The sequence below is a fragment of the Gorilla gorilla genome, chromosome 4, assembly GCF_029281585.2.
Source record: "Gorilla gorilla gorilla isolate KB3781 chromosome 4, NHGRI_mGorGor1-v2.1_pri, whole genome shotgun sequence".
In the NCBI taxonomy this organism is placed as follows: Eukaryota; Metazoa; Chordata; class Mammalia; order Primates; family Hominidae; genus Gorilla; species Gorilla gorilla.
The window spans coordinates 191,524,573-191,596,661 of NC_073228.2; positions in this window are offsets into that span (position 1 = coordinate 191,524,573).

Here is a 72,089-nt window from a genome sequence, read left to right on the forward strand (position 1 = left end):
AGTGTAGATATTTCCATTTTCATGCAGATAGCGGTGTAGATATTTCCATGTTCATCCAGATGGCTGTGTAGATATATCCATGTTCATACAGATAGCGGTGTAGGTATTTCCATGTTCATACAGATAGAGCGGCTGATATTTCCATGTTCATACAGATAGCGGTGCTGATATTTCCAAGTTTATACAGGATGCGGTGTAGATATTTCCATGTTTATACAGATAGCGGTGTAGATATTTCCATGTTTATACTGATAGCGGTGTAGATATTTCCATTTTTATACAGATATCGATGTAGATATCTCCATCTTAATACAGATGGCCGTGTAGATATGTATATGTTCATACAGATGCCGGTGCAGCTATTTCCATGTTCATACAGATGGCGGTGTAGATATTTCCATGTTCATACAGATAGCCTTGTAGACATTTCCATGTTTATACAGATAGCGGTGAAGATGTATGCATGTTTACACAGATAGCGGTGTAGATATTTCCATGTTCATACAGATAGCGGTGTAGATATTTCAATGTTCATACAGATAGCGGTTTAGATATTTCCTTCTTAATACAGATGGCAGTGTAGATATTTATATGTTCATACAGATGGCGGTGCAGATATTTCCATGTTCATACAGATGGCGGTGTAGATATTTCCATATATATAGAGATAGCGGTGTAGTTATTCCCTTGTGTTAAGAGATAGCTGTGTAGATATTTCCATGTATATGCAGATAGCTGTGTAGATATTTCCATTTTCATGCAGACAGCGGTGTAGATATTTCCATGTTCAAACAGATAGCGGTGTATATATTTCCATGTTCATACAGATAGCGGTGTAGATATTTCCATGTTTATACAGATTGCGGTGAAGATGTATGCATATTTACACAGATAGCCGTGTAGATATTTCCATGTTCATACAGATAGCGGTGTAGATATTTCTGTGTTCATCCAGATGGCTGGTTAGATATATCCATGTTCATACAGATAGCGGTGTAGATATTTCCATGTTCATACAGGTAGCGGTGTAGATATTTCCATGTTCATCCAGATGGCTGTGTAGATATATCCATGTTCATACAGATAGCGGTGTAGTTATTTCCATGTTCATACAGATAGTGGTGTAGATATTTCCATGTTCGTACAGATAGCGGTGTAGATATTTCCATGTTCCTACAGATAGCTGTGCTGATATTTCCATGTTTATACAGGTAGCGTTGTAGAAATTTCCATGTTTATCCAGATAGCGGTGTAGGTATTTCCATGTTTATACAGATAGCGGTGTAGATATTTCCAGGTTTATACAGATAGCGGTGTAGATATCTCCATCTTAATACAGATGGCGGTGTAGATATTTATATGTTCATACAGATGGCGGTGTAGATATTTCCATGTTCATCCAGATGGCTCTGTAGATATATCCATGTTCGTACAGATGGCGGTGAAGATATTTCCTTGTTCATACAGATAGCGGTGTAGATATTTCCATGTTCATACAGATAGCGGTGAAGATATTTCCATGTTCATACAGATAGCGGTGTAGCTATTTCCATGTTCATACAGATAGCGGTGTAGATATTTCCATGTTCCTCCAGATGGCTGTGTAGATATATCCATGTTCATACAGATGGCGGTGTAGGTATCTCCATGTTCATACAGATAGAGGGACTGATATTTCCATGTTCATACAGATAGCGGTGCTGATATTCCCATGTTTATACAGATAGCGGTGTAGATATTTCCATGTTTATTCAGATAGCGGTGTAGATATCTCCATCTTAATACAGATGGCGGTGTAGATATTTCTATGTTCATACAGATGGCGGTGCAGATATTTCCATGTTCATACAGATGGCGGTGTAGATATTTCCATGTTTATAGAGATAGCGGTGTAGTTATTTCCATGTGTTAAGAGATAGCTGTGTAGATATTTCCATGTGTATGCAGATAGGTGTGTAGATATTTCCATTTTCATGCAGACAGCGGTGTAGATATTTCCATGTTCAAACAGATAGCGGTGTAGATATTTCAATGTTCATACAGATAGCGGTGTAGATATTTCCATGTTTATACAGATTGCGGTGAAGATGTATGCATATTTACACAGATAGCCGTGTAGATATTTCCATGTTCATACAGATAGCGGAGTAGATATTTCCGTGTTCATCCAGATGGCTGTGTATATATATCCATGTTAATACAGATTGCGGTGTAGATATTTCCATGTTCATACAGGTAGCGGTGTAGATATTTCCATGTTCATACAGATAGCGTTGTAGCTATTTCCATGTTCATACAGATAGCTGTGTATATATCTCCATCTTAATACAGATGGCGGTGTACATATTTATATGTTCATACAGATGGCGGTGCAGATATTTCCATGTTCATACAGATGGCGGTGTAGATATTTTCATGTTCATACAGATAGCGGTGTAGTTATTTTCATGTGTAAAGATATAGCTGTGTAGATATTTCCATGTATATGCAGATAGCTGTGTAGATATTTCCATTTTCATGCAGATAGCGGTGTATATATTTCCATCTTCAAACAGATAGCGGTGTAGATATTTCCATGTTCATACAGGTAGCGGTGTAGATATTTCCATGTTCATACAGATAGCGGTGTAGACATTTCCATGTTTATACAGATAGCGGTGAAGATCTATGCATGTTTACACAGATAGCGGTGTAGATATTTCCATGTTCATCCAGATGGCTGTGTAGATATGTCCATGTTCACACAGATAGCGGTGTAGCTATTTCCATGTTCATAAAGATAGAGGTGTAGATATTTCCATGTTCCTACAGATAGCGGTGTAGATATTTCCATGTTCATACAGATAGCGGTGCTGATATTTCCATGTTTATACAGGCAGCGGTGTAGATATTTCCATGTTTATACAGATAGCGGTTTAGATATTTCCTTCTCAATACAGATGGCGGTGTAGATATTTATATGTTCATACAGATGGCGGTGAAGATATTTCCATTTTCATACAGATTGCGGTGTAGATATTTCCATGTTCATACAGATAGCGGTGTAGTTATTTCCATGTGTAAGGAGATAGCTGTGTAGATATTTAAATGTATATGCAGATAGCAGTGTAGATGTTTCCATTTTCATGCAGATAGCGGTGTAGATATTTCCATGTTCAAACAGATAGCGGTGTAGATATTTCCATGTTCATACAGATAGCAATGTAGATATTTCCATGTTCATACAGATAGCGGTGCTGATATTTCCATGTTTATACAGGCAGCGGTGTAGATATTTCCATGTTTATACAGATAGCGGTTTAGATATTTCCTTCTTAATACAGATGGCGGTGTAGATATTTATATGTTCATACAAATGGTGGTGTAGATATTTCCATGTTTATACAGATAGCAGTGTAGATATCTCCATCTTAATACAGATGGCGGTGTAGATATTCATGTGTTCATACAGATGGCGGTGCAGATATTTCCATGTTCATACAGATGGCGGTGTAGATATTTCCATGTACATACAGATAGCGGTGTAGTTATTTCCATGTGTAAAGAGATAGCTGTGTAGATATTTAAATGTATATGCAGATAGCAGTGTAGATATTTCCATTTTCATGCAGATAGCGGTGTAGATATTTCCATGTTCATCCAGATGGCTGTGTAGATATATCCATGTTCATACAGATAGCGGTGTAGGTATTTCCATGTTCATAAAGATAGAGCGGCTGATATTTCCATGTTAAGACAGATAGCGGTGCTGATATTTCCAAGTTTATACAGGATGCGGTGTAGATATTTCCATGTTTATACAGATAGCGGTGTAGATATTTCCATGTTTATACTGATAGCGGTGTAGATATTTCCATTTTTATACAGATATCGATGTAGATATCTCCATCTTAATACAGATGGCCGTGTAGATATGTGTATGTTCATACAGATGGCGGTGCAGCTATTTCCATGTTCATACAGATGGCGGTGTAGATATTTCCATGTTCATACAGATAGCCTTGTAGACATTTCCATGTTTATACAGATAGCGGTGAAGAAGTATGCATGTTTACACAGATAGCGGTGTAGATATTTCCATGTTCATACAGATAGCGGTGTAGATATTTCAATGTTCATACAGATAGCGGTTTAGATATTTCCTTCTTAATACAGATGGCAGTGTAGATATTTTTATGTTCATACAGATGGCGGTGCAGATATTTCCATGTTCATACAGATGGCGGTGTAGATATTTCCATGTTCATACAGATAGCGGTTAAGATATTTCCATGTTCATACAGATAGCGGTGTAGCTATTTCCATGTTCATACAGATAGCGGTGTACATATTTCCATGTTCCTCCAGATGGCTGTGTAGATATATCCATGTTCATACAGATGGCGGTGTAGATATCTCCATGTTCATACAGATAGAGGGACTGATATTTCCATGTTCATACAGATAGCGGTGCTGATATTCCCATGTTTATACAGATAGCGGTGTAGATATTTCCATGTTTATTCAGATAGCGGTGTAGATATCTCCATCTTAATACAGATGGCGGTGTATATATTTATATGTTCATACAGATGGCGGTGCAGATATTTCCATGTTCATACAGATGGCGGTGTTGATATTTCCATGTTTATAGAGATAGCGGTGTAGTTATTTCCATGTGTTAAGTGATAGCTGTGTAGATATTTCCATGTATATGCAGATAGGTGTGTAGATACTTCCATTTTCATGCAGACAGCGGTGTAGATATTTCCATGTTCAAACAGATAGCGGTGTAGATATTTCAATGTTCATACAGATAGCGGTGTAGATATTTCCATGTTTATACAGATTGCGGTGAAGATGTATGCATATTTACACAGATAGCCGTGTAGATATTTCCATGTTCATACAGATGGCGGTGTTGATATTTCCATGTTTATAGAGATAGCGGTGTAGTTATTTCCATGTGTTAAGAGATAGCTGTGTAGATATTTCCATGTATATGCAGATAGGTGTGTAGATACTTCCATTTTCATGCAGACAGCGGTGTAGATATTTCCATGTTCAAACAGATAGCGGTGTAGATATTTCAATGTTCATACAGATAGCGGTGTAGATACTTCCATGTTCACACAGATAGCGGTGTAGCTATTTCCATGTTCATAAAGATAGAGGTGTAGATATTTCCATGTTCATACAGATAGCGGTGTAGATATTTCCATGTTCACACAGATAGCGGTGCTGATATTTCCATGTTTATACAGGCAGCGGTGTAGATATTTCCATGTTTATACAGATAGCGGTTTAGATATTTCCTTCTCAATACAGATGGCGGTGTAGATATTTATATGTTCATACAGATGGCGGTGAAGATATTTCCATTTTCATACAGATTGCGGTGTAGATATTTCCATGTTCATACAGATAGCGGTGTAGTTATTTCCATCTGTAAGGAGATAGCTGTGTAGATATTTAAATGTATATGCAGATAGCAGTGTAGATGTTTCCATTTTCATGCAGATAGCGGTGTAGATATTTCCATGTTCAAACAGATAGCGGTGTAGATATTTCCATGTTCATACAGATAGCAATGTAGATATTTCCATGTTCATACAGATAGCGGTGCTGATATTTCCATGTTTATACAGGCAGCGGTGTAGATATTTCCATGTTTATACAGATAGCGGTTTAGATATTTCCTTCTTAATACAGATGGCGGTGTAGATATTTATATGTTCATACAAATGGTGGTGTAGATATTTCCATGTTTATACAGATAGCAGTGTAGATATCTCCATCTTAATACAGATGGCGGTGTAGATATTCATGTGTTCATACAGATGGCGGTGCAGATATTTCCATGTTCATACAGATGGCGGTGTAGATATTTCCATGTACATACAGATAGCGGTGTAGTTATTTCCATGTGTAAAGAGATAGCTGTGTAGATATTTAAATGTATATGCAGATAGCAGTGTAGATATTTCCATTTTCATGCAGATAGCGGTGTAGATATTTCCATGTTCATCCAGATGGCTGTGTAGATATATCCATGTTCATACAGATAGCGGTGTAGGTATTTCCATGTTCATAAAGATAGAGCGGCTGATATTTCCATGTTAAGACAGATAGCGGTGCTGATATTTCCAAGTTTATACAGGATGCGGTGTAGATATTTCCATGTTTATACAGATAGCGGTGTAGATATTTCCATGTTTATACTGATAGCGGTGTAGATATTTCCATTTTTATACAGATATCGATGTAGATATCTCCATCTTAATACAGATGGCCGTGTAGATATGTGTATGTTCATACAGATGGCGGTGCAGCTATTTCCATGTTCATACAGATGGCGGTGTAGATATTTCCATGTTCATACAGATAGCCTTGTAGACATTTCCATGTTTATACAGATAGCGGTGAAGAAGTATGCATGTTTACTCAGATAGCGGTGTAGATATTTCCATGTTCATACAGATAGCGGTGTAGATATTTCCATGTTCATACAGATAGCGGTGCTGATATTTCCATGTTTATACAGGTAGCGGTGTAGATATTTCCATGTTTATACAGATAGCGGTGTAGATATTTCCATGTTTATACAAATAGCGGTGTAGATATTTCCATGTTTATTCAGATAGCGGTGTAGATATCTCCATCTTAATTCAGATGGCGGTGAAGATATTTATATGTTAATACAGATGGCGGTGCAGATATTTCCATGTTCAGATAGCGGTGTAGATATTTCCATGTTTATACAGATAGCGTTGAAGATGTATGCATGTTTACACAGATAGCGGTGTGAATATTTCCATGTTCATGCAGAGGGCTGTGTAGATATATCCATGTTCATACAGATAGCGGTGTAGATATTTCCATGTTCATACAGATAGCGGTGTAGCTATTTCCATGTTCATACAGATAACGGTGTAGCTATTTCTATCTTCATACAGAAAGCGGTGTAGATATTTCCGTGTTGATACAGATAGCGGTGTAGATATTTCCATGTTCATACAGATAGCGGTGCTGATATTTCCATGTTTATACAGGCAGCGGTGTAGATATTTCCATATTTATACAGATGGCGGTTTAGATATTTCCTTCTTAATACAGATGGCGGTGTAGATATTTATATGTTCATACAGATGGCGGTGCTGATATTTCCATGTTCATACACATGGCGGTGTAGATATTTCCCTGTTTATAGATATAGCGGTGTAGTTATTTCCATGTGTAAAGAGATAGCTGTGTAGATATTTCCATGTATATGCAGATAGCTTTGTAGATATTTCCATTTTCATGCAGATAGTGGTATAGATATTTACATGTTCAAACAGATAGCAGTGTAGATATTTCCATGTTCATTCAGATAGCTTTGTAGATATTTCCATGTTCATACAGATAGCGGTGTAGATATTTCCATGTTCATACAGATAGCGGTGCTGATATTTCCATGTTTATACAGGTAGCGGTGTAGATATTTCCATGTTTATACAGATAGCGGTGTAGATATTTCCATGTTTATACAAATAGCGGTGTAGATATTTCCATGTTTATTCAGATAGCGGTGTAGATATCTCCATCTTAATTCAGATGGCGGTGAAGATATTTATATGTTAATACAGATGGCGGTGCAGATATTTCCATGTTCATACAGATAGCGGTGTAGATATTTCCATGTTTATACAGATAGCGTTTAAGATGTATGCATGTTTTCACAGATAGCGGTGTGAATATTTCCATGTTCATGCAGAGGGCTGTTTAGATATATTCATGTTCATACAGATAGCGGTGTAGATATTTCCATCTTTATACAGATTGCGGTGAACATGTATGAATGTTCACACAGATAGCGGTGTAGGTATTTCCATGTTCATGCAGATAGCGGTGTAGATATTTCCATGTTCATCCAGATGGCTCTGTAGATATATCCATGTTCATACAGATAGCGGTGTAGATATTTCCATGTTCATACAGATAGCGGTGTAGCTATTTCCATGTTCATACAGATAGTGGTGTAGATATTTCCATGTTCATAGAGATAGCGGAGTAGATATTTCCATGTTCAAACAGATAGCGGTGCTGATATTTCCATGTTTATACAGGTAGCGGTGTAGATATTTCCATGTTTATACAGAGAGTGGTGTTGGTATTTCCATGTTTATACAGATAGCGGTGTCGATATTTCCAAGTTTGTACAGATAGCGATGTAGATATCTCCATCTTAATAAGATGGCGGTGTAGATATTTATATGTTCATACAGATGGCTGTGCAGATATTTCCATGTTCAAACAATTGGCGGTGTAGATATTTCCGTGTTTATAGAGATAGCGGTGTAGTTATTTCCATGTGTAAAGAGATAGCTTTGTAGATATTTCCATGTATATGCAGATAGCTGTGTAGATATTTCTATTTTCATGCAGATAGCGGTGTAGATATTTCCATGTTCAAACAGATAGCCGTGTAGATATTTCCATGTTTATACTGATAGTGGTGAAGATGTATGCATGTTTACACAGATAGCGGTGTAGATATTTCCATGTTCATACAGATAGCGGTGTAGATATTTCCATGTTCATCCAGATGGCTGTGTAGATATATCCATGTTCATACAGATTGCGGTGTAGATATTTCCATGTTCATACAGATAGTGGTGCTGATATTTCCATGTTTATACAGGCAGCGGTGTAGATATTTCCATGTTTATACAGATAGCGGTTTAGATATTTCCTTCTTAATACAGATGGCGGTGTAGATATTTATATGTTCATACAGATGGAGATGAAGATATTTCCATGTTCATACAGATGGCGGTGTAGATATTTCCATTTTCATACAGATAGCGGTGTAGTTATTTCCATGTGTAAAGAGATAGCTGTGTAGATATTGCCATCTATATGCAGATAGCTGTGAAGATATTTCCATTTTCATGCAGATAGCGGTGAATATATTTCCATCTTCAAACAGATAGCGGTGTAGATATTTCCATGTTCATACAGATAGCGATGTACATATTTCCATGTTTATACAGATAGCGGTGAAGATGTATGCATTTTTACACAGATAGCGGTGTGGATATTTCCATGTTCATCCAGAGGGCTGTGTAGATATATCCATGTTCATACAGATAGCGGTGTAGATATTTCCATGTTCATACAGATAGCGGTGTAGCTATTTCCATGTTCATACAGATAACGGTGTAGCTATTTCCATCTTCATACAGATAGCGGTGTAGATATTTCCGTGTTGATACAGATAGCGGTGTAGATATTTCCATGTTCATACAGATAGCGGTGCTGATATTTCCATGTTTATACAGGCAGCGGTGTAGATATTTCCATGTTTATACAGATAGCGGTTTAGATATTTCCTTCTTAATACAGATGGCGGTGTAGATATTTATATGTTCATACAGATGGCGGTGCTGATATTTCCATGTTCATACACATGGCGGTGTAGATATTTCCCTGTTTATAGATATAGCGGTGTAGTTATTTCCATGTGTAAAGAGATAGTTGTGTAGATATTTCCATGTATATGCAGATAGCTTTGTAGATATTTCCATTTTCATACAGATAGTGGTGTAGATATTTACATGTTCAAACAGATAGCGGTATAGATATTTCCATGTTCATTCAGATAGCTTTGTAGATATTTCCATGTTCATACAGATAGCGGTGTAGATATTTCCATGTTCATACAGATAGCGGTGTAGATATTTCCATGTTCATACAGATAGCGGTGCTGATATTTCCATGTTTATACAGGTAGCGGTGTAGATATTTCCATGTTTATACAGATAGCGGTGTAGATATTTCCATGTTTATACAAATAGCGGTGTAGATATTTCCATGTTTATTCAGATAGCGGTGTAGATATCTCCATCTTAATTCAGATGGCGGTGAAGATATTTATATGTTAATACAGATGGCGGTGCAGATATTTCCATGTTCAGATAGCGGTGTAGATATTTCCATGTTTATACAGATAGCGTTGAAGATGTATGCATGTTTACACAGATAGCGGTGTGAATATTTCCATGTTCATGCAGAGGGCTGTGTATATATATCCATGTTCATACAGATAGCGGTGTAGATATTTCCATCTTTATACAGATTGCGGTGAACATGTATGAATGTTCACACAGATAGCGGTGTAGGTATTTCCATGTTCATGCAGATAGCGGTGTAGATATTTACATGTTCATCCAGATGGGTGTGTAGATATATCCATGTTCATACAGATAGTGGTGTAGATATTTCCATGTTCATACAGATAGCGGTGTAGCTATTTCCATGTTCATACAGATAGTGGTGTAGATATTTCCATGTTCATAGAGATAGCGGAGTAGATATTTCCATGTTCATACAGATATCAGTGCTGATATTTCCATGTTTATACAGGTAGCGGTGTAGATATTTCCATGTTTATACAGAGAGTGGTGTTGGTATTTCCATGTTTATACAGATAGCGGTGTCGATATTTCCAAGTTAGTACAGATAGCGATGTAGATATCTCCATCTTAATAAGATGGCGGTGTAGATATTTATATGTTCATACAGATGGCTGTGCAGATATTTCCATGTTCAAACAGATGGCGGTGTAGATATTTCCGTGTTTATAGAGATAGCGGTGTAGTTATTTCCATGTGTAAAGAGATAGCTTTGTAGATATTTTCATGTATATGCAGATAGCTGTGTAGATATTTCTATTTTCATGCAGATAGCGGAGTACATATTTCCATGTTCATACAGATAGCCTTGTAGATATTTCCATGTTTATACAGATAGCGGTGAAGATGTATGCATGTTTACACAGATAGCGGTGTAGATATTTCCATGTTCATACAGATAGCGGTGTAGATATTTCAATGTTCATACAGATAGCGGTTTAGATATTTCCTTCTTAATACAGATGGCGGTGTAGATACTTATATGTCCATACAGATGGTGGTGCAGATATTTCCATGTTCATACAGATGGCGGTGTAGACATTTCCATGTTTATAGATATAGCGGTGTACTTACTTCCATGTGTTAAGAGATATCTGTGTAGATATTTCCATGTATATGCAGATAGCTGTGTAGATATTTCCATTTTCATGCAGACAGCGGTGTAGATATTTCCATGTTGAAACAGATAGCGGTGTAGATATTTCCATGTTCATACAGATAGCGGTGCAGATATTTCCATGTTCATACAGATAGCGGTGTAGATATTTCCATGTTCATACAGATAGCGGTGTAGATATTTCCATGATCATACAGATAGCGGTGCTGATATTTCCATGTTTATACAGGTAGTGTTGTAGATATTTCCATGTTCATACAGATAGCGGTGTAGATATTTCCATGTTTATACAGATAGCGGTGTAGATATTTCCATGTTTATACAGATAGCGGTGTAGATATTTCCATGTTTATACAGATAGCAGTGTAGAAATCTCCATCTTAATACAGATGGCGGTGTAGATATTTATATGTTCATACAGATGGCGGTGCAGATATTTCCATGTTCATACAGATAGCGGTGTAGTTATTTCCATGTGTAAACAGACAGCTGTGTAGATATTTCCATGAATATGCAGATAGCTTTGTAGATATTTCCATTTTCAAGCAGATAGCGGTGTAGATATTTACATGTTCAAACAGATTGCGGTGTAGAAATTTCCATGTTCATTCAGATAGCTTTGTAGATATTTCCATGTTCATACAGATTGTGGTGTATATATTTCCTTGTTCATACAGATAGCGGTGTAGATATTTCCATGTTCATACAGATAGCGGTGCAGATATTTCCATGATTATACAGGTAGCGGTGTAGATATTTCCATGTTTATACAGATAGCGGTGAAGATATTTCCATGTTTATACAGGTAGCGGTGTAGATATTTCCATGTTTATACAGATAGCGGTGAAGATATTTCCATGTTTATACAGATAGCGGTGTAGATATTTCCATTTTTATTCAGATAGCGGTGTAGATATCTCCATCTTAATACAGATGGCTGTGTAGATATTTATATGTTCATACAAATGGCGGTGCAGATATTTCTATGTTCATGCAGATGGCAGTGTAGATATTTCCATTTTCATACAGATAGCGGTGTAGTTATTTCCATGTGTAAAGAGATAGCTGTGTAGATATTTCCATCTATATGCAGATAGCTGTGTAGATATTTCCATTTTCATGCAGATAGCGGTGTATATATTTCCATCTTCAAACAGATAGCGGTGTTGATATTTCCATGTTCATACAGATAGCGATGTAGATATTTCCATGTTTATACAGATAGCGGTGAAGCTGTATGCATTTTTACACAGATAGCGGTGTGGACATTTCCATGTTCATCCAGAGGGCTGTGCAGATATATCAATGTTCATACAGATAGCGGTGTAGATATTTCCATGTTTATACAGATAGCGGTGTAGATATCTCCATCTTAATACAGATGGCGGTGTAGATATTTATATGTTCATACAGATGTCGGTGCAGTTATTTCCATGTTCATACAGATGGCGGTGTAGATATTTCCATGTTCATACAGAAAGCGGTGTAGTTATTTCCATGTTTAAAGAGATAGCTGTGTAGATATTTCCATGTATATGCAGATAGCAGTGCAGATATTTCCATTTTCATGCAGATAGCGGTGTAGATATTTCCATGTTCTATACAGATAGCGGTGTAGATATTTACATTTTTCATACAGATAGCGGTGTAGATATTTCCTTGTTTATACAGATAGCGGTGAAGATCTATGCATGTTTGCACAGATAGCGGTGTAGATATTTCCATGTTCATCCAGATGGCTGTGTAGATATATCCATGTTCACACAGATAGCGGTGTAGATATTTCCATGTTCATACAGATAGCGGTGTAGATATTTCCATGTTCATCCAGATGGCTGTGTAGATATATCCATGTTCATACAGATAGCGGTGTAGATACTTCCATGTTCATACATATAGCGGTGTAGCTATTTCCATGTTGATACAGATAACGGTGTAGCTATTTCCATGTTCATACAGATAGCGGTGTAGATATATCTATGTTCATACAGATAGCGGTGTAGCTATTTCCATGTTCATACAGATAACGGTGTAGCTATTTCCATGTTCATACAGATAGCAGAGTAGATATTTCCATGTTCATACAGATAGCGGTGGAGATATTTCCATTTTCATACAGAGAGCGGTGCTGATATTTCCATGTTTATACAGGCAACGGTGTAGATATTTCCATGTTTATACAGATAGCGGTTTACATATTTCCTTCTTAATACAGATGGCGGTGTAGATATTTATATGTTCATACAGATGGCGGTGCAGATATTTCCATGTTCATACAGATGGCGGTGTAGATATTTCCATGTTTATAGATATAGCGGTGTAGTTATTTCCATGTGTAAAGAGATAGCTGTGTAGATATTTCCATGAATATGCAGATAGCTTTGTAGATATTTCCATTTTCATGCAGATTGCGGTGTAGATATTTACATGTTCAAACAGATAGCGGTGTAGAAATTTCCATGTTCATTCAGATAGCTTTGTAGATATTTCCATGTTCATACAGATTGTGGTGTATATATTTCCTTGCTTATACAGATAGCGGTGTAGATATTTCCATGTTCATACAGATAGCGGTGCAGATATTTCCATGTTTATACAGGTAGCGGTGTAGATATTTCCATGTTTATACAGATAGCGGTGAAGATATTTCCATGTTTATACAGGAAGCGGTGTAGATATTTCCATGTTTATACAGATAGCGGTTTAGATATTTCCTTCTTAATACAGATGGCGGTGTAGATATTTATATGTTCATACAGATGGCGGTGTAGATATTTCCATGTTTATAGAAATAGCGGTGTAGATATTTCCATGTGTAAAGAGATAGCTGTGTAGATATTTCCATGAATATGCAGATAGCATTGTAGATATTTCCATTTTCATGCAGATAGCGGTGTAGATATTTACATGTTCAAACAGATAGCGGTGTAGAAATTTCCATGTTCATTCAGATAGCTTTGTAGATATTTCCATGTTCATACAGATTGTGGTGTATATATTTCCTTGTTCATACAGATAGCGGTGTAGATATTTCCATGTTCATACAGATAGCGGTGCAGATATTTCCATGTTTATACAGGTAGCGGTGTAGATATTTCCATGTTTATACAGATAGCGAGGAAGATATTTCCATGTTTATACAGGTTGCGGTGTAGATATTTCCATGTTTATACAAATAGCGGTGAACATATTTCCATGTTTATACAGATAGCGGTGTAGATATTTCCATGTTTATTCAGATAGCGGTGTAGATATCTCCATCTTAATACAGATGGCGGTGTAGATATTTATATGTTCATACAGATGGCGGTGCAGATATTTCTATGTTCATACAGATGGCGGTGTAGATATTTCCATTTTCATACAGATAGCGGTGTAGTTATTTCCATGTGTAAAGAGATAGCTGTGTAGATATTTCCATCTATATGCAGATAGCTGTGTAGATATTTCCATTTTCATGCAGATAGCGGTGTAGATATTTCCATGTTCAAACAGATAGCGGTGTAGATATTTCTATGTTCATTCAGATAGCGGTGCAGATATTTAAATGTTCATACAGATAGCGGTGTAGCTATTTCCATGTTCATACCGATAGCGGTGTAGATATTTCCATGTTTATACAGATAGCGGTGCAGATGTATGCATGTTTACACAGATAGCGGTGTACATATTTCCATGTTCATACAGATATCGGTGTAGATATTTCCATGTTAATCCAGATGGCTGTGTAGATATATCCATGTTCATACAGATAGCGGTGTAGATATTTCCAAGTTCATACAGATAGTGGTGTAGATATTTCCATGTTCATACAGATAGCGGTGTAGATATTTCCATGTTCATACAGATAGCGGTGTAGATATTTCCATGTTTATACAGATAGTGGTGAAGATCTATGCATGTTTACACAGATAGCGGTGTAGATATTTTCATGTTCATCCAGATGGCTGTGTAGATATATCCATGTTCACACAGATAGCGGTGTAGTTATTTCCATGTTCATCCAGATGGCTGTGTAGCTATATCCATGTTCATACAGATAGCGGTGTAGATACTTCCATGTTCATACAGATAGCGGTGTAGCTATTTCCATGTTGATACAGATAACGGTGTAGCTATTTCCATGTTCATACAGATAGCGGTGTAGATATTTCCATGTTCATACAGATAGCGGTGTAGCTATTTCCATGTTCATACAGATAACGGTGTAGCTATTTCCATGTTCATACAGATTGCAGAGTAGATATTTCTATGTTCATACAGATAGCGGTGTAGATATTTCCATTTTCATACAGAGAGCGGTGCTGATATTTCCATGTTTATACAGGCAGCGGTTTAGATATTTCCATGTTTATACAGATAGCGGTTTAGATATTTCCTTCTTAATACAGATGGCGGTGTAGATATTTATATGTCATACAGATGGCGGTGCAGATATTTCCATGTTCATACAGATGGCGGTGTAGATATTTCCATCTTTATAGATATAGCGGTGTAGTTATTTCCATGTGTAAAGAGATAGCTGTGTAGATATTTCCATGAATATGCAGATAGCTTTGTAGATATTTCCATTTTCATGCAGATAGCGGTGTAGATATTTCCATGTTCAAACAGATAGCGGTGTAGAAATTTCCATGTTCATTCAGATAGTTTTGTAGATATTTCCATGTTCATACAGATTGTGGTGTATATATTTCCTTGTTCATACAGATAGCGGTGTAGATATTTCCATGTTCATACAGATAGCGGTGCAGATATTTCCATGTTTATACAGGTAGCGGTGTAGATATTTCCATGTTTATACAGATAGCGGTGAAGATATTTCCATATTTATACAGGTAGCGGTGTAGATATTTCCATGTTTATACAGATAGCGGTGAAGATATTTCCATGTTTATACAGATAGCAGTGTAGATATTTCCATCTTTATTCAGATAGCGGTGTAGATATCTCCATCTTAATACAGATGGCGGTGTAGATATTTATATGTTCATTCAGATGGCGGTGCATATATTTCTATGTTAATACAGATGGCAGTGTAGATATTTCCATTTTCATACAGATAGCGGTGTAGTTATTTCCATGTGTAAAGAGATAGCTGTGTAGATATTTCCATCTATATGCAGAGAGCTGTGTAGTTATTTCCATTTTCATGCAGATAGCGGTGTATATATTTCCATCTTCAAACAGATAGTGGTGTAGATATTTCCATGTTCATACAGATAGCGGTGTAGATATTTCCATGTTTATACAGATAGCGGTGAAGATGTATGCATGTTTACACAGATAGCGGTGTGGATATTTCCATGTTCTTCCAGAGGGCTGTGTAGATATATCCATGTTCATACAGATAGCGGTGTAGATATTTCCATGTTTATACAGATAGCGGTGTAGATATCTCCATCTTAATACAGATGGCGGTGTAGATATTTATATGTTCATACAGATGGCGGTGCAGATATTTCCATGTTCATACAGATGGCGGTGTAGATATTTCCATGTTCATACAGATAGCGGTGTAGTTATTTCCATGTGTAAAGAGATAGCTGTGTAGATATTTCCATGTATATGCAGATAGCAGTGCAGATATTTCCATTTTCATTCAGATAGCGGTGTAGATATTTCCATCTTCAAACAGATAGCGGAGTAGATATTTCCATGTTCATACAGATAGTGGTGTAGATATTTCCATGTTCATACATATAGCGGTGTAGATATTTCCATGTTTATACAGATAGCGGTGAAGATCTATGCATGTTTACACAGATAGCGGTGTAGATATTTCCATGTTCATCCAGATGGCTGTGTAGATATATCCATGTTCATACTGATAGAGGTGTAGATTCTTCCATGTTCATACAGATAGCGGTGTAGCTATTTCCATGTTGATACAGATAACGGTGTAGCTATTTCCATGTTCATACAGATAGCGGTGTAGGTATTTCCATGTTCATACAGATAGCGGTGTAGCTATTTCCGTGTTCATACAGATAACGGTGTAGCTATTAACATGTTCATACAGATAGCAGAGTAGATATTTCCAAGTTCATACAGATAGCGGTGTAGATATTTCCATTTTCATACAGAGAGCGGTGCTGATATTTCCATGTTTATACAGGCAGCGGTGTAGGTATTTCCATGTTTATACAGATAGCGGTTTAGATATTTCCTTCTTAATACAGATGGCGGTGTAGATATTTATATGTTCATACAGATGGCGGTGCAGATATTTCCATGTTCATACAGATGGCGGTGTAGATATTTCCATGTTTATAAAAATAGCGGTGTAGATATTTCCATGTGTAAAGAGATAGCTGTGTAGATATTTAAATGTATATGCACATAGCAGTGTAGATGTTTCCATTTTCATGCAGATAGCTGTGTAGATATTTCCATGTTCAAACAGATAGCCGTGTAGATATTTCCATGTTCATACAGATAGCAGTGTAGATATTTCCATGTTCATACAGATAGCGGTGCTGATATTTCCATGTTAATACAGGCAGCGGTGTAGATATTTCCATGTTTATACAGATAGCGGTTTAGATATTTCCTTCTTAATACAGATGGCGGTGTAGATATTTATATGTTCATACAAATGGCGGTGTAGATATTTCCATGTTTATACAGATAGCAGTGTAGATATCTCCATCTTAATACAGATGGCGGTGTAGATATTCATGTGTTCATACAGATGGCGGTGCAGATATTTCCATGTTCATACAGATGGCGGTGTAGATATTTCCATGTTCATACAGATAGCGGTGTAGGTATTTCCATGTGTAAAGAGATAGCTGTGTAGATATTTAAATGTATATGCAGATAGCAGTGTAGATATTTCCATTTTCATGCAGATTGCGGTGTAGATATTTCCATGTTCATCCAGATGGCTGTGTAGATATATCCATGTTCATACAGATAGCGGTGTAGGTATTTCCATGTTCATACAGATAGAGCGGCTGATATTTCCATGTTCATACAGATAGCGGTGCTGATATTTCCAAGTTTATACAGGATGCGGTGTAGATATTTCCATGTTTATACAGATAGCGGTGTAGATATTTCCATGTTTATACTGATAGCGGTGTAGATATTTCCATTTTTATACAGATATCGATGTAGATATCTCCATCTTAATACAGATGGCCGTGTAGATATGTATATGTTCATACAGATGTCGGTGCAGCTATTTCCATGTTCATACAGATGGCGGTGTAGATATTTCCATGTTCATACAGATAGCCTTGTAGACATTTCCATGTTTATACAGATAGCGGTGAAGATGTATGCATGTTTACACAGATAGCGGTGTAGATATTTCCATGTTCATACAGATAGCGGTGTAGATATTTCAATGTTCATACAGATAGCGGTTTAGATATTTCCTTCTTAATACAGATGGCAGTGTAGATATTTATATGTTCATACAGATGGCGGTGCAGATATTTCCATGTTCATACAGATGGCGGTGTAGATATTTCCATAGATATAGAGATAGCGGTGTAGTTATTCCCTTGTGTTAAGAGATAGCTGTGTAGATATTTCCATGTATATGCAGATAGCTGTGTAGATATTTCCATTTTCATGCAGACAGCGGTGTAGATATTTCCATGTTCAAACAGATAGCGGTGTATATATTTCCATGTTCATACAGATAGCGGTGTAGATATTTCCATGTTTATACAGATTGCGGTGAAGATGTATGCATATTTACACAGATAGCCGTGTAGATATTTCCATGTTCATACAGATAGCGGTGTAGATATTTCTGTGTTCATCCAGATGGCTGGTTAGATATATCCATGTTCATACAGATAGCGGTGTAGATATTTCCATGTTCATACAGGTAGCGGTGTAGATATTTCCATGTTCATCCAGATGGCTGTGTAGATATATCCATGTTCATACAGATAGCGGTGTAGTTATTTCCATGTTCATACAGTTAGTGGTGTAGATATTTCCATGTTCGTACAGATAGCGGTGTAGATATTTCCATGTTCCTACAGATAGCTGTGCTGATATTTCCATGTTTATACAGGTAGCGTTGTAGAAATTTCCATGTTTATCCAGATAGCGGTGTAGGTATTTCCATGTTTATACAGATAGCGGTGTAGATACTTCCAGGTTTATACAGATAGCGGTGTAGATATCTCCATCTTAATACAGATGGCGGTGTAGATATTTATATGTTCATACAGATGGCGGTGTAGATATTTCCATGTTCATCCAGATGGCTCTGTAGATATATCCATGTTCGTACAGATGGCGGTGAAGACATTTCCTTGTTCATACAGATAGCGGTGTAGATATTTCCATGTTCATACAGATAGCGGTGAAGATATTTCCATGTTCATACAGATAGCGGTGTAGCTATTTCCATGTTCATACAGATAGCGGTGTAGATATTTCCATGTTCCTCCAGATGGCTGTGTAGATATATCCATGTTCATACAGATGGCGGTGTAGGTATCTCCATGTTCATACAGATAGAGGGACTGATATTTCCATGTTCATACAGATAGCGGTGCTGATATTCCCATGTTTATACAGATAGCGGTGTAGATATTTCCATGTTTATTCAGATAGCGGTGTAGATATCTCCATCTTAATACAGATGGCGGTGTAGATATTTCTATGTTCATACAGATGGCGGTGCAGATATTTCCATGTTCATACAGATGGCGGTGTAGATATTTCCATGTTTATAGAGATAGCGGTGTAGTTATTTCCATGTGTTAAGAGATAGCTGTGTAGATATTTCCATGTGTATGCAGATAGGTGTGTAGATATTTCCATTTTCATGCAGACAGCGGTGTAGATATTTCCATGTTCAAACAGATAGCGGTGTAGATATTTCAATGTTCATACAGATAGCGGTGTAGATATTTCCATGTTTATACAGATTGCGGTGAAGATGTATGCATATTTACACAGATAGCCGTGTAGATATTTCCATGTTCATACAGATAGCGGAGTAGATATTTCCGTGTTCATCCAGATGGCTGTGTATATATATCCATGTTAATACAGATTGCGGTGTAGATATTTCCATGTTCATACAGGTAGCGGTGTAGATATTTCCATGTTCATACAGATAGCGTTGTAGCTATTTCCATGTTCATACAGATAGCTGTGTATATATCTCCATCTTAATACAGATGGCGGTGTACATATTTATATGTTCATACAGATGGCGGTGCAGATATTTCCATGTTCATACAGATGGCGGTGTAGATATTTTCATGTTCATACAGATAGCGGTGTAGTTACTTTCATGTGTAAAGATATAGCTGTGTAGATATTTCCATGTATATGCAGATAGCTGTGTAGATATTTCCATTTTCATGCAGATAGCGGTGTATATATTTCCATCTTCAAACAGATAGCGGTGTAGATATTTCCATGTTCATACAGGTAGCGGTGTAGATATTTCCATGTTCATACAGATAGCGGTGTAGACATTTCCATGTTTATACAGATAGCGGTGAAGATCTATGCATGTTTACACAGATAGCGTTGTAGATATTTCCATGTGCATCCAGATGGCTGTGTAGATATGTCCATGTTCACACAGATAGCGGTGTAGCTATTTCCATGTTCATAAAGATAGAGGTGTAGATATTTCCATGTTCATACAGATAGCGGTGTAGATATTTCCATGTTCATACAGATAGCGGTGCTGATATTTCCATGTTTATACAGGCAGCGGTGTAGATATTTCCATGTTTATACAGATAGCGGTTTAGATATTTCCTTCTCAATACAGATGGCGGTGTAGATATTTATATGTTCATACAGGTGGCGGTGAAGATATTTCCATTTTCATACAGATTGCGGTGTAGATATTTCCATGTTCATACAGATAGCGGTGTAGTTATTTCCATGTGTAAGGAGATAGCTGTGTAGATATTTAAATGTATATGCAGATAGCAGTGTAGATGTTTCCATTTTCATGCAGATAGCGGTGTAGATATTTCCATGTTCAAACAGATAGCGGTGTAGATATTTCCATGTTCATACAGATAGCAATGTAGATATTTCCATGTTCATACAGATAGCGGTGCTGATATTTCCATGTTTATACAGGCAGCGGTGTAGATATTTCCATGTTTATACAGATAGCGGTTTAGATATTTCCTTCTTAATACAGATGGCGGTGTAGATATTTATATGTTCATACAAATGGTGGTGTAGATATTTCCATGTTTATACAGATAGCAGTGTAGATATCTCCATCTTAATACAGATGGCGGTGTAGATATTCATGTGTTCATATAGATGGCGGTGCAGATATTTCCATGTTCATACAGATGGCGGTGTAGATATTTCCTTGTACATACAGATAGCGGTGTAGTTATTTCCATGTGTAAAGAGATAGCTGTGTAGATATTTAAATGTATATGCAGATAGCAGTGTAGATATTTCCATTTTCATGCAGATAGCGGTGTAGATATTTCCATGTTCATCCAGATGGCTGTGTAGATATATCCATGTTCATACAGATAGCGGTGTAGGTATTTCCATGTTCATAAAGATAGAGCGGCTGATATTTCCATGTTAAGACAGATAGCGGTGCTGATATTTCCAAGTTTATACAGGATGCGGTGTAGATATTTCCATGTTTATACAGATAGCGGTGTAGATATTTCCATGTTTATACTGATAGCGGTGTAGATATTTCCATTTTTATACAGATATCGATGTAGATATCTCCATCTTAATACTGATGGCCGTGTAGATATGTGTATGTTCATACAGATGGCGGTGCAGCTATTTCCATGTTCATACAGATGGCGGTGTAGATATTTCCATGTTCATACAGATAGCCTTGTAGACATTTCCATGTTTATACAGATAGCGGTGAAGAAGTATGCATGTTTACACAGATAGCGGTGTAGATATTTCCATGTTCATACAGATAGCGGTGTAGATATTTCAATGTTCATACAGATAGCGGTTTAGATATTTCCTTCTTAATACAGATGGCAGTGTAGATATTTATATGTTCATACAGATGGCGGTGCAGATATTTCCATGTTCATACAGATGGCGGTGTAGATATTTCCATGTTCATACAGATAGCGGTTAAGATATTTCCATGTTCATACAGATAGCGGTGTAGCTATTTCCATGTTCATACAGATAGCGGTGTAGATATTTCCATGTTCCTCCAGATGGCTGTGTAGATATATCCATGTTCATACAGATGGCGGTGTAGATATCTCCATGTTCATACAGATAGAGGGACTGATATTTCCATGTTCATACAGATAGCGGTGCTGATGTTCCCATGTTTGTACAGATAGCGGTGTAGATATTTCCATGTTTATTCAGATAGCGGTGTAGATATCTCCATCTTAATACAGATGGCGGTGTATATATTTATATGTTCATACAGATGGCGGTGCAGATATTTCCATGTTCATACAGATGGCGGTGTTGATATTTCCATGATTATAGAGATAGCGGTGTAGTTATTTCCATGTGTTAAGAGATAGCTGTGTAGATATTTCCATGTATATGCAGATAGGTGTGTAGATACTTCCATTTTCATGCAGACAGCGGTGTAGATATTTCCATGTTCAAACAGATAGCGGTGTAGATATTTCAATGTTCATACAGATAGCGGTGTAGATATTTCCATGTTTATACAGATTGCGGTGAAGATGTATGCATATTTACACAGATAGCCGTGTAGATATTTCCATGTTCATACAGATAGCGGTGTAGATATTTCCGTGTTCATCCAGATGGCTGTGTATATATATCCATGTTCATACAGATTGTGGTGTAGATAATTCCATGTTCATACAGGTAGCGGTGTATATATTTCCATGTTCATACAGATAGCGTTGTAGCTATTTCCATGTTCATACAGATAGCGGTGTAGAAATTTCCATGTTCATAGAAATAGCAGTGTAGATATTTCCAAATTTATACAGATAGCGGTGTAGTTATCTCCATCTTAATATAGATGGCGGTGTAGATATTTATATGTTCATACAGATGGCGGTGCAGATATTTCCATGTTCATACAGATGGCGGTGTAGCTATTTCCATGTTTATAGAGATAGTGCTGTACTTATTTCCTCGTGTAAAGAGATAGCTTTGTAGATATTTCCATGTATATGCAGATCGCTGTGTAGATATTTCCATTTTCTTGCAGATAGCTCTGTAGATATTTCCATGTTCAAACAGATAGCCGTGTAGATATTTCCATGTTCATGCAGATAGCAGTGTAGATATTTCCATGTTTATACAGACAGCGGAGAAGATGTATGCATGTTTTAACAGATAGCGGTGTAGATATTTCCATGTTCATACAGATAGCGGTGTAGATATTTCCATGTTCATCCAGATGGCTGTGTAGATATATCCATGTTCCTACAGATGGCGGTGAAGATATTTCCATGTTCATACAGATAGCGGTGCAGTTATTTCCATGTGTAAAGAGATAGCTGTGTAGATATTTCCATGTATATGCAGATAGCTGTGTATATATTCCCATTTTCATGCAGATAGCGGTTTAGATATTTCCATGTTCAAACAGATAGCCGTGTAGATATTTCCATGTTCATAGAGATAGCGGTGTAGATACTTCCATGTTCATACAGATAGAGGGGCTGATATTTCCATGTTCATACAGATAGCAGTGCTGATATTTCCATGTTTATTCAGAGAGCTGTGTAGATATTTCCATGTTTATACAGATAGCGGTTTAGATGTTTCCATGTTTATACAGATAGCAGTGTAGATATCTCCATCTTAATACAGATGGCGGTGTAGATATTTATATGTTCATACAGATGGCGGTGCAGACATTTCCATGTTCATACAGATAGTGGTGTAGTTATTTCCATGTGTAAAGAGATAGATGTGTAGATATTTCCATGTATATGCAGATATCTGTGTAGATATTTCCATTTTCATGCTGATAGCGGTTTAGATATTTCCATGTTCAAACAGATAGCGGTGTAGATATTTCCAAGTTCATACAGATAGCGGTGTTGATATTTCCATTCTTATACAGATTGCGGTGAAGATGTATGCATGTTTACACTGATAGCGGTGTAGATATTTCCATGTTCATGCAGATAGCGGTGTAGATATTTCCAAGTTCATCCAGATGGCAGTGTAGATATATCCATGTTCATACAGATAGCGGTGTAGATATTTCCATGTTCCTACAGATAGTGGTGTAGATATTTCCATGTTCATACAGATAGCAGTGTAGCTATTTCCATGTTCATACAGATAGCGGTGTAGATATTTCCATGTTGATAGAGATAGCGGTGTAGATATTTCCATGTTCATCCAGATGGCTGTGTAGATATATGCATGTTCACACAGATAGCGGTGTAGCTATTTCCATGTTCATACAGATAGCGGTGTAGATATTTCCATGTTCATACAGATAGCGGTGTAGATATTTCCATTTCATCCAGATAGCGGTGTAGTTATTTCCATGTTTATACAGGCAGCGGTGTAGATATTTCCATGTTCATACAGATGGCGGTGTAGATATTTCCATGTTGATACAGATAGCGGTGTAGATATTTCCATGTTCAAACAGATAGCGGTGCTGATATTTCCATGTTTATACAGGCAGCGGTGTAGATATTTCCATGTTTATTCAGATAGCCGTTTAGATATTTCCTTCTTAATACAGATGGCCGTGTAGATATTTATATGTTCATACAGATGGCGGTGCAGATATTTCCTTGTTTATACAGATGGCGGTGTAGATATTTCCATGTTTATAGATATAGCGGTGTAGTTATTTCCATGTGTAAAGAGATAGCTGTGTAGGTATTTCCATGTATATGCAGATAGCTTTGTAGATATTTCCATTTTCATGCTGATAGCGGTGTAGATATTTACATGTTCAAACAGATAGCGGTGTAGATATTTCCATGTTCATTCAGATAGCTTTGTAGATATTTCCATGTTCATACAGATAGCGGTGTAGATATTTCCATGTTTATACAGATAGCGGTGAAGATCTATGCATGTTTACACAGATAGCGGTGTAGATATTTCCATGTTCATCCAGATGGCTGTTTAGATATATCCATGTTCATACAGATAGCGGTGTAGATATTTCCATGTTCATACTCATAGCGGTGTAGATATTTCCATGTTCATCCAGATGGCTGTGTAGATGTTTCCATGTTCATACAGATAGCGGAGTACTTATTTCCACGTGTTAAGAGATAGCTGTGTTGATATTTCCATGTGTATGCAGACAGCTGTGTAGATATTTCCATATTCATGCAGACAGCGGTGTAGATATTTCCATGTTCAAGCAGATAGCGGTGTAGATATTTCCATGTCCATACAGATAGCGGTGTAGATATTTCCATGTTCATTCAGATAGCTTTGTAGATATTTCCATGTTCATACAGATAGCGGTGTAGATATTTCCATGTTCATACAGATAGCGGTGTAGATATTTCCATGTTCATACAGATTGCGGTGCTGATATTTCCATGTTTATTCAGGTAGCAGTGTAGATATTTCCATGTTTATAAAGATAGTGGTGTAGATATTTCCATGTTTATACAGATAGCGGTGTAGATATTTCCATGTTTATTCAGATAGCGGTGTAGATATCTCCATCTTAATACAGATGGCGGTTTAGATATTTATAAGTTCATACAGATGGCGTTGCAGATATTTCCATGTTCATACAGATGGCGGTGTAGATATTTCCATGTTCATACAGATAGCGGTGTAGTTATTTCCATGTGTAAAGAGATAGCTGTGTAGATATTTCCATCTATATGCAGATAGCACTGTAGATATTTCCATTTTCATGCAGATAGCGGTGTAGATATTTCCATGTTCAAACAGATAGCGGTGTAGATATATCCATGTTCATACAGATAGCGGTGTAGATATTTCCATGTTCATTCAGATAGTGGTGTAGATATTTCCATCTTCATAGAGATAGCGGTGTAGATATTTCCATGTTCATACAGATAGCGGTGCTGATATTTCCATGTTTATACAGGTAGCGGTGTAGATATTTCCATGTTTATATAGATAGCGGTGAAGATGTATGGAAGTTTACACAGATAGCGGAGTAGATATCTCCATGTTCATACAGATGGCGGTGAAGATATTTCCATGTTCATACAGATGTTCGTGCAGATATTTCCATGTTTATACAGGTAACGGTGTAGATATTTCCATGTTTATACAGATAGCGGTGTAGATATTTCAATGTTTATACATATAGCGGTGTAGATATTTCCAAGTTTATGCAGATAGCTGTGTAGATATCTCCATCTTAATATAGATGGGGGTGTAGATATTTATATCTTCATACAGATGGCGGTGCAGATATTTCCATGTTCATACAGATGGCGGTGTAGATATTTGCATGTTTATTGAGATAGCGCTGTAGTTATTTCCATGTGTAAAGAGATAGCTTTGTAGATATTTCCATGTATATGCAGATCGCTGTGTAGATATTTCCATTTTCATGCAGATAGCGGTGTAGATATTTCCATGTTCAGATAGCGGTGTAGATATTTCCATGTTCATGCAGATAGCAGTGTAGGTATTTCCATGTTTATACAGATAGCTGTGAAGATGTATGCATGTTTACACAGATAGCGGTGTAGATATTTCCATGTTCATACAGAAAGCGGTGTAGATATTTCCATGCTCATCTAGATGGCTTTGCAGATATTTCCATGTTCATACAGATGGCGGTGAAGGTATTTCCACGTTCATAGAGATTGCGGTGTAGTTATTTCCATGTGTAAAGAGATAGCTGTGTAGATATTTCCATGTATATGCGGATAGCTGTGTAGATATTTCCATTTTCATGCTGATAGCGGTTGAGATATTTCCATGTTCAAGGAGATAGCGGTGTAGATATTTCCATGTTCATAGAGATAGCGGTGTAGATATTTCCATGTTCATACAGATGGCTGTGTAGATATATACATGTTCATACTGAAGGCTGTGAAGATATTTCCATGTTCATACAGATAGCGGAGTAGATATTTCCATGTTCATACAGATAGCGGTGCAGATATTTCCATGTTCATACTGATAGTGGTGCTATTTCCATGTTTATACAGATAGCGGTGTAGATATTTCCATGTTTATACAGATAGCGGGGTAGATATTTCCATGTTTATACATATAGCGGTGTAGATATCTACTTCTTAATACAGATGGCGGAGTAGATATTTATATGTACATACAGATGGCGGTGCAGATATTTCCATGTTCATACAGATAGCGGTGTAGCTATTTCCATGTTCATACCGATAGCGGCGTAGATATTTCCATGTTCATCCAGATGGCTGTGTAGACATATCCATGTTCATACAGATGGCGGTGAAGATAATTCCATGTTCATACACATAGCGGTGTAGATATTTCCTTGTTCAAACAGAGTGTGGTGTAGATATTTCCATATTCATATAGATAGAGGGGCTGATATTTCCATGTTTATACAGATAGCGGTGCTGATATTTCCATGTTTTTACAGGTAGCGGAGTAGATATTTCCATGTTTATACAGATAGCGGTGTAGATATTTCCATGTTTATACAGATTGCGGTGAAGATGTAAGCATATTTACACAGATAGCGGTGTAGATATTTCCATGTTCATACAGATAGCGGTGTAGATATTTCCATGTTCATCCTGATGGCTGTGTAGATATATCCATGTTCATACAGATAGCTGTGTAGATATTTCCATGTTCATACAGGTAGTGGTGTAGATATTTCCATGTTCATACAGATAGCGGTGTAGCTATTTCCATGTTCATACAGATAGCGGTGTAGATATTTCCATCTTCATAGAGATAGCGGTGTAGGTACTTCCATGTTCATACAGATAACGGTGCTAATATTTCCATGTTTATACAGATAGCAGTGTAGATATTTCCATGTTTATACATATAGCAGTGTAGATATTTCCAAGTTTATGCAGATAGCGGTGTAGTTATCTCCATCTTAATATAGATGGGGGTGTAGATATTTATATCTTCATACAGATGGCGGTGCAGATATTTCCATGTTCATACAGATGGCGGTGTAGATATTTGCATGTTTATAGAGATAGCGCTGTAGTTATTTCCATGTGTAAAGAGATAGCTTTGTAGATATTTCCATGTATATGCAGATCGCTGGGTAGATATTTAAATTTTCATGCAGATAGCGGTGTAGATATATCCATGTTCAAACAGATAGCGGTGTAGATATTTCCATGTTCATGCAGATAGCAGTGTAGATATTTCCATGTTTATACAGATAGCGGTGAAGATGTATGCATGTTTACACAGATAGCGGTGTAGATATTTCCATGTTCATACAGATAGCGGTGTAGATATTTCCATGCTCATCCAGATGTCTGTGTAGATGTATCCATGTTCACACAGATGGCGGTGAAGATATTTGCATGTTTATAGAGATAGCGCTGTAGTTATTTCCATGTGTAAAGAGACAGCTTTGTAGATATTTCCATGTATATGCAGATCGCTGTGTAGATATTTAAATTTTCATGCAGATAGCGGTGTAGATATTTCCATGTTCAAACAGATAGCGGTGTAGATATTTCCATGTTCATGCAGATAGCAGTGTAGATATTTCCATGTTTATACAGATAGCGGTGAAGATGTATGCATGTTTACACAGATAGCGGTGTAGATATTTCCATGTTCATACAGATAGCGGTGTAGATATTTCCTTGTTTATACAGATGGCGGTGAATATGTATGCATGTTTACACAGATAGTGGTGTAGATATTTCCATGCTCATACAGATAGCGGTGTAGATATTTCCATGTTCATACAGATAGCGGTGTAGATATTTCCTTGTTTATACAGATAGCGGTGAAGATGTATGCATGTTTACACAGATAGAGGTGTAGATATTTCCATGTTCATACAGATAGCGGTGTAGATATTTCCATGTTCATACAGATAGCGGTGTAGATATTTCCATGTTTATACAGATAGCGGTGAAGATGTATGCATGTTCATACAGATAGCGGTGTAGATATTTCCATGTTCATACAGATAGCGGTGTAGATATTTCCATGTTCTTACAGATAGCGGTGTAGGTATTTCCATGTTCATACAGATAGCGGTGTAGATATTTCCATGTTCATACAGATAGCGGTGTAGATACTACCATGTTCATACAGATAGCGGTGAAGATATTTCCATGTTCATACTGATAGCGGTGCTGATATTTCCATGTTTATACAGATAGCGGTGTAGATATTTCCATGTTTAAACAGATAGCGGTGTAGATATTTCCATGTTTATACAGATAGCGGTGTAGCTATTTCCTGTTCATCCAGATAGCGGTGTATGTATTTCCATGTCCATACAGATAGCGGTGTAGATATTTCCATGTTCATACAGATAGCGGTGTAGATATTTCCTTGTTTATACAGATGGCGGTGAATATGTATGCATGTTTACACAGATAGTGGTGTAGATATTTCCATGTTCATACAGATAGTGGTGTAGATATTTCCATGTTCATACAGATAGCGGTGTAGATATTTCCTTGTTTATACAGATAGCGGTGAAGATGTATGCATGTTTACACAGATAGAGGTGTAGATATTTCCATGTTCATACAGATAGCGGTGTAGGTATTTCCATGTTCATACAGATAGCGGTGTAGATATTTCCATGTTCATACAGATGGCGGTGTAGATATTTCCATGTTTTTACAGATAGCAGTGTAGATATTTCCATCTTTATACACATAACGGTGTAGATATTTCCATGTTTATACAGATGGCGGTGTAGATATTTCCATGTTCATACAGATAGCGGTGTAGACATTTCCATGTTTATAGATATAGCGGTGTAGGTATTTCCATGTTTATAGAGATATCAGTGTAGATATTTCCAGGTTTATACAGAGAGTAGTGTAGATATTTCCATGTTTATATAGATGGCTGTGTGGATATTTCCATGTTTATAGAGATAGCGGTGTAGATATCTCCATGTTTACACAAATAGCGGTGTAGATATTTCCATGTTTACACAGATAGCGGTGTAGACATTTCCATGTTCATACAGATAGCGGTGTAGATAATTCCATGTGTATACAGATAACGGTGTAGATATTTACATATTCCTACAGATGGCTGTGTAGATATTTCCATGTTTGTACAGATAGCGGTGTAGATATTTCCATGTTTACACAGATAGTGGTTTAGATATTTCCATGTTTACACAGATAGCGGTGTAGATATTTCCATGTTCATACAGATAACGGTGCTGATATTTCCATGTTTATACAGGTAGCGGTGTAGATATTTCCATGTTTATACAGATAACAGTGTAGATATTTCCATGTTTATACATATAGCGGTGTAGATATTTCCCAGTTTATACAGATAGCGGTGTAGATATCTCCATCTTAATATAGATGGGGGTGTAGATATTTATATGTTCATACAGATGGCGGTGCAGATATTTCCATATTCATACAGATGGCGGTGTAGATATTTGCATGTTTATAGAGATAGCGCTGTAGTTATTTCCATGTGTAAAGAGATAGCTTTGTAGATATTTCCATGTATATGCAGATCGCTGTGTAGATATTTCCATTTTCATGCAGATAGCGGTGTAGATATTTCCATGTTCAAACAGATAGCGGTGTAGATATTTCCATGTTCATGCAGATAGCAGTGTAGATATTTCCATGTTTATACAGATAGCGGTGAAGATGTATGCATGTTTACACAGATAGCGGTGTATATATTTCCATGTTCATACAGATAGCGGTGTAGATATTTCCATGCTCATCCAGATGGCTGTGTAGATATATCCATGTTCATACAGATGGCGGTGAAGATATTTCCATGTTCATACAGATAGCGGTGTAGTTATTTCCATGTGTAAAGAGATAGCTGTGTAGATATTTCCATGTATATGCAGATAGCTGTGTAGATATTTCCATTTTCATGCAGATAGCGGTTTAGATATTTCCATGTTCAAACAGATAGCGGTGTAGATATTTCCATGTTCATAGAGATAGCGGTGTATATATTTCCATGTTCATATGGATAGCGGTGTAGATATTTCCATGTGCATTCAGATGGCTGTGTAGATATATCCATGTTCATACTGATGGCGGTGAAGATATTTCCATGTTCATACAGATAGCGGTGTAGATATTTCCATGTTCATACAGATAGCGGTGGAGATATTTCCATGTTCATACTGATAGCGGTGCTGATATTTCCATGTTTATACAGATAACGGTGTAGATATTTCCATGTTTAAACAGATAGCGGTGTAGATATTTCCATGTTTATACAGATAGCGGTGTAGCTATTTCCATGTTCATAGAGATAGCGGTGTATGTATTTCCATGTTCATTCAGATAGCGGTGTAGATATTTCCATGTTCATACAGATAGCGGTGTATTTATTTCCATGTTGATACAGATAGCGGTGTAGATATTTCCATGTTCATACAGATAGCGGTGTAGATATTTCCATGTTCATAGATATAGCGGTGTAGATATTTCCATGTTCATACAGATAGCGGTGCTGATATTTCCCTGTTTATACAGATAGCGGTGAAGATAACTCCATCTTAATACAGATGGCGGTGAAGATATTTATATGTTCATACAGATGGCGGTGCAGTTATTTCCATGTTCATACAGATGGCGGTGTAGATATTTCCATGTTCATACAGATAGCGGTGTAGTTATTTCCATGTTTATACAGATAGCGGTGAAGATGTGTGCATGTTTACACAGATAGCGGTGTAGATATTTCCGTGTTCATACAGATAGCGGTGTAGATATTTCCATGTTCACACAGATAGCGGTGTAGATATTTCCATGTTTTTACAGATAGCGGTGAAGATGTATTCATGTTTACACACATAGTGGTGTAGATATTTCCGTGTTCATACAGATAGCGGTGTAGATATTTCCCTGTTTTACAGGTAGCGGTTTAGATATTTCCATGTTTATGCAGATAGCAGTGTAGATATTTCCATGTTTATAGAGATAGAGGTGTAGTTATTTCCATGTTTATATAGATAACTGTGTAGATATTTCCATGTTTATAGAGATAGCGGTGTATATATTTCCATGTATATACAGATAGCGGTGTAGTTATTTCCATGTTTATACAGACGGCCCTGTAGGTATATCCATGTTTATAGAGATGGCGGTGTAGTTATTTCCTTGTTTATACAGATAGCGGTGTAGATATTTCCATGTTCATACGGATAGCGCTGTAGATATTTCCATGTTTAGAGATAGCTGTGTAGATATTTCCACTTTTATGCAGATAGCAGTGTAGATATTTCGATGTTTATAAAGGTAGCGGTTTAGATATTTCCATGTTTTAAGAGATAGCGGTGTAGATATTTCCATGTTTACACAGATAGCGTTGTAGATATTTCCATGTTTATTCAGATATCGGTGTAGATATTTCCATGTTCATACTGATGGCGGTGTAGATATTTCCATGTTTATAGAGATAGCGGTGTAGTTATTTCCATGTGTAAAGAGATAGCTTTGTAGATATTTCCATGTATATGCAGATAGCTGTGTAGATATTTCTATTTTCATGCAGATAGCTGTTTATATATTTCCATGTTCGTACAGATAGCGGTGCAGATATTTCCATGTTCATACAGATAGCGGTGTAGATATTTCCATGTTTATACAGATAGCGGTGAAGATTTCTGCATGTTTACACAGATAGCGGAGTAGATATTTCCATGTTCATCCAGATGGCTGTGTAGATATTTCCATGTTCTTACAGATAGCGGTGTAGCTATTTCCATGTTCATACAGATAGCGGTGTAGATATTTCCATGTTTATACAGGTAGCGGTGTAGATATTTCAATGTTCATACAGATAGCGGTGTAGATATTTCAATGTTCATACCGATAGCGGTTTAGATATTTCCTTCTTAATACAGATGGCGGTGTAGATATTTATATGTTCATACAGATGGCGGTGCAGATATTTCCATGTTCCTACAGATGTTGCTGTAGATATTTCCATGTTTATAGAGATAGCGGAGTACTTATTTCCATGTGTTAAGAGATAGCTGTGTAGATATTTCCATGTGTATGCAGATAGCTGTGTAGATATTTCCATATTCATGCAGACAGCGGTGTAGATATTTCCATGTTCAGATAGCGGTGTAGATATTTCCATGTTCATACAGATAGCGGTGTAGATATTTCCATGTTCATTCAGATAGCTTTGTAGATATTTCCATGTTCATACAGATAGCGGTGCAGATATTTCCATGTTCATACAGATAGCGGTGTAGATATTTCCATGTTCATAAAGATAGCGGTGCTGATATTTCCATGTTTATACAGGTAGCAGTGTAGATATTTCCATGTTTATACAGATAGCGGTGTAGATATTTCCATGTTTATTCAGATAGCGGTGTATATATTTCCATGTTTATACAGATAGCAGTGTAGAAATCTCCATCTTAATACAGAAGGCGGTATAGATATTTATATGTTCATACAGATGGCGGTGCAGATATTTCCATGTTCATACAGATGGCGGTGTAGATATTTCCATGTTCATACAGATAGCGGTGTAGTTATTTCCATGTGTAAAGAGATAGCTGTGTAGATATTTCCATGTATATGCAGATAGTAGTGTAGATATTTCCATTTTCATGCAGATAGCGGTGTAGATATTTCCATGTTCAAACAGATAGCGGTTTAGATATTTCCATGTTCATACAGATAGCGATGTAGATATTTCCACGTTCATACAGATAGCGGTGTAGATATTTCCATGTTTATACAGATAGCGGTGAAGATCTATGCATGTTTACACAGATAGCGGAGTAGATATTTCCATGTTCATCCAGATGGCTGTGTAGATATTTCCATGTTCATACAGATAGCGGTGTAGCTATTTCCATGTTCATACAGATAGCGGTGTAGATATTTCCATGTTCATACAGATAGCGGTGTAGATATTTCCATGTTCATACAGATAGCGGTGCTGATATTTCCATGCTTATACAGGCAGCGGTGTAGCTATTTCAATGTTCATACAGATAGCGGTGTAGATATTTCAATGTTAATACAGAAAACGGTTTAGATATTTCCTTCTTAATACAGATGGTGGTGTAGATATTTATATGTTCATACAGATGGTGGTGCAGATATTTCCATGTTCATACAGATGGCGGTGTAGATATTTCCATGTTTATAGAGATAGCGGAGTACTTATTTCCATTTGTTAACAGATAGCTGTGTAGATATTTCCATGTGTATGCAGATAGCTGTGTAGATATTTCCATTTTCATGCAGACAGCCGTGTAGATATTTCCATGTACAAACAGATAGCGGTGTAGATATTTCCATGTTCATACAGATAGCGGTGTAGATATTTCCATGTTCATACAGATAGCGGTGTAGATATTTCCATGTTCATACAGATAGCGGTGTAGATAATTCCATGTTCATACAGATAGCGGTGCTGATATTTCCATGTTTATACAGTTAGTGGTGTAGATATTTCCATGTTTATACAGATAGCTGTGTAGATATTTAAATGTTTATACAGATAGCGGTGTAGATATTTCCATGTTTATGCAGATAGCAGTGTAGATATCTCCATCTTAATACAGATGGCGGTGTAGATATTTATATGTTCATAATGATGGCGGTGCACATATTTCCATGTTCATACAGGTGGCGGTGTAGATATTTCCATGTTCATAAAGATAGCGGTGTAGTTATTTCCATGAGTAAAGAGATAGCTGTGTAGATATTTAAATGTATATGCAGACAGCAGTGTAGATATTTCCATTTTCATGCAGATAGCGGTGTAGATATTTCCATGTTCAAACAGATACTGGTGTAGATATTTCCATCTTCATACAGATAGCAGTGTAGATATTTCCATGTTCATACAGGTAGCGGTGTAGATATTTCCGTCTTTCTACAGATAGCGGTGAAGTTGTATGCATGTTTACACAGATAGCGGTGTAGATATTTCCATGTTAATCCAGATGGCTGTGTAGATATATCCATGTTCACACAGATAGCGGTGTAGCTATTTCCATATTCATACAGATAGCGGTGTAGATATTTACATGTTCATACAGATAGCGGTGTAGATATTTCCATGTTCATACAGATAGCGGTGCTGATATTTCCATGTTTATACAGGCAGCGGTGTAGATATTTCCATGTTTATACAGATAGCGGTTTAGATATTTCCTTCTTAATACAGATGGCGGTGTAGATATTTATATGTTCATACAGATGGCGGTGTAGATATTTCCATGTTGATACAGATAGCGGTGTAGATATTTCCATGTTTATACAGATAGCGGTGTAGATATTTCCATGTTTATTCAGATAGCGGTGTAGATATCTCCACCTTAATACAGATGGCGGTGTAGATATTTATATGTTCATACAGATGGCGGTGCTGATATTTCCATGTTCATACAGATGGCGGTGTAGATATTTCCATGTTCATACAGATAGCGGTGTAGTTATTTCCATGTGTAAAGAGATAGCTGTGTAGATATTTCCATGTATATGCAGATAGCAGTGTAGATATTTCCATTTTCATAAAGATAGCGGTGTAGATATTTCCATGTTCATACAGATAGTGGTGTAGATATTTCCATGTTTATACAGATAGCGGTGAAGATCTATGCATGTTTACACAGATAGCGGAGTAGATATTTCCATGTTCATCCAGATGGCTGTGTAGATATTTCCATGTTCATACAGATAGCGGTGTAGCTATTTCCATGTTCATACAGATAGCGGTGTAGATATTTCCATGTTTATACAGGCAGCGGTGTAGATATTTCAATGTTCATACAGATAGCGGTGTAGATGTTTCAATGTTCATACCGATAGCGGTTTAGATATTTCCTTCTTAATACAGATGGCGGTGTAGATATTTATATGTTCATACAGATGGCGGTGCAGATATTTCCATGTTCCTACAGATGTTGCTGTAGATATTTCCATGTTTATAGAGATAACGGAGTACTTATTTCCATGTGTTAAGAGATAGCTGTGTAGATATTTCCATGTGTATGCAGATAGCTTTTTAGATATTTCCATTTTCATGCAGATAGCGGTGTAGATATTTACATGTTCAAACAGATAGCGGTGCAGATATTTCCATGTTCATACAGATAGCGGTGTAGATATTTCCATGTTCATACAGATAGCGGTGCTGATATTTCCATGTTTATACAGGTAGCAGTGTACATATTTCCATGTTTATACACATAGCGGTGTAGATATTTCCATGTTTATACAGATAGCGGTGTAGATATTTCCATGTTTATTCAGATACCGGTGTAGATATTTCCATGTTTATACAGATAGCAGTGTAGAAATCTCCATCTTAATACAGAAGGCGGTGTAGATATTTATATGTTCATACAGATGGCGGTGCAGATATTTCCTTGTTTATACAGATGGCGGTGTAGATATTTCCATGTTTATAGATATAGCGGTGTAGTTATTTCCATGTGTAAAGAGATAGCTGTGTAGGTATTTCCATGTATATGCAGATAGCTTTGTAGATATTTCCATTTTCATGCAGATAGCGGTGTAGATATTTACATGTTCAAACAGATAGCGGTGTAGATATTTCCATGTTCATTCAGATAGCTTTGTAGATATTTCCATGTTCATACAGATAGCGGTGTAGATATCTCCATGTTCATACAGATAGCGGTGTAGATATTTCCATGTTCATACAGATAGCGGTGCTGATATTTCCATGTTTATACACGTAGCAGTGTTGATATTTCCATGTTTATACAGATAGCGGTGTAGATATTTCCATGTTTATACAGATATCGGTGTAGATATTTCCATGTTTATTCAGATAGCGGTGTAGATATCTCCATCTTAATACAGATGTCGGTGTAGATATTTATATGTTCATACAGATGGCGGTGCAGATATTTCCATGTTCATACAGATAGCGGTGTAGTTATTTCCATGTGTAAAGAGATAGCTGTGTAGATATTTCCATGTATATGCAGATAGCAGTGTAGATATTTCCATTTTCATGCAGATAGCGGTGTAGATATTTCCATGTTCAAACAGATAGCGGTTTAGATATTTCCATGTTCATACAGATAGCGGTGTAGATATTTCCATGTTCATTCAGATAGCTTTGTAGATATTTCCATGTTCATACAGATAGCGGTGTAGATATTTCCATGTTCATACAGATAGCGGTGTAGATATTTCCATGTTCATACAGATTGCGGTGCTGATATTTCCATGTTTATACAGGTAGCAGTGTAGATATTTCCATGTTTATACAGATAGTGGTGTAGATATTTCCATGTTTATACAGATAGCGGTGTAGATATTTCCATGTTTATTCAGATAGCGGTGTAGATATCTCCATCTTAATACAGATGGCGGTTTAGATATTTATAAGTTCATACAGATGGCGTTGCAGATATTTCCATGTTCATACAGATGGCGGTGTAGATATTTCCATGTTCATACAGATAGCGGTGTAGTTATTTCCATGTGTAAAGAGATAGCTGTGTAGATATTTCCATGTATATGCAGATAGCACTGTAGATATTTCCATTTTCATGCAGATAGCGGTGTAGATATTTCCATGTTCAAACAGATAGCGGTTTATATATTTCCATGTTCATACACATAGCGGTGTAGATATTTCCATGTTCATACAGATAGCGGTGTAGATATTTCCATGTTTATACAGATAGCGGTGAAGATCTATGCATGTTTACACAGATAGCGGAGTAGATATTTCCATGTTCATCCAGATGGCTGTGTAGATATTTCCATGTTCATACAGATAGCGGTGTAGCTATTTCCATGTTCATACAGATAGTGGTGTAGATATTTCCATGTTTATACAGGCAGCGGTGTATATATTTCAATGTTCATACAGATAGCGGTGTAGTTATTTCAATGTTCATACAGATAGCGGTGTAGATATTTCAATGTTCATACCGATAGCGGTTTAGATATTTCCTTCTTAATACAGATGGCGGTGTAGATATTTATATGTTCATACAGATGGCGGTGTAGATATTTCCATGTTTATAGAGATAGCGGACTACTTATTTCCATGTGTTAAGAGATAGCTGTGTAGATATTTCCATGTGTATGCAGATAACTGTGTAGATATTTCCATTTTCATGCAGACAGCGGTGTAGATATTTCCATGTTCAAACAGATAGCGGTGTAGATATTTCCATGTTCATACAGATAGCGGTGTAGATATTTCCGTGTTCATACAGATAGCGGTGTAGATATTTCCATGTTCATACAGATAGCGGTGTAGATAATTCCATGTTCATACAGATAGTGGTGCTGATATTTCCATGTTTATACAGGTTGTGGTGTAGATATTTCCATGTTTATACAGATAGCGGTGTAGATATTTCCATGTTTATACAGATTGCGGTGTAGACATTTCCATGTTTATTCAGGTAGCGGTGTAGATATCTCCATCTTAATACAGATGGCGGTGTAGATATTTATATGTTCATACATATGGCGGTGCAGATATTTCCATGTTCATACAGATGGCGGTGTAGATATTTCCATGTTCATACAGATAGCGGTGTAGTTATTTCCATGTGTAAAGAGATAGCTGTGTAAATATTTCCATGTATATGCAGATAGCTGTGTAGATATTTCCATTTTCATGCAGATAGCGGTGTAGATATTTCCATCTTCAAACAGATAGCGGTGTAGATATTTCCATGTTCATACAGATAGCGGTGTAGATATTTCCATGTTTATACAGATAGCGGTGAAGATCTATGCATGTTTACACAGATAGCGGTGTAGATATTTCCATGTTCATCCAGATGGCTGTTTAGATATATCCATGTTCATACAGATAGCGGTGTAGATATTTCCATGTTCATACTCATAGCGGTGTAGATATTTCCATGTTCATCCAGATGGCTGTGTAGATATATCCATGTTCATACAGATAGCGGTGTAGATATTTCCATGTTCATACAGATAGTGGTGTAGCTATTTCCATGTTCATACAGATAACGGTGTAGCTATTTCCATGTTCATACAGATCGCGTTGTAGATATTTCCATGTTACTCCAGATGGCTGTGTAGACATATCCATGTTCATACAGATGGCGGTGAAGATATTTCCATGTTCATACAGATATCGGTGTAGATATTTCCATGTTTATACAGATAGCAGTGTAGTTATTTCCATGTGTATAGAGATAGCTTTGTAGATATTTCCATGTCTATGCAGATAGCTGTGTAGATATTTCTATTTTCATGCAGATAGCGGTTTAGATATTTCCATGATCAAACAGATAGCGGTGTAGATATTTCCATGTTCATACAGATAGAGGTGTAGATATTTCCATGTTTATACAGATAGCGGTGAAGATGTATGCATGTTTACACAGATAGCGGTGTAGATATTTCCGTGTTCATACAGATAGCGGTGTAGATATTTCCATGTTCATACAGATAGCGGTGTAGATATTTCCATGTTTATACAGGTAGCGGTGAAGATGTATGCATGTTTACACAGATAGCGGTGTAGATATTTCCATGTTCATACAGATAGCGGTGTAGATATTTCCATGTTCATACAGATAGTGGAGTAGATATTTCCATGTTCATACAGATAGCGGTGTAGATATTTCCATGTTCATACAGATAGTGGTGTAGATATTTCCATGTTCATACAGATAGTGGTGTAGATATTTCCATGTTCGTACAGATAGCGGTGTAGATATTTCCATCTTCATAGAGATAGCGGTGTAGATTTTTCCTTGTTCATACAGATAACGGTGCTGATATTTCCATGTTTCTACAGGTAGCGGTGTAGATATTTCCATGTTTATACAGATAGCAGTGTACATATTTCCATGTTTATACATATAGCAGTGTAGATATTTCCAAGTTTATACAGATAGCGGTGTAGATATCTCCATCTTAATATAGATGGGGGTGTAGATATTTCTATCTTCATACAGATGGCGGTGCAGATATTTCCATGTTCATACAGATGGCGGTGTAGATATTTGCATGTTTATAGAGATAGCGCTGTAGTTATTTCCATGTGTAAAGAGATAGCTTTGTAGATATTTCCATGTATATGCAGATCGCCGTGTAGATATTTCCATTTTCATGCAGATAGCGGTGTAGATATTTCCATGTTCAAACAGATAGCGGTGTAGATACTTCCATGTTCATGCAGATAGCAGTGTAGATATTTCCATGTTTATATAGATAGCGGTGAAGATGTATGCATGTTTACACAGATAGCGGTGTATATATTTCCACGTTCATACAGATAGCGGTGTAGATATTTCCATGCTCTTCCAGATGGCTGTGTAGATATATCCATGTTCATACAGATGGCGGTGAAGATATTTCCATGTTCATACAGATAGCGGTGTAGTTATTTCCATGTGTAAAGAGATAGCTGTGTAGATATTTCCATGTATATGCAGATAGCTGTGTAGATATTTCCATTTTCATGCAGATAGCGGTTTAGATATTTCTATGTTCAAACAGATAGCGGTGTAGATATTTCCATGTTCATAGAGATTGCGGTGCAGATATTTCCATGTCCATACAGATAGCGGTGTAGATATTTCCATGTTCATCCAGATGGCTGTGTAGATATATCCATGTTCATGCAGATAGCAGTGTAGATATTTCCATGTTTATACCGATAGCGGTGTAGATATTTCCATGTTCATACAGATAGCAGTGCAGATATTTCCATGTTCATACTGATAGCGGTGTAGATATTTCCATGTTTATACAGATAGCGGGGTAGATATTTCCATGTTTATACATATAGCGGTGTAGATATCTACTTCTTAATACAGATGGCGGAGTAGATATTTATATGTACATACAGATGGCGGTGCAGATATTTCCATGTTCATACAGATAGCGGTGTAGCTATTTCCATGTTCATACCGATAGCGGCGTAGATATTTCCATGTGCATCCAGATGGCTGTGTAGACATATCCATGTTCATACAGATGGCGGTGAAGATAATTCCATGTTCATACACATAGCGGTGTAGATATTTCCTTGTTCAAACAGAGTGTGGTGTAGATATTTCCATATTCATACAGATAGAGGGGCTGATATTTCCATGTTGATACAGATAGCGGTGCTGATATTTCCATGTTTTTACAGGTAGCGGAGTAGATATTTCCATGTTTATACAGATAGCGGTGTAGATATTTCCATGTTTATACAGATTGCGGTGAAGATGTATGCATATTTACACAGATAACGGTGTAGATATTTCCATGTTCATACAGATAGCGGTGTAGATATTTCCATGTTCATCCTGATGGCTGTGTAGATATATCCATGTTCATACAGATAGCTGTGTAGATATTTCCATGTTCATACAGGTAGTGGTGTAGATATTTCCATGTTCATACAGATAGCGGTGTAGCTATTTCCATGTTCATACAGATAGCGGTGTAGATATTTCCATCTTCATAGAGATAGCGGTGTAGGTACTTCCATGTTCATACAGATAACGGTGCTGATATTTCCATCTTTATACAGGTAGCGGTGTAGATATTTCCATGTTTATACAGATAGCGGTATAGATATTTCCATGTTTATACATATAGCAGTGTAGATATTTCCAAGTTTATGCAGATAGCGGTGTAGATATCTCCATCTTAATATAGATGGGGGTGTAGATATTTATATCTTCATACAGATGGCGGTGCAGATATTTCCATGTTCATACAGATGGCGGTGTAGATATTTGCATGTTTATAGAGATAGCGCTGTAGTTATTTCCATGTGTAAAGAGATAGCTTTGTAGATATTTCCATGTATATGCAGATCGCTGTGTAGATATTTAAATTTTCATGCAGATAGCGGTGTAGATATATCCATGTTCAAACAGATAGCGGTGTAGATATTTCCATGTTCATACAGATAGCGGTGTAGTTATTTCCATGTGTAAAGAGATAGCTGTGTAGATATTTCCATGTATATGCAGATAGCTGTGTAGATATTTCCATTTTCATGCAGATAGCGGTGTAGATATTTCCATCTTCAAACAGATAGCGGTGTAGATATTTCCATGTTCATACAGATAGCGGTGTAGATATTTCCATGTTTATACAGATAGCGGTGAAGATCTATGCATGTTTACACAGATAGCGGTGTAGATATTTCCATGTTCATCCAGATGGCTGTTTAGATATATCCATGTTCATACAGATAGCGGTGTAGATATTTCCATGTTCATACTCATAGCGGTGTAGATATTTCCATGTTCATCCAGATGGCTGTGTAGATATATCCATGTTCATACAGATAGCGGTGTAGATATTTCCATGTTCATACAGATAGTGGTGTAGCTATTTCCATGTTCATACAGATAACGGTGTAGCTATTTCCATGTTCATACAGATCGCGTTGTAGATATTTCCATGTTACTCCAGATGGCTGTGTAGACATATCCATGATCATACAGATGGCGGTGAAGATATTTCCATGTTCATACAGATATCGGTGTAGATATTTCCATGTTTATACAGATAGCAGTGTAGTTATTTCCATGTGTATAGAGATAGCTTTGTAGATATTTCCATGTCTATGCAGATAGCTGTGTAGATATTTCTATTTTCATGCAGATAGCGGTTTAGATATTTCCATGATCAAACAGATAGCGGTGTAGATATTTCCATGTTCATACAGATAGCGGTGTAGATATTTCCATGTTTATACAGATAGCGGTGAAGATGTATGCATGTTTACACAGAAAGCGGTGTAGATATTTCCGTGTTCATACAGATAGCGGTGTAGATATTTCCATGTTCATACAGATAGCGGTGTAGATATTTCCATGTTTATACAGGTAGCGGTGAAGATGTATGCATGTTTACACAGATAGCGGTGTAGATATTTCCATGTTCATACAGATATCGGTGTAGATATTTCCATGTTCATACAGATAGTGGAGTAGATATTTCCATGTTCATACAGATAGCGGTGTAGATATTTCCATGTTCATACAGATAGTGGTGTAGATATTTCCATGTTCATACAGATAGCGGTGTAGATATTTCCATGTTCGTACAGATAGCGGTGTAGATATTTCCATCTTCATAGAGATAGCGGTGTAGATATTTCCTTGTTCATACAGATAACGGTGCTGATATTTCCATGTTTCTACAGGTAGCGGTGTAGATATTTCCATGTTTATACAGATAGCAGTGTAGATATTTCCATGTTTATACATATAGCGGTGTAGATATTTCCAAGTTTATACAGATAGCGGTGTAGATATCTCCATCTTAATATAGATGGGGGTTTAGATATTTCTATCTTCATACAGATGGCGGTGCAGATATTTCCATGTTCATACAGATGGCGGTGTAGATATTTGCATGTTTATAGAGATAGCGCTGTAGTTATTTCCATGTGTAAAGAGATAGCTTTGTAGATATTTCCATGTATATGCAGATCGCCGTGTAGATATTTCCATTTTCATGCAGATAGCGGTGTAGATATTTCCATGTTCAAACAGATAGCGGTGTAGATACTTCCATGTTCATGCAGATAGCAGTGTAGATATTTCCATGTTTATATAGATAGCGGTGAAGATGTATGCATGTTTACACAGATAGCGGTGTATATATTTCCACGTTCATACAGATAGCGGTGTAGATATTTCCATGCTCTTCCAGATGGCTGTGTAGATATATCCATGTTCATACAGATGGCGGTGAAGATATTTCCATGTTCATACAGATAGCGGTGTAGTTATTTCCATGAGTAAAGAGATAGCTGTGTAGATATTTCCATGTATATGCAGATAGCTGTGTAGATATTTCCATTTTCATGCAGATAGCGGTTTAGATATTTCCATGTTCAAACAGATAGCGGTGTAGATATTTCCATGTTCATAGAGATTGCGGTGCAGATATTTCCATGTCCATACAGATAGCGGTGTAGATATTTCCATGTTCATCCAGATGGCTGTGTAGATATATCCATGTTCATGCAGATAGCAGTGTAGATATTTCCATGTTTATACAGATAGCGGTGTAGATATTTCCATGTTCATACAGATAGCGGTGCAGATATTTCCATGTTCATACTGATAGTGGTGCTGATATTTCCATGTTTAAACAGATAGCGGTGTAGATATTTCCATGTTTATACAGATAGCGGTGTAGATATTTCCATGTTTATACATATAGCGGTGTAGATATCTACTTCTTAATACAGATGGCGGAGTAGATATTTATATGTACATACAGATGGCGGTGCAGATATTTCCATGTTCATACAGATAGCGGTGTAGCTATTTCCATGTTCATACCGATAGCGGCGTAGATATTTCCATGTGCATCCAGATGGCTGTGTAGACATATCCATGTTCATACAGATGGCGGTGAAGATAATTCCATGTTCATACACACAGCGGTGTAGATATTTCCTTGTTCAAACAGAGTGTGGTGTAGATATTTCCATATTCATACAGATAGAGGGGCTGATATTTCCATGTTGATACAGATAGCGGTGCTGATATTTCCATGTTTTTACAGGTAGCGGAGTAGATATTTCCATGTTTATACAGATAGCGGTGTAGATATTTCCATGTTTATACAGATTGCGGTGAAGATGTATGCATATTTACACAGATAGCGGTGTAGATATTTCCATGTTCATACAGATAGCGGTGTAGCTATTTCCATGTTCATACCGATAGCGGCGTAGATATTTCCATGTGCATCCAGATGGCTGTGTAGACATATCCATGTTCATACAGATGGCGGTGAAGATAATTCCATGTTCATACACACAGCGGTGTAGATATTTCCTTGTTCAAACAGAGTGTGGTGTAGATATTTCCATATTCATACAGATAGAGGGGCTGATATTTCCATGTTGATACAGATAGCGGTGCTGATATTTCCATGTTTTTACAGGTAGCGGAGTAGATATTTCCATGTTTATACAGATAGCGGTGTAGATATTTCCATGTTTATACAGATTGCGGTGAAGATGTATGCATATTTACACAGATAGCGGTGTAGATATTTCCATGTTCATACAGATAGCGGTGTAGATATTTCCATGTTCATCCTGATGGCTGTGTAGATATATCCATGTTCATACAGATAGCTGTGTAGATATTTCCATGTTCATACAGGTAGTGGTGTAGATATTTCCATGTTCATACAGATAGCGGTGTAGCTATTTCCATGTTCATACAGATAGCGGTGTAGATATTTCCATCTTCATAGAGATAGCGGTGTAGGTACTTCCATGTTCATACAGATAACGGTGCTGATATTTCCATGTTTATACAGGTAGCGGTGTAGATATTTCCATGTTTATACAGATAGCGGTGTAGATATTTCCATGTTTATACATATAGCAGTGTAGATATTTCCAAGTTTATGCAGATAGCGGTGTAGATATCTCCATGTTAATATAGATGGGGGTGTAGATATTTATATCTTCATACAGATGGCGGTGCAGATATTTCCATGTTCATACAGATGGCGGTGTAGATATTTGCATGTTTATAGAGATAGCGCTGTAGTTATTTCCATGTGTAAAGAGATAGCTTTGTAGATATTTCCATGTATATGCAGATCGCTGTGTAGATATTTAAATTTTCATGCAGATAGCGGTGTAGATATATCCATGTTCAAACAGATAGCGGTGTAGATATTTCCATGTTTATACAGATAGCGGTGTAGATATTTCCATGTTTATTCAGATACCGGTGTAGATATTTCCATGTTTATACAGATAGCAGTGTAGAAATCTCCATCTTAATACAGAAGGCGGTGTAGATATTTATATGTTCATACAGATGGCGGTGCAGATATTTCCTTGTTTATACAGATGGCGGTGTAGATATTTCCATGTTTATAGATATAGCGGTGTAGTTATTTCCATGTGTAAAGAGATAGCTGTGTAGGTATTTCCATGTATATGCAGATAGCTTTGTAGATATTTCCATTTTCATGCAGATAGCGGTGTAGATATTTACATGTTCAAACAGATAGCGGTGTAGATATTTCCATGTTCATTCAGATAGCTTTGTAGATATTTCCATGTTCATACAGATAGCGGTGTAGATATCTCCATGTTCATACAGATAGCGGTGTAGATATTTCCATGTTCATACAGATAGCGGTGCTGATATTTCCATGTTTATACACGTAGCAGTGTTGATATTTCCATGTTTATACAGATAGCGGTGTAGATATTTCCATGTTTATACAGATATCGGTGTAGATATTTCCATGTTTATTCAGATAGCGGTGTAGATATCTCCATCTTAATACAGATGTCGGTGTAGATATTTATATGTTCATACAGATGGCGGTGCAGATATTTCCATGTTCATACAGATAGCGGTGTAGTTATTTCCATGTGTAAAGAGATAGCTGTGTAGATATTTCCATGTATATGCAGATAGCAGTGTAGATATTTCCATTTTCATGCAGATAGCGGTGTAGATATTTCCATGTTCAAACAGATAGCGGTTTAGATATTTCCATGTTCATACAGATAGCGGTGTAGATATTTCCATGTTCATTCAGATAGCTTTGTAGATATTTCCATGTTCATACAGATAGCGGTGTAGATATTTCCATGTTCATACAGATAGCGGTGTAGATATTTCCATGTTCATACAGATTGCGGTGCTGATATTTCCATGTTTATACAGGTAGCAGTGTAGATATTTCCATGTTTATACAGATAGTGGTGTAGATATTTCCATGTTTATACAGATAGCGGTGTAGATATTTCCATGTTTATTCAGATAGCGGTGTAGATATCTCCATCTTAATACAGATGGCGGTTTAGATATTTATAAGTTCATACAGATGGCGTTGCAGATATTTCCATGTTCATACAGATGGCGGTGTAGATATTTCCATGTTCATACAGATAGCGGTGTAGTTATTTCCATGTGTAAAGAGATAGCTGTGTAGATATTTCCATGTATATGCAGATAGCACTGTAGATATTTCCATTTTCATGCAGATAGCGGTGTAGATATTTCCATGTTCAAACAGATAGCGGTTTATATATTTCCATGTTCATACACATAGCGGTGTAGATATTTCCATGTTCATACAGATAGCGGTGTAGATATTTCCATGTTTATACAGATAGCGGTGAAGATCTATGCATGTTTACACAGATAGCGGAGTAGATATTTCCATGTTCATCCAGATGGCTGTGTAGATATTTCCATGTTCATACAGATAGCGGTGTAGCTATTTCCATGTTCATACAGATAGTGGTGTAGATATTTCCATGTTTATACAGGCAGCGGTGTATATATTTCAATGTTCATACAGATAGCGGTGTAGTTATTTCAATGTTCATACAGATAGCGGTGTAGATATTTCAATGTTCATACCGATAGCGGTTTAGATATTTCCTTCTTAATACAGATGGCGGTGTAGATATTTATATGTTCATACAGATGGCGGTGTAGATATTTCCATGTTTATAGAGATAGCGGACTACTTATTTCCATGTGTTAAGAGATAGCTGTGTAGATATTTCCATGTGTATGCAGATAACTGTGTAGATATTTCCATTTTCATGCAGACAGCGGTGTAGATATTTCCATGTTCAAACAGATAGCGGTGTAGATATTTCCATGTTCATACAGATAGCGGTGTAGATATTTCCGTGTTCATACAGATAGCGGTGTAGATATTTCCATGTTCATACAGATAGCGGTGTAGATAATTCCATGTTCATACAGATAGTGGTGCTGATATTTCCATGTTTATACAGGTTGTGGTGTAGATATTTCCATGTTTATACAGATAGCGGTGTAGATATTTCCATGTTTATACAGATTGCGGTGTAGACATTTCCATGTTTATTCAGGTAGCGGTGTAGATATCTCCATCTTAATACAGATGGCGGTGTAGATATTTATATGTTCATACATATGGCGGTGCAGATATTTCCATGTTCATACAGATGGCGGTGTAGATATTTCCATGTTCATACAGATAGCGGTGTAGTTATTTCCATGTGTAAAGAGATAGCTGTGTAAATATTTCCATGTATATGCAGATAGCTGTGTAGATATTTCCATTTTCATGCAGATAGCGGTGTAGATATTTCCATCTTCAAACAGATAGCGGTGTAGATATTTCCATGTTCATACAGATAGCGGTGTAGATATTTCCATGTTTATACAGATAGCGGTGAAGATCTATGCATGTTTACACAGATAGCGGTGTAGATATTTCCATGTTCATCCAGATGGCTGTTTAGATATATCCATGTTCATACAGATAGCGGTGTAGATATTTCCATGTTCATACTCATAGCGGTGTAGATATTTCCATGTTCATCCAGATGGCTGTGTAGATATATCCATGTTCATACAGATAGCGGTGTAGATATTTCCATGTTCATACAGATAGTGGTGTAGCTATTTCCATGTTCATACAGATAACGGTGTAGCTATTTCCATGTTCATACAGATCGCGTTGTAGATATTTCCATGTTACTCCAGATGGCTGTGTAGACATATCCATGTTCATACAGATGGCGGTGAAGATATTTCCATGTTCATACAGATATCGGTGTAGATATTTCCATGTTTATACAGATAGCAGTGTAGTTATTTCCATGTGTATAGAGATAGCTTTGTAGATATTTCCATGTCTATGCAGATAGCTGTGTAGATATTTCTATTTTCATGCAGATAGCGGTTTAGATATTTCCATGATCAAACAGATAGCGGTGTAGATATTTCCATGTTCATACAGATAGAGGTGTAGATATTTCCATGTTTATACAGATAGCGGTGAAGATGTATGCATGTTTACACAGATAGCGGTGTAGATATTTCCGTGTTCATACAGATAGCGGTGTAGATATTTCCATGTTCATACAGATAGCGGTGTAGATATTTCCATGTTTATACAGGTAGCGGTGAAGATGTATGCATGTTTACACAGATAGCGGTGTAGATATTTCCATGTTCATACAGATAGCGGTGTAGATATTTCCATGTTCATACAGATAGTGGAGTAGATATTTCCATGTTCATACAGATAGCGGTGTAGATATTTCCATGTTCATACAGATAGTGGTGTAGATATTTCCATGTTCATACAGATAGTGGTGTAGATATTTCCATGTTCGTACAGATAGCGGTGTAGATATTTCCATCTTCATAGAGATAGCGGTGTAGATTTTTCCTTGTTCATACAGATAACGGTGCTGATATTTCCATGTTTCTACAGGTAGCGGTGTAGATATTTCCATGTTTATACAGATAGCAGTGTACATATTTCCATGTTTATACATATAGCAGTGTAGATATTTCCAAGTTTATACAGATAGCGGTGTAGATATCTCCATCTTAATATAGATGGGGGTGTAGATATTTCTATCTTCATACAGATGGCGGTGCAGATATTTCCATGTTCATACAGATGGCGGTGTAGATATTTGCATGTTTATAGAGATAGCGCTGTAGTTATTTCCATGTGTAAAGAGATAGCTTTGTAGATATTTCCATGTATATGCAGATCGCCGTGTAGATATTTCCATTTTCATGCAGATAGCGGTGTAGATATTTCCATGTTCAAACAGATAGCGGTGTAGATACTTCCATGTTCATGCAGATAGCAGTGTAGATATTTCCATGTTTATATAGATAGCGGTGAAGATGTATGCATGTTTACACAGATAGCGGTGTATATATTTCCACGTTCATACAGATAGCGGTGTAGATATTTCCATGCTCTTCCAGATGGCTGTGTAGATATATCCATGTTCATACAGATGGCGGTGAAGATATTTCCATGTTCATACAGATAGCGGTGTAGTTATTTCCATGTGTAAAGAGATAGCTGTGTAGATATTTCCATGTATATGCAGATAGCTGTGTAGATATTTCCATTTTCATGCAGATAGCGGTTTAGATATTTCTATGTTCAAACAGATAGCGGTGTAGATATTTCCATGTTCATAGAGATTGCGGTGCAGATATTTCCATGTCCATACAGATAGCGGTGTAGATATTTCCATGTTCATCCAGATGGCTGTGTAGATATATCCATGTTCATGCAGATAGCAGTGTAGATATTTCCATGTTTATACCGATAGCGGTGTAGATATTTCCATGTTCATACAGATAGCAGTGCAGATATTTCCATGTTCATACTGATAGCGGTGTAGATATTTCCATGTTTATACAGATAGCGGGGTAGATATTTCCATGTTTATACATATAGCGGTGTAGATATCTACTTCTTAATACAGATGGCGGAGTAGATATTTATATGTACATACAGATGGCGGTGCAGATATTTCCATGTTCATACAGATAGCGGTGTAGCTATTTCCATGTTCATACCGATAGCGGCGTAGATATTTCCATGTGCATCCAGATGGCTGTGTAGACATATCCATGTTCATACAGATGGCGGTGAAGATAATTCCATGTTCATACACATAGCGGTGTAGATATTTCCTTGTTCAAACAGAGTGTGGTGTAGATATTTCCATATTCATACAGATAGAGGGGCTGATATTTCCATGTTGATACAGATAGCGGTGCTGATATTTCCATGTTTTTACAGGTAGCGGAGTAGATATTTCCATGTTTATACAGATAGCGGTGTAGATATTTCCATGTTTATACAGATTGCGGTGAAGATGTATGCATATTTACACAGATAACGGTGTAGATATTTCCATGTTCATACAGATAGCGGTGTAGATATTTCCATGTTCATCCTGATGGCTGTGTAGATATATCCATGTTCATACAGATAGCTGTGTAGATATTTCCATGTTCATACAGGTAGTGGTGTAGATATTTCCATGTTCATACAGATAGCGGTGTAGCTATTTCCATGTTCATACAGATAGCGGTGTAGATATTTCCATCTTCATAGAGATAGCGGTGTAGGTACTTCCATGTTCATACAGATAACGGTGCTGATATTTCCATCTTTATACAGGTAGCGGTGTAGATATTTCCATGTTTATACAGATAGCGGTATAGATATTTCCATGTTTATACATATAGCAGTGTAGATATTTCCAAGTTTATGCAGATAGCGGTGTAGATATCTCCATCTTAATATAGATGGGGGTGTAGATATTTATATCTTCATACAGATGGCGGTGCAGATATTTCCATGTTCATACAGATGGCGGTGTAGATATTTGCATGTTTATAGAGATAGCGCTGTAGTTATTTCCATGTGTAAAGAGATAGCTTTGTAGATATTTCCATGTATATGCAGATCGCTGTGTAGATATTTAAATTTTCATGCAGATAGCGGTGTAGATATATCCATGTTCAAACAGATAGCGGTGTAGATATTTCCATGTTCATACAGATAGCGGTGTAGTTATTTCCATGTGTAAAGAGATAGCTGTGTAGATATTTCCATGTATATGCAGATAGCTGTGTAGATATTTCCATTTTCATGCAGATAGCGGTGTAGATATTTCCATCTTCAAACAGATAGCGGTGTAGATATTTCCATGTTCATACAGATAGCGGTGTAGATATTTCCATGTTTATACAGATAGCGGTGAAGATCTATGCATGTTTACACAGATAGCGGTGTAGATATTTCCATGTTCATCCAGATGGCTGTTTAGATATATCCATGTTCATACAGATAGCGGTGTAGATATTTCCATGTTCATACTCATAGCGGTGTAGATATTTCCATGTTCATCCAGATGGCTGTGTAGATATATCCATGTTCATACAGATAGCGGTGTAGATATTTCCATGTTCATACAGATAGTGGTGTAGCTATTTCCATGTTCATACAGATAACGGTGTAGCTATTTCCATGTTCATACAGATCGCGTTGTAGATATTTCCATGTTACTCCAGATGGCTGTGTAGACATATCCATGATCATACAGATGGCGGTGAAGATATTTCCATGTTCATACAGATATCGGTGTAGATATTTCCATGTTTATACAGATAGCAGTGTAGTTATTTCCATGTGTATAGAGATAGCTTTGTAGATATTTCCATGTCTATGCAGATAGCTGTGTAGATATTTCTATTTTCATGCAGATAGCGGTTTAGATATTTCCATGATCAAACAGATAGCGGTGTAGATATTTCCATGTTCATACAGATAGCGGTGTAGATATTTCCATGTTTATACAGATAGCGGTGAAGATGTATGCATGTTTACACAGAAAGCGGTGTAGATATTTCCGTGTTCATACAGATAGCGGTGTAGATATTTCCATGTTCATACAGATAGCGGTGTAGATATTTCCATGTTTATACAGGTAGCGGTGAAGATGTATGCATGTTTACACAGATAGCGGTGTAGATATTTCCATGTTCATACAGATATCGGTGTAGATATTTCCATGTTCATACAGATAGTGGAGTAGATATTTCCATGTTCATACAGATAGCGGTGTAGATATTTCCATGTTCATACAGATAGTGGTGTAGATATTTCCATGTTCATACAGATAGCGGTGTAGATATTTCCATGTTCGTACAGATAGCGGTGTAGATATTTCCATCTTCATAGAGATAGCGGTGTAGATATTTCCTTGTTCATACAGATAACGGTGCTGATATTTCCATGTTTCTACAGGTAGCGGTGTAGATATTTCCATGTTTATACAGATAGCAGTGTAGATATTTCCATGTTTATACATATAGCGGTGTAGATATTTCCAAGTTTATACAGATAGCGGTGTAGATATCTCCATCTTAATATAGATGGGGGTTTAGATATTTCTATCTTCATACAGATGGCGGTGCAGATATTTCCATGTTCATACAGATGGCGGTGTAGATATTTGCATGTTTATAGAGATAGCGCTGTAGTTATTTCCATGTGTAAAGAGATAGCTTTGTAGATATTTCCATGTATATGCAGATCGCCGTGTAGATATTTCCATTTTCATGCAGATAGCGGTGTAGATATTTCCATGTTCAAACAGATAGCGGTGTAGATACTTCCATGTTCATGCAGATAGCAGTGTAGATATTTCCATGTTTATATAGATAGCGGTGAAGATGTATGCATGTTTACACAGATAGCGGTGTATATATTTCCACGTTCATACAGATAGCGGTGTAGATATTTCCATGCTCTTCCAGATGGCTGTGTAGATATATCCATGTTCATACAGATGGCGGTGAAGATATTTCCATGTTCATACAGATAGCGGTGTAGTTATTTCCATGAGTAAAGAGATAGCTGTGTAGATATTTCCATGTATATGCAGATAGCTGTGTAGATATTTCCATTTTCATGCAGATAGCGGTTTAGATATTTCCATGTTCAAACAGATAGCGGTGTAGATATTTCCATGTTCATAGAGATTGCGGTGCAGATATTTCCATGTCCATACAGATAGCGGTGTAGATATTTCCATGTTCATCCAGATGGCTGTGTAGATATATCCATGTTCATGCAGATAGCAGTGTAGATATTTCCATGTTTATACAGATAGCGGTGTAGATATTTCCATGTTCATACAGATAGCGGTGCAGATATTTCCATGTTCATACTGATAGTGGTGCTGATATTTCCATGTTTAAACAGATAGCGGTGTAGATATTTCCATGTTTATACAGATAGCGGTGTAGATATTTCCATGTTTATACATATAGCGGTGTAGATATCTACTTCTTAATACAGATGGCGGAGTAGATATTTATATGTACATACAGATGGCGGTGCAGATATTTCCATGTTCATACAGATAGCGGTGTAGCTATTTCCATGTTCATACCGATAGCGGCGTAGATATTTCCATGTGCATCCAGATGGCTGTGTAGACATATCCATGTTCATACAGATGGCGGTGAAGATAATTCCATGTTCATACACACAGCGGTGTAGATATTTCCTTGTTCAAACAGAGTGTGGTGTAGATATTTCCATATTCATACAGATAGAGGGGCTGATATTTCCATGTTGATACAGATAGCGGTGCTGATATTTCCATGTTTTTACAGGTAGCGGAGTAGATATTTCCATGTTTATACAGATAGCGGTGTAGATATTTCCATGTTTATACAGATTGCGGTGAAGATGTATGCATATTTACACAGATAGCGGTGTAGATATTTCCATGTTCATACAGATAGCGGTGTAGCTATTTCCATGTTCATACCGATAGCGGCGTAGATATTTCCATGTGCATCCAGATGGCTGTGTAGACATATCCATGTTCATACAGATGGCGGTGAAGATAATTCCATGTTCATACACACAGCGGTGTAGATATTTCCTTGTTCAAACAGAGTGTGGTGTAGATATTTCCATATTCATACAGATAGAGGGGCTGATATTTCCATGTTGATACAGATAGCGGTGCTGATATTTCCATGTTTTTACAGGTAGCGGAGTAGATATTTCCATGTTTATACAGATAGCGGTGTAGATATTTCCATGTTTATACAGATTGCGGTGAAGATGTATGCATATTTACACAGATAGCGGTGTAGATATTTCCATGTTCATACAGATAGCGGTGTAGATATTTCCATGTTCATCCTGATGGCTGTGTAGATATATCCATGTTCATACAGATAGCTGTGTAGATATTTCCATGTTCATACAGGTAGTGGTGTAGATATTTCCATGTTCATACAGATAGCGGTGTAGCTATTTCCATGTTCATACAGATAGCGGTGTAGATATTTCCATCTTCATAGAGATAGCGGTGTAGGTACTTCCATGTTCATACAGATAACGGTGCTGATATTTCCATGTTTATACAGGTAGCGGTGTAGATATTTCCATGTTTATACAGATAGCGGTGTAGATATTTCCATGTTTATACATATAGCAGTGTAGATATTTCCAAGTTTATGCAGATAGCGGTGTAGATATCTCCATGTTAATATAGATGGGGGTGTAGATATTTATATCTTCATACAGATGGCGGTGCAGATATTTCCATGTTCATACAGATGGCGGTGTAGATATTTGCATGTTTATAGAGATAGCGCTGTAGTTATTTCCATGTGTAAAGAGATAGCTTTGTAGATATTTCCATGTATATGCAGATCGCTGTGTAGATATTTAAATTTTCATGCAGATAGCGGTGTAGATATATCCATGTTCAAACAGATAGCGGTGTAGATATTTCCATGTTCATACAGATAGCGGTGTAGATATTTCCTTGTTTATACAGATAGCGGTGAATATGTATGCATGTTTACACAGATAGTGGTGTAGATATTTCCATGTTCATACAGATAGCGGTGTAGATATTTCCATGTTCATACAGATAGCGGTGTAGATATTTCCTTGTTTATACAGATAGCGGTGAAGATGTATGCATGTTTACACAGATAGAGGTTTAGATATTTCCATGTTCATACAGATAGCGGTGTAGATATTTCCATGTTCATACAGATAGCTGTGTAGATATTTCCATGTTTATACAGATAGCGGTGAAGATGTATGCATGTTCATACAGATAGCGGTGTAGATATTTCCATGTTCGTACAGATAGCGGTGTAGATATTTCCATGTTCATACAGATAGCGGTGTAGGTATTTCCATGTTCATACAGATAGCGGTGTAGGTATTTCCATGTTCATACAGATAACGGTGTAGATATTTCCATGTTCATACAGATAGCGGTGAAGATATTTCCATGTTCATACTGATAGCGGTGCTGATATTTCCATGTTTATACAGATAGCGGTGTAGATATTTCCATGTTTAAACAGACAGCGGTGTAGATATTTCCATGTTTATACAGATAGCGGTGTAGCTATTTCCATGTTCATCCAGATAGCGGTGTATGTATTTCCATGTTCATACAGATAGCGGTGTAGATATTTCCATGTTCATACAGATAGCGGTGTATGTATTTCCATGTTCATACAGATAGTGGTGTAGATATTTCCATGTTTATACAGATAGCGGTGTAGATATTTCCATGTTCGTACAGATGGCAGTGTAAATATTTCCATGTTCATACAGATAGCGGTGTAGTTATTTCCATGTGTAAAGAGATTGCTGTGTAGATGTTTCCATGTTTATGCAGATAGCTGTGTAGATATTTCCATTTTCTTCCGGATAGCGGTGTAGATATTTCCATGTTCAAACAGATAGCGGTGTAGATATATCCATGTTCATACAGATAGCGGTGTAGATATTTCCATGTTCAGATAGTGGTGTAGATATTTCCATCTTCATAGAGATAGCGGTGTAGATATTTCCATGTTCATACAGATAGCGGTGCTGATATTTCCATGTTTATACAGGTAGCGGTGTAGATATTTCCATGTTTATATAGATAGCGGTGAAGATGTATGGATGTTTACACAGATAGCGGAGTAGATATCTCCATGTTCATACAGATCGCGGTGTAGATATTTCCATGTTCATCCAGATGGCTGTGTAGACATATCCATGTTCATACAGATGGCGGTGAAGATATTTCCATGTTCATACAGATGTTCGTGCAGATATTTCCATGTTTATACAGGTAGCGGTGTAGATATTTCCATGTTTATACAGATAGCGGTGTAGATATTTCAATGTTTATACATATAGCGGTGTAGATATTTCCAAGTTTATGCAGATAGCTGTGTAGATATCTCCATCTTAATATAGATGGGGGTGTAGATATTTACATCTTCATACAGATGGCGGTGCAGATATTTCCATGTTCATACAGATGGCGGTGTAGATATTTGCATGTTTATTGAGATAGCGCTGTAGTTATTTCCATGTGTAAAGAGATAGCTTTGTAGATATTTCCATGTATATGCAGATCGCTGTGTAGATATTTCCATTTTCATGCAGATAGCAGTGTACATATTTCCATGTTCAGATAGCGGTGTGGATATTTCCATGTTCATGCAGATAGCAGTGTAGGTATTTCCATGTTTATACAGATAGCTGTGAAGATGTATGCATGTTTACACAGATAGCGGTGTAGATATTTCCATGTTCATACAGAAAGCCGTGTAGATATTTCCATGCTCATCTAGATGGCTTTGTAGATATCTCCATGTTCATACAGATAGCGGTGTAGACATTTCCATGTTTATAGATATAGCGGTGTAGGTATTTCCATGTTTATAGAGATATCAGTGTAGATATTTCCAGGTTTATTCAGAGAGTAGTGTAGATATTTCCATGTTTATATAGATGGCTGTGTGGATATTTCCATGTTTATAGAGATAGCGGTGTAGATATCTCCATGTTTACACAGATAGCGGTGTAGATATTTCCATGTTTACACAGATAGCGGTGTAGACATTTCCATGTTCATACAGATAGCGGTGTAGATAATTCCATGTGTATACAGATAACGGTGTAGATATTTACATATTCCTACAGATGGCTGTGTAGATATTTCCATGTTTGTACAGATAGCGGTGTAGATATTTCCATGTTTACACAGATAGTGGTGTAGATATTTCCATGTTTACACAGATAGCTGTGTAGATATTTCCATGTTCATACAGATAACGGTGCTGATATTTCCATGTTTATACAGGTAGCGGTGTAGATATTTCCATGTTTATACAGATAACAGTGTAGATATTTCCATGTTTATACATATAGCGGTGTAGATATTTCCCAGTTTATACAGATAGCGGTGTAGATATCTCCATCTTAATATAGATGGGGGTGTAGATATTTATATCTTCATACAGATGGCGGTGCAGATATTTCCATATTCATACAGATGGCGGTGTAGATATTTGCATGTTTATAGAGATAGCGCTGTAGTTATTTCCATGTGTAAAGAGATAGCTTTGTAGATATTTCCATGTATATGCAGATCGCTGTGTAGATATTTCCATTTTCATGCAGATAGCGGTGTAGATATTTCCATGTTCAAACAGATAGCGGTGTAGATATTTCCATGTTCATGCAGATAGCAGTGTAGATATTTCCATGTTTATACAGATAGCGGTGAAGATGTATGCATGTTTACACAGATAGCGGTGTATATATTTCCATGTTCATACAGATAGCGGTGTAGATATTTCCATGCTCATCCAGATGGCTGTGTAGATATATCCATGTTCATACAGATGGCGGTGAAGATATTTCCATGTTCATACAGATAGCGGTGTAGTTATTTCCATGTGTAAAGAGATAGCTGTGTAGATATTTCCATGTATATGCAGATAGCTGTGTAGATATTTCCATTTTCATGCAGATAGCGGTTTAGATATTTCCATGTTCAAACAGATAGTGGTGTAGATATTTCCATGTTCATAGAGATAGCGGTGTATATATTTCCATGTTCATATGGATAGCGGTGTAGATATTTCCATGTGCATTCAGATGGCTGTGTAGATATATCCATGTTCATACTGATGGCGGTGAAGATATTTCCATGTTCATACAGATAGCGGTGTAGATATTTCCATGTTCATACAGATAGCGGTGGAGATATTTCCATGTTCATGCTGATAGCGGTGCTGATATTTCCATGTTTATACAGATAGCGGTGTAGATATTTCCATGTTTAAACAGATAGCGGTGTAGATATTTCCATGTTTATACAGATAGCGGTGTAGCTATTTCCATGTTCATAGAGATAGCGGTGTATGTATTTCCATGTTCATACAGATAGCGGTGTAGATATTTCCATGTTCATACAGATAGCGGTGTAGATATTTCCATGTTCATACAGATAGCGGTGTAGATATTTCCATGTTCATACAGATAGCGGTGTAGATATTTCCATGTTCATAGAGATAGCGGTGTAGATATTTCCATGTTCATACAGATAGCGGTGCTGATATTTCCCTGTTTATACAGATAGCGGTGAATATAACTCCATCTTAATACAGATGGCGGTGAAGATATTTATATGTTCATACAGATGGCGGTGCAGTTATTTCCATGTTCATACAGATGGCGGTGTAGATATTTCCATGTTCATACCGATAGCGGTGTAGATATTTCCATGTTTATACAGATAGCGGTGAAGATGTGTGCATGTTTACACAGATAGTGGTGTAGATATTTCCATGTTCACACAGATAGCGGTGTAGATATTTCCATGTTTATACAGATAGCGGTGAAGATGTATGCATGTTTACACACATAGTGGTGTAGATATTTCCATGTTCATACAGATAGCGGAGTAGATATTTCCATGTTAATCCAGATGGCTGTGTAGACATATCCATGTTCATACAGATGGCGGTGAAGATATTTCCATGTTCATACAGATATCGGTGTAGATATTTCCATGTTTATACAGATAGCGGTGTAGTTATTTCCATGTGTATAGAGATAGCTTTGTAGATATTTCCATGTCTATGCAGATAGCTGTGTAGACATTTCTATTTTCATGCAGATAGCTGTTTAGATATTTCCATGATCAAACAGATAGCGGTGTAGATATTTCCATGTTCATACAGATAGCGGTGTAGCTATTTCCATGTTCATACCGATAGCGGCGTAGATATTTCCATGTTCATCCAGATGGCTGTGTAGACATATCCTTTTTCATACAGATGGCGGTGAAGATAATTCCATGTTCATACAGATAGCGGTGTAGATATTTCCACGTTTATAGAGATAGCGGTGTAGTTATTTCCATGTTTATAGAGATAGCGTTGTAGATATTTCCATGTTTATACAAATAGCAGTGTAGGTATTTCAATGTTTATAAAGATAGCAGTGTAGATGTTTCAATGTTTATAGAGATAGCGGTGTAGATATTTCCCTGTTTTACAGGTAGCGGTTTAGATATTTCCATGTTTATGCAGATAGCAGTGTAGATATTTCCATGTTTATAGAGATAGAGGTGTAGTTATTTCCATGTTTATATAGATAACGGTGTAGATATTTCCATGTTTATAGAGATAGCGGTGTATATATTTCCATGTATATACAGATAGCGGTGTAGTTATTTCCATGTTTATACAGACGGCCCTGTAGGTATATCCATATTTATAGAGATGGCGGTGTAGTTATTTCCTTGTTTATACAGATAGCGGTGTAGATATTTCCATGTTCATACGGATAGCGCTGTAGATATTTCCATGTTTAGAGATAGCGGTGTAGATATTTCCACTTTTATGCAGATAGCAGTGTAGATATTTCGATGTTTATAAAGGTAGCGGTTTAGATATTTCCATGTTTTAAGAGATAGCGGTGTAGATATTTCCATGTTTACACAGATAGCGTTGTAGATATTTCCATGTTTATTCAGATATCGGTGTAGATATTTCCATGTTCATACTGATGGCGGTGTAGATATTTCCATGTTTATAGATATAGCAGTATAGATATTTCCATGTTTATCCAGATAGCGGTGTACATATTTCCATATTTATACAGATGGCGGTGAAGATATTTCCATGTTTATAGAGAAAGCGGTGTAGATATTTCCATATTCCTGCAGATGGCGGTGTTGATATTTCCATGTTTATACAGTTGGCGGTTTAGATATGTACATGTTCCTACAGATGGCGGTGTAGATATTTCCATGTTTATACAGATAGCGGTGTAGGTATTTCCATGTTTGTACACATTACGATGTAGATATTTCCATGTTTTAAGAGATAGCGGTGTAGATATTTCCATGTTTACAGAGACAGCGGTGTAGATATTTCCATGTTTATACAGATAGCATTGTAGATATTTCCATGTTTATACTGATAGCGATGTAGATATTTCCATGTTTACACAGATAGCGGAGTAGATATTTCCATGTTTATACAAATACCTTTGTATGTATTTCCTTGTTTATACAGATATCGGTGTAGACATTTCCACGTTTATAGAGATTGTGGTGTAGATATTTCCATGTTTATACAGATAGCGGTGTAGGTATTTCCAAGTTTATAGAGATAGCGGTTTAGACATTTCCATGTTCCTACAGATGGTGCTGTAGATATTTGCATGTGCATACAAATTGCGGTGTAGATATTTCCGTGTTTATAAATATAGCGGTGTAGATATTTCCATGTTTATCCAGATAGCGGTGTACGTATTTCCATGTATATACAGATGGCGTTGCAGACATTTCCATGTTTATAGAGATAGCGTTGTAGATATTTCCATGTTCCTACAGATGGCGGTGTAGATATTTCCATGTTTACAGAGTTGGCGGTGTAGATATTTCCACGTTCATACAGATGGCGGTGTAGATATTTCCATGTTAATACAGATAGCGGGGCAGGTATTTCCATGTTTATACACATTACGCTGTAGATATTTCCATGTTTTTACAGATAGCTGTGTAGATATTTCCATGTTTATACAGATGGCGGTGTAGATATTTCCATGTTCATAGGGATGGCGTTGTAGATATTTCCATCTTTATAGAGGTGGCAGTGTAGATATTTCCATCTTAATACAGATAGAGGTGTAGATATTTCCATGTTTAAACAGATGGCGGTGTAGATATTTCCATCTTTATAGAGATTGCGCTGTAGATATTTCCATATTCATACAGATGGCGGTGTAGATATTTCCATGTTTATGTAGATGGCGGTGTAGATATTTCCATCTTAATACAGATAGCGGTGTAGATATTTCTATGTTTATGCAGATGGCGGTGTAGATATTTTCATGTCGATACAGATGGCGGTGTAGGTATTTCCATGTTTATAGAGAGAGCGGTGTAGATATCTCCAAGTTGATAGAGATAGCGGTGTAGATATTTCCATGTATATACAGATAGCGGTGTAGATATTTCCATGTTTATACAGATAGCGGTGTACGTATTTCCATGTATATACAGATGGCGTTGTAGACATTTCCATGTTTATAGAGATAGCGTTGTAGATATTTCCATGTTCCTACAGATGGCGGTGTAGATATTTCCATGTTAATACAGATAGCGGGGCAGGTATTTCCATGTTTATACACATTACGCTGTAGATATTTCCATGTTTTTACAGATAGCTGTGTAGATATTTCCATGTTTATACAGATGGCGGTGTAGATATTTCCATGTTCATAGGGATGGCGTTGTAGATATTTCCATCTTTATAGAGATGGCAGTGTAGATATTTCCATCTTAATACAGATAGAGGTGTAGATATTTCCATGTTTAAACAGATGGCGGTGTAGATATTTCCATCTTTATAGAGATTGCGCTGTAGATATTTCCATATTCATACAGATGGTGGTGTAGATATTTCCATGTTTATAAAGATGGCGGTGTAGATATTTCCATCTTAATACAGATAGCGGTGTAGATATTTCTATGTTTATGCAGATGGCGGTGTAGATATTTTCATGTCGATACAGATGGCGGTGTAGGTATTTCCATGTTTATATAGAGAGCGGTGTAGATATTTCCAAGTTGATAGAGATAGCGGTGTAGATATTTCCATGTATATACACATAGCGGTGTAGATATTTCCATGTTTATACAGATAGCGGTGTAGATATTTCAATGTTCATACAGATGGCGTTGTAGATATTTCCATGTTCATACAGTTGGCGGTGTAGATATTTCCACGTTTATAGAGATAGCGGTGTAGTTATTTCCATGTTTATAGAGATTGTGTTGTAGATATTTCCATGTTTATACAAATAGCAGTGTAGGTATTTCAATGTTTATAAAGATTGCAGTGTAGATATTTCAATGTTTATAGAGATAGTGGTGTAGATATTTCCCTGTTTTACAGGTAGCAGTTTAGATATTTCCATGTTTATAGAGATAGCCGTGTAGATATTTCCATATATATTCAGATAGCGGTGTAGATATTTCCATGTTCATACAGATGGCGGTGTAGATATTTCCATCTTTATAGAGATGGCAGTGTAGATATTTCCATCTTAATACAGATAGAGGTGTAGATATTTCCATGTTTAAACAGATTGCGGTGTAGATATTTCCATCTTTATAGAAATTGCCCTGTAGATATTTCCATGTTCATACAGATGGCGGTTTAGATATTTCCATATTTATATCGATGGCGGTGTAGTTATTTCCATCTTAATACAGATAGCAGTGTAGATATTTCCATGTTTATACAGATGGCGGTGTAGATATTTTCATGTCGATCCAGATGGCGGTGTAGGTATTTCCATGTTTATAGAGATAGCGGTGTAGATATTTCCATGTTGATAGAGATAGCGGTGTTGATATTTCCATGTATATACAGATAGCGGTGTAGATATTTCCATGTTTATACAGATAGCGGTGAAGATATTTCAATGTTCATACAGATGACGTTGTAGATAATTCCATGTTCATACAGATGGTGGTGTAGATATTTCCACGTTTATAGAGATAGCGGTGTAGTTATTTCCATGTTTATAGAGATAGCGTTGTAGATGTTTCCATGTTTATACAAATAGCAGTGTAGGTATTTCAATGTTTATAAAGATAGCAGTGTAGATGTTTCAATGTTTATAGAGATAGCGGTGTAGATATTTCCCTGTTTTACAGGTAGCGGTTTAGATATTTCCATGTTTATGCAGATAGCAGTGTAGATATTTCCATGTTTATAGAGATAGAGGTGTAGTTATTTCCATGTTTATATAGATAACGGTGTAGATATTTCCATGTTTATAGATATAGCGGTGTATATATTTCCATGTATATACAGATAGCGGTGTAGTTATTTCCATGTTTATACAGATGGCCCTGTAGGTATATCCATGTTTATAGAGATGGCGGTGTAGTTATTTCCTTGTTTATACAGATAGCGGTGTAGATATTTCCATGTTCATACGGATAGCGCTGTAGATATTTCCATGTTTAGAGATAGTGGTGTAGATATTTCCATGTTTATACAGATAGCGGTGTAGATATTTCCATGTTTATACAGGTAGCGCTGTAGATATTTCCATATTTGTACAGGTAGCAGTGAAGATATTTCCATATTTATACAGCTAGCGGTGCAGATATGTGAATTCATTAAACCTCTTTTTCTTTATAAATGACCCAGTCTTGGGTATGTCTTTATCAGCAGCATGAAAATTGACTAATACACTCACTGTCCATGAATGATACTCTGTTAGCCCATTTGCATTGTTATAAAGAAATACCTGAGGTTGGGTAATTAATAAAGAAATGAGGTTTATTTGGCTCCTTGTTCTGAAGGCTGTACGTGAAGCATAGTACTGGCACCTGCTTCCAGGGAGGGCCTCAGGAACCTTCCAATCATGGTGGAAGGTGAAGGGAAACCAGCATATCACATGGTGAGAGAGGAAGCAAGAGAGACAGGGAGGAGGTGTCAGTCTCTTTTAAACAACCAGATATTGCATGAACTCACAGGGTAAGAACTCATTCATTACCAAGAGGACAGCACCAAGCCATTCAGGAGGCATCTATCTCCAACATTGGGGATCACATTTTAACGTGAGATTTGAAGGGGACAAACATCCAAACTATGTCAGATACCAAAGCTGACAATGCTTAGGATCTTTAGCTGTTCCAGGTTCTGGGAAAAGGGAGAGAGTTAGCTTCCCTCGTCTATGCTGTGCTACTCCATATTATATTAGTAATTATTGTTCTCTAAAGGTTCTTGAAAGCAAATAAACAAATGCAAGGCAAAACATATGAAATGCAAGGCAAAACATATGAAATGCAAGGGAAATGCATTAAAAACTTTTGAGTGTTAATATATAGGTTTTATTTTATCTTTTTAATTTCTTTTGCTTAACCAAATAGATTATGTAGTTTTGATTAACTGGCCATGAAATAGCTCTGCCTACATAGAATTTCCCATGAATAATTGGTTGTGGAGACTTTTGTGTGTGACCCAAATCCTCCCTCAAAACTGAAGTTTGCCCAGCTATTGGGAGTGTTGGCAAATCATGCCTCTCAGCTGATTCTCTCTAGAATTTATTCTCAGGAGATCTAATTAATAACTTGTCAAGCTGATGTCCATCCTTGGGGACAACTCGTATCTGAAGAATGGCCAGTGAAAGGTATTAAAACTCCATACTCCTGCCTCAATTTAGGGCAACTCTGAAGGGTCACCCCTGCTTCTCAGCTCCCCCTTGAGATTAGCTGAGGTATTTGTTGTGACTGCCTCACATCTCAACTCCCTTTATCCAATTCAGCTTTTTCGCCACAGTTGTTGGCTCCTAGGATTTTACCCAGTTAAATATTCTCTACACAAATCTCTATCTCAAATCTGCTTTACAGGGAATGTGGCCTCAGACAGGTTTTCATTAGGTTCTGGACATAACTCTCATTAGTCATTGATATGATTCGGCTGTGTCTCCACCCGAATCTCACCTTGATTGTAATTATCCCCGCATGTCAAGGATGGAGTCAGGTGGAGATCATTGAATCATAGGGGCGGGTTCCCCCTACTGTTCTCCTGGTAGCGAATAAGTCTCACGAGATCTGATGCTTTTAAAATGGGAGTTTCCCTACACAAGCTTTCTTCTCTGCTACCATTTAAGATGTGCCTTTGCTTCTTTTTTGCCTTCTGCCGTGACTGTGAGGCCTCCCCAGCCATGTGGAATTGTGAGTTCCTTAAACCTCTTTCCTTTCTAAATTACCCGGTCTTGGGTATGACTTTATTAGCAGCATGAGAACAAACTAGTGCATTCTGTTCTATAAGCCCAAGTCGGATCACAGAGTCCCGCTTTCTGTTTTTTTTTTCTAGCCCATATTTCTACTAAAACTTGACTCATATAGACTTAAAACAAAATAATTAAGCATGGCTAGTATTTATTTAATATTTTATACGTGTCAGGTACTGTATTTTGTAACTTACCTTTTAATAATCTTTCCAAATCTCTAAAAGGAGAATTCTGCTCTTTTATGGAGAAAATAAGGATGGCTCAATCTTTTGATTTTTATTACAAGCTTTATTTTGTATAACATATAATAAACTAAAAATATTGAAAGTTTAGAAACCATCAGCACACAATCGAGGTGATGGAAATATACTTCACCTCCAGTTTCCTGATGCCTCTTTATAATACATTTCTCTGGCCCCTCATTCCTGGCCCTTAAAAACCACCAAACTGCTTTCTGTCACTGGACAGTAATTTATACAGTCAAAAAATGTATATAAATAAAATTTTACACTATGCACTTTTTTGTCTGACATTTTATGTTTTTTTCTCTGCATGTTTTACCTCTAGAGTCTGCCTTGTTTCACTTAGTATAGTTATTTTGAGATTCATTCATGTTATAGTATGTATCCATAATTAATTCGGATAAAGCAAGTTAATTCATTAATGTATTGATTGATATTTAGACTGTTTCTAGTTTGGGCTATTATGAATACATGTGCTATGAACATTTGTGTTGATATCATTATATGAACACCTACTTTTATCTCTCTTGGGTAAATACCCAGGAGTGCAATGGCTGAGTCTTACGGCAGAAGTATGTTTAACTTTTTAAGGGACTCTTAAACTGTTTTTCAAAGGTTACACTTTTTTGTATTCCCATCAGCAGTGTATGAGAGTTTCAGCTTCTCCACATCCAAGCCAGTGCTTGGCTGTTATCAGTCATGCTAATCTTAGCTATTTAAAAATAGATAGTGGCGTCTCATTTTGGTTTTAATTTGCATTGCCCTAAGCATTAATCATGTTGAGCATATGTGCTTATTTACCAAACAAATGTCTACTTTGAAATGTCTGTTCCAGTCTTTCACCCAAGTTTTAAATGGGGTTGTTTGTTTTTCATTATTAAATTTTGAGCTTTTAAAATATATTTTTGATGCAAGCCTTTCATCAGATATATGAATTGCAAATATTTTCTCCCAGCCTGCAGCTTGTCTTTTCAGTCTCTTAATAGATTCTTTTGAAGAGCAGATTCTTTTTTTTAAATTTGATGAGTTCTTCTTATCAATATATTATTATATAAATCATGCTGTGGGGTCATATCAAAGAAAGCTTTGCCTGACTCAAAGTCCCAAATGTTTTCACATCTTCCCTCTCCTCTCCTTTGGGAACTGAGATTACACGTAAATTCAGTTACTTGAAATGTACTGTCTACTATTGCTCTGTTCATGTTTTTTAAAAATTTATTTTCTCTCTCTATTTTATTTTGAGAGGTGTCTATCTTTTCTTCTTTAATGACTAACGTGCTATCAGCCTACCATGTAGCTGGGACTACAGCCACATGCTACTATGCCCCGCTAATTTTTGTATTTTTAGTAGAGATGGGATTTCACCATATTGGTCAGGCTGGTCCTGAACTCCTGACTTCGTGATCCACCTGCCTCGGCCTCGCAAAATGCTGAGATTACAGGCGTGAGCCACTGCGCCCAGCCTCCTTTAGTGTATCTTGCATGTCTCTATTTTAGAACATATAGAATACTGTTTCAATAAGCATTTGAATGTTCTTAACTTATAACTCTGGCACCTTGATTTACTCTGGATCAGTTCTGACTCAGTGATTTTTCTCCTTATTATGAGCCACGTTCTTCTGTCTTTTGTTGTTACTGTTGTGTCTCTGCTAAACTGTGTCTGGATGTCAGATATGGTGACTTTTATCTTATTGAGTGCTGGAAGTATATATACATATTCTTGATCTTTGTATTGGTATGTATTTAAGTTTAGTTGGAAAGAGTTTGACTCTTTTTGGTCTTGCTTTAAAAATTCATTAGGTGGGATCAGACCAGTTCTCATTTTAGAGCTAATCACTCCCAACTAGTGAGGCAAGATCCTTCTGGGTATCCCTGGGAATCTTGAGGTGTTTCTGGTTTGGCTGATAAAATAAGCACTATTACTGGACCTTGGTGAGCATGTGTACTGTTACTTTTCATCTTATCTGGGTGTTGTTTCCCCAACCGTAGGTACTTTTCTCTAGGCCTGTCCTAACAATTACTTAGCTATGTACTTTAGGGGGACCCTTTGCAGAGCTCTGGAGTTCTCTTTCTGTGCAGCCCCTTCTTCTCGGAAACCTTGTCCTGAGAGCTCATGTCAACATGGTTTCTGTGGACTCTGAGCTCTGTCCCCTCAGCTCAGGGAGAACAATGGGCTCCTCTTGGGCTTTTCTCCTGCAGTAGTGGGCTGGAAAACTTTCTCCAGGCATAAATTAGGGCAGTTGATAGGCTCACCTTGTTTGAGACTGACTTTACAGGGTCTTGCAAACTTTTGTGGCATACATTTTGGCCATTTTTTTGGTTGTTTCAGGAGGGAGAGAAAGTCTAGTTCTTGTTACTCCATCATGGTCATTGCAGAAGTCAACCTAACTGATATTTATCAATACAGTCTGTTGCTACACATTGAACTTGCTTAAGATAATTTTTAGATGGCACAGAACTTTCTGTCCATTGAATGAGACTCTCTGCTTATTTTGCAAGTGCTCATTTGTATGGAGACATTTGTATGGAGAAACTTCAAAAAGTTTGTGGAAAAATGAAGTTAAAAGATAAACATTGAAAATGTGATCTTCGGTTTTCATCCCTAAAGAACTGATGGTCCTGGGAACTTAACAATGTCAATGCAGTCTCTTATACATTATTAACTTAAGAAAAATGGGTGCCCTTTCCACATTTGTTGAGATTGGGAAACAAAAAGAAGTCAGAAGGAGCCAAATCAGAGCTGTAAGGTGGATGCCTGACAATTTCCCATTGAGACTCTCACAAAATTGCCTTTGCTTGATGACAGGAATGAGCAGAAACATTGTGGTGTTAGAGGACTGTCTGCTAAAGCTTTCCCAGGTATTTTGCCCTAAAACTTTGGCTAACTTATTCAAAACACTCTCATGATATGCAGATATTATTGTTCTTTGACCTTCCACAAAGTCAACAAGCAAAATGCCTGGAATGTCCCCAAAAAACTGTTGCCGTGACCTTTGCTCTTGAGTGATCCCCTTTAGCTTTGACTGGACCACTTCCACCTTTGGTAGCCATTGCTTTGATTGTGTTTTGCCCTCAGGATCATACTGGGAAAGCCATGTTTTATCTTCTGTTACAATTCTTCAAAGAAATCCTTCAGGATCTTGACCCTAGTTCTTTAAAATTTCCATTGAGAGCTCTCCTCTTGTCTGCAGCTGATCTGAGCACAACACTTTTGGCACCCATGCAGTGGAAAGTTGGTTCAACTTTAATTTTTTAGTCAGAACTGTGTAAGCTGAACCAATTAAGATGTCTATGATGTTGGCTATTGTTTGTGCTGTTGATTATCAGTCCTCTTCAATTAGGGCACAAACAAGATTAATTTTTTTCCTTGCAAATTGATATGGATGATCTGTCCCTGTGGACTTCATCTTCCACATCATCTCGTTTCTTCTTTAAAAAAGCTGTCCGCTTGTGAACTACTGATTTCTTTGGTGCATTGTCCCCTCAAGCTTCTTGTAAAGCATCAGTGATTTCACCATTCTTTCACTCAAGCTTCATCATAATCTAATGTTTGTTCTTGCTTCAATTTTAGCAGAATTTACATTGCTCTGCTAGGGGCTCTTTTCAAACTAATGTCTACTCCTTCTTACTGTCTCAAACTAGATCCTGTTCAAACATGCTATAATAAATTAGTATGAGTTTATTTTGCTGCCAAAATTGAAACCTTTGCATAGTTTTTTTCATAATATACATTTTCCATGAACTTTTTAAGGCCTCTCATGTATCCACAGGTAGAGTGCCTTACCTATTCTGACTTCAGTCAATTATTCAAGACCTTTCCTTGTCAGTGATACATTAGAAAGGTAGAGTATTGAAAAATAAGAGTAGCTTCTGCTGATTAAGAAATACTATATCTTTTTCTACTTCTTTCTTTTTTTTTTTTTCTTTTTTTTTTTTTTTGAGACAGCATCTTTCTCTGTCACCCAGGCTGGAGTGCAGTGGTGTGATCTCAGCTCACTGCAACCTCTGCCTCCCAGGGTCAAGTGATTCTCCTGCCTCAGCCTCCCGAGTAGCTGGGACTATAGGTGCCTGCCACCACACCCAGCTAATTTTTGTATTTTTAGTGGAGACAAGGTTTCACCATATTGGCCAGGCTGGTCTTGAACTCCTGACCTTGTGATCTGCCTGACTCGGCCTCCCAAAGCGCTGGGATTACAGTCATGAGCCACCGTACCTAGCTTTCTACTTCTTTCTTATTATTTTCCTCCTCTCTCATTCCTATATTCTCTCCTTTCTCCTACTTTCCTCCCCACTCCCTGTTTCCTTCCTTTCATCTTTCCTATTTTCAAGACTTAATATTTCTTGAACCTCCGATGTTATCATAGTATGTTATTTGTTTAATTTTCACATAACAATAATAGTTTAAATACAAATAATATTTATTTTCATCCCCATGTTATCAGTATAACAGTAAAGATGTGGAGAGGCCAGCTGGGCATGGTGGCTCAAGCCTGTAATCCCAGCACATTGGGAGGCCGAGGTGGGTGGATCACGAGGTCAGGAGATCGAGACCATCCTGGCTAACATGGTGAAACCCCATCTCTACTAAAAAATAGAAAAAATTAGCTGGGCGTGGTGGCACGTGCCTGTAGTCCCAGCTACTCGGGAGGCTGAGGCAGGAGAATAGTGTGAACCCGGGAGGCAGAACTTGCAGTGAGCCAAGATCACGCCACTGCACTCCAGCCTGGGTGACAGAGCGAGACTCTGTCTCAAAAAATAAATAAATAAATAAATGAAAATAAAATTAGAAAAATGATGTGGAGAGGCCAAACCAATGGCTCTTATATCCACGTTCTTTCTTCTAAATGATTTCACCTTAGTTTTGGTCTGCATCTCTAACCATAGCTAGTTGCAGCAGGACTTCTATCTGGCCTTGCTGCTCTCATTTTTGGACCTCCTCACTGAAATCAAATTGATCTTTCTAAAATGCAAACCTGGTCTTAGTATTTTATTACTTAAAACCCATTGGTGGCTTTCCATGATTTATGGAATAAAGTCAAAATTCCTGTTTTTGCCCATGTTTCTGTGTGCCTCTCATCCCTACATTTACTGATTCCTGTGTGCCATAAATTGCCAGTTGTCCAGAGTTCATTCTCTTTTTGTACTTGGGAGGACTTCTGCATCCTGCAACTTTTCCCCTGAAACGTGCTTGGAAAATACCTACTCATTTTTTTCAGATTCAGGTTAGCTTTTTACTTCAGTTTCTTTTCCTGAAGCTTATACTGACTGCTCCATATGGCTTTGGGGATTAGCTACTCATTCCTTTGTGCCCTTTGTAGATACACATTTATCATGGAGTCTTTTTTTTTTTTTTTGAGACAGAGTCTCACTCTGTCACCAGGCTGGAGTGCAGTGGTGTGATCTCAGCTCACTGCAACCTTTGCCTTCCAGGTTCAACTGATTCTCTTGCCTCAGCCTCCCAAGTAACTACAGGCGTGCACCACCGTGCCCAGCTAATTTTTGTATTTTTAGTAGAGACGGGGTTTCACTATGTTGGCCAGGATGGTCTCGATCTCTTGACCTCGTGATCTGCCCACGATGGCCTCCCAAAGTGCTGGGATTACAGGCATGAACCACCGCTCCCAATCAGTCATGCAGTCTTTATACTTACTTGTTTACTTGCCTGTGAGCTCACTGAATGCAGGGACTATTTCCTTGTTGCTCTAGCACCTACACCAGTACCTGGTATCCAGAGCTGTATGCTAAATGTTTGTTGAGTGGCTGTTTGACTGAATGATTGTACTCCTAATTAGTAGATAGAAAGCAATGAACTTCCCAGTTCATCATTCTCTGTGCTCAATTCTGGTTTCTTTATTGTGTTCAAAAGAGTTCCTTAGTGACATAAAACTATGGAGCCAGTATGTCAGCTCATTTAAGCAATGATTGGTTTATGTATATAAGAGGCTTCAATAATTATATATTTTTATTTCAGTTTCAATAAATGATCAATTTATTAATTTTCTCTGTTTTGGCTTATTGTTCACATTTAATATCAAATAAAAGTGTTTTACTTAAAATTATTCATGCCAATTATGACAGTTAGGTGAATATTACTTTGACTTACATTCCAGTAGTAGTTTTGGTTGAACCCTGAATATGCTAAGACGTCCCTTTTCTTTTTTCTTATGAACAGGCTACTGTGTTTACATATATTATTAAAATCTTCTTTGAAAATACGAAGAGTGTTACATTTCTTATATTTAGTTCTCTGTGCTTCAGAATTCCTGTGATACTTGCA